A 72,089-nucleotide genomic window follows, 5' to 3' on the forward strand; every position below is an offset into this window, starting at 1 on the left:
TAGGTCTGTTTCTATTTTATTGGATCTGTACTAGTTTAGGATCTGAGACAGTTATAAATATAAGGTCAAAGGAAAAACCAGGTAGGTTCTACTTATGTTCGATCAGAACTAAAATACTCAATTGTGATAAACAGTTTACTAAACTGCTCCTAACTTGAACATTAAAGTGTCTTTTGCAGTTACTTTCCCTCCTCGAACGGAGCACGTGATCCAGACATTCAGAAGCAAGAAAAACACGTTAGAAAAGATAAGTTTCTCCCTATTACAAATTCCTAAAACAATTACTATTACTTAATTATATTAATATCAACTTAAAATATATTTTCACTAATATAAAATTTATTTTGTGGAACTACTGTTAAATAAAAGGTATTTTTTAAACTTATATAATCAAATAAATAAAATTAATTCTATTTTTTTTATATTTAACTCTCGTGTATATGAATTTTTTATATATATTTAAGTTAGAGAGTGTATCTTTTGTTAGGTGAGATTTGACATCTTTTTTTATATATAAGAATAAATTTGGATAAGTCTGAAGAAGCTTCCAACATTAACTAATTAGGTCGATCCCATCAATTTACGGAACATCAGATCAGACGTGACAGAAAATGAAAGATATTTTTTAGTGGGGTTGTTAATCAAAGTTGGCATAATAATATAAGGAAAAAACTCTTTTCACAACCTTCATTCTTAGTTATATTCATTCAACTTTAAATAATAATAAAATATTAAATTTATTTATTTAATTAAAATATAAACAAAAATTTGATCAAATTAGTTCTAGAATAACAATAAAAGTTTGTGCTACTTTATAAATTTACATGAATTAATGTTCTTTCAACAAAATGGTATTGTCACAAAAATTCACAAAAGTGAACCAAATTTTTCACTTTGATCAAACTCCTTGAGTCAAATTTGTTATAAGCATGATTTGAAAATAGTAAAACATGAAAGTCACTTTGTTTGGTTCTCAACCCATCAAATTAACTAGAGTTTAGATACCAACCTTTGCTTTGGTCATTATAACAAGAAGTTATATAGTAATTTTAGTTTTCTCACTTTTTTTATTACTTTACAATTTTTTTTTCCAAATTCTAGAATGTGCTCTTTGGTTTCATTCTAAATTTCATGTGTCTTTCTTCTTTAACTTTGGTTTATATGAATTCTAAACTTAACACGCTTATATTTATTCTTTATTTTAAATTAATTTAAATAAAAATAAATCTATATAAAATTGTAGACTGAGATTGGAAGAATTTTTTTTTCAAATTTAAATAAAAATTATTGAAATATACATTTCCAAATAAATATTTTTATTCTTCCGATTCTAAATTCTGTTCTCCGTTTGTCCCATTTTCCATTACATACTGATTCTTTGATCTGATTATAACGTGTCAGGAACTGACTTCTCCAAATAGCACTTCTGGACAGCTTTTTTCTTATCCAAATTTAGCCCAAGATATCCAAATTTGTACTACTCTGTATAATTTTTTTCCCCAGGGCAAGCATTGTCTTTTTTATTTCCTCAGTGTCATATTGTTAATAGGACTAGACATAATTAATAAATTATGGATTATTTATATTATATTATATTAAAAAATTAAACTATTTTTACTAAAAATTCAGTTATACCATTTTCTAATTTAGTTAAAAAAAATTTATATTTGCAATTCAGTTACCTACTTGAAGTGTCTTTTAATTTTGTTAATGTCTTATCTATCTCAATTTATCTTTCAATCACCAACGTCACACAAGAAAACAGTTTCCATAGAAGGTTTTGTCAATGTCAAAGATCCAAGAAGTGAGGTAATTTCTTTATCTACCCTCTTTTAAATTGGGTTTTCATTTTTAATCTTTACAATTTATTTTCGCTTTCTTTTTTTTTCTTTCATTTTCTCAATTTGTATCCTTTTACTAGTTGATTTTAATGTTTCTATCCAGTTATAATTTAGTTGTTTTATTGTCTTTTTAATTTTTGTGTTGCACTTTACTATTAAAATACATTATTTAATTGTTTTTTATTTATTATTTCAGTATTTAATAGTTTACTCAGTTAATTTATTCAATTTTGGATTGTTATTTTATAATTGATTTTATCTGATTGAATGAATTCAACTTGTGAACTTTGCATGATTTGGTTATGTTTTAGAATTCAAGGACCATAAACATGATGTCTTCTTAAACAGAGTTGAAGTTGAATCCAAGGATCTCATGTTTCCAATTCTTTATTTTCTCTTTGTTGTTATGATTTTGATCTTTAGAGTTTTCCTTCACTGCATGCTATAAATCATCTTCTAATTGGTAGATATTTTTTGATATGCATTAGTTTAATTTCATTGATTGAAGCTTACGATAATGAATATTATTTCTGCATATAAATTATATTCTTGCATTCACTTTACTTAAGCATAAATTAGATATGTTGGCAGCTTTGCATCTATATTTTAGGTTTAGTTTCTGTTTTTGCATATTATGGTTCAAATTTAGAATCTTATCATAATCAGGGATTTTTTGTTTTCTTAATCTTTGTGTTGATTAGTTGTTGTCAGAACCATTAAAAATCCACTCAGGATTCGTTTTAGTGGAGTTCACGTGTCAAGAGGGGTGACTCGACACTCAGATGGTGGAAGGCAGGTGTTAGTAGCTGAGCGAACGTTCGTTTTGACGTTGGAAGAAAAACTCTAAGTTTTCAAACTTCACGCCACTCTCTGCATGCAACCTTCTTCCCCAGAATTCTGAAATCTCCTCCTTCTCTCTAAATCTCCTTCATCTTCTCTCTAAGAAATCCTCACCGTTTCTTACTCCGATCATCACTCAGGCACCATTTCCACTCTCCCGGTGTCAAGAGCTTTTGATTGAACCGATCGGTTTGTGAAGCTGAGCTGGTAAGTTCTTCTCTTCACTCAGCCGTGCGGTTTTCTGGACATGCAAACCAAGTTCTGGTTTCATGTGTTGTTTACTTTCTAAAATTTTTAGTTCTGATAGTGTTTTGATTTTACTTGGTTTAGTTTTGGAGAATTGTTGAGCGTTGAGGGTAAAAGGACTTGTAGTGGTGTGAACTGTATTCTGCCTCTGTGAACGTTCGGTCACGCTTAGAGGTAAGGGAAGCTTATATAATTTGATTTGTATGTTTGTTTGGATTGTATGTACGTTCATTGAATTGATTGGATTAATATGAAATATGATTGTTGTTATGTTTTGATTGTATGAAGTATGAAAATTTACTATGATATGAATGTATGAAATTATGAAGATAAATGTTGAGAAATGTGTTGAGATAAACAATTCTAAGTATGAAATTCCCTATGATAATGTATGTTCGTTATTGAATGGTCTTTGACCGTTCGTTTTTTCTCGGGGACTCGTTTAGAACTGGATTCGTCCAAAACTCAATGGTGTTCACTCTTTACCGTGCTCGGTCTTTGATTGGCATTCGGTTTTCTTGATGTTAAACTCAAATAATCTAAGTAATTATAAGCGTTCGATTTCTTCATATAATTCTTTTAAGTACTATTAATTGAATGTCTTGTAGTGTCTGTCTCCATTGGTTTCAGCCTAGCGTCTTAGTACTCGGTCTAGGCTTTAAGGTGTTCAGTCTAAACGCTCATGGGTCAATTCATCAAATTGACTCATGTTGTAAATAACGTTCGATCCTTTTAATCTTGAGAATTATTATTGAACTCGGTCTCTTCTCAATCCCCATGGTAATTCTCTATCGGTTTTGATCTGTTATGGAACTGGAAACCTCTCGGTCTCAGTCCAAGTGTTCGGTCTCATTAAGGGTTGAAGTTTTACGTTCGGTATTTGGTATCCTAAGGGATCTTCGTTAAAAATTGAAGTTTGAAAATAAAAGATGATGGAATATGATGTAGATTAAACGAGTATGATTATGAACGAGTATTCCGGGGAGGAATATCTCATGAATGGATATTGGAATTTGGTAAAGTATGAATGTGGGCATGCTAAGCTGGCGGTTCATCCTGATGTTCCGTGATTACTCGTCCTCAAGTAGAGGAGGGTAAGTCATGTGTGGGAACGGCAGGAGGTCCTAGTCCTTATGGTTAATTTGGACAGATAGGACTAACCTCGGGTGGCAGCTGTTGAGGGTATCCCAGTTACTACATCACCCGGGTGCACGAACGTCGTAGCTACACAGAATTGATACAGTCTGGACAATCAGTCTAGTATTAGGCTTTGCATGAATGAGTTAATGAATTATCTTGTGTGGTTGAATTGTGTGAAATATATGTTGATACATGAATTAAATTACATAAGCTTACCCTATGTCTTTCTGTCTTGTCTGTTTTGTACGTTCGATTGTCTTTCTGTTGCAATGATCATCCATGTGGATGTGAGCAGAAGGAGACGAGCTGCTGGAAGAAGCGTTGGAAGAAGAAAACTTAGTCGAGGTAGAAGTTAAGACCGAACAGTAGAACCGTTTGGTTAGTATTATAGTTTGATAGTAAGGTGATTGTTCGATCACCTTTTCCCTTTTCTTTTGCAGGACCGTTTGGTATAATTCTTTTGTAAACCGTTCGGTCAGAATTGCACCCTTGTGCAGCTTTAAATTTCTTGTCTTTCTTTGTAAGGCCGTTCGGCCATAAGCGTACTTCTCTTTTAATGTAAGACTGATCTGTAATATTATTCAATGTGATTATTCTATCATATAGTTTTAGACTGTTTTTTTGGGATGTTACAGTTGTTCTTAGGTTCAATTCATATTGCCTTAATTATGTTTGCATTATTAGCATATTAGTTGTTTCGAAGTAGTTACATAATGAAGGGTAAAGGGTTGTTTCAAAGTGGTTGCCATTGGAGGGTGTCATGGTGGTGTTGAACGTCAAGGCAATACAAGTTGAAGTACTAGAAAAATATGGGTTGGGTGTTGAAGTGTTGTATTGTGGATTTTAGTTAAAGGGTTAAGTTTAAAAAATTAGGCATTGGTGTACTTCAAAGCGATGCTCCTAGGTACACCGCTTTTTCTCTACTCAAATTAACTTTATGAGAAACTTATCTTATTCAAAAAATGAAGTCATTTATAGGTAGATTCTTACCCTACATCTTTTCCTTATTATATCGGTGCTTGTGTATGTGTAATTATTTGAATAAATAATTTTGTCCTAAAATGAATTTACAATCTCTTTATCTGTGTGCATGTTGATTCAACCAACTAAATATATGTATATCTATAAGTACGTGATTTTGCTTGGTGATACACAATTTTTGAACCATGAAGAGATACCTCTTGTTCCTGAAGTTTCCCCACGTTGGACTAGAAATCAAAGTTCTCGATAATGATAGTTATAACACCTTATTTTAGGATGTCATGTGTAATTAATTAAGTTAAGAAAAAACGACTTCTGATACCATTATAAAATAGTGAAATATTAAAAATTTTATTTCATTATTGTGAAAATAATTAAAATCATGTGCAAAAACAATTAATTCAATTACAACCTATGAGGTTAAAAAAAAATCTAAACATAAACTCTATTACTTTCTCAAAAACATTTTTGAAAATTCCTATACTATTTTCCCACACGTATCCTCGCTTTGCACAACACCAGCATGATTTGTAACATCAAATGCTCCCGTATAAAAACGATCATCGCAAGTAGAAACCACAACCACAAAATACAAGGGTGAGCTAATAGAAAATAATACAAGATAATACACAATAACCATATCCATCCACCTTATTCAGATATTCATCCCTAATCCATAAAGTCAACCACATTTCCATCACACAAAAATACATTACCACAGACACCTGTGGTCTGTCCCCCCTATCCTAACACACCACTTATTCATCAAAATCGATCAGTTCTAGTCATACGGCACTCAAACTCATCTTTTTCCTGCATTGTACGACTGAAGAGAACATTTTTCTCGAATCGCACGGTTGAAAAAGACGTAATTGGATTTATTAGGTATGAGGAGACAATCCCACAAGAACTTGTTTTATCCTCACACCCATACAACCAACGACAAGTAATATATTCATGTTCAAACATGACAACAACCAACCACAAAACTCGACAACAAACAACATGTCCAACAACATCTTTAAGTCAATAATCATCCCAAATAGTTTAACTAAACACACATAGCTCGACAATCATAACAAACAACAATTTAACTCAATTCATCATGTACACATACAAACAACAAAGCAAGAAAAAGAAAACAAAAATCAAGAATGTAAGCTCCCCTTAATTAGGTTTTTCGCTGAGATTTTTTCCTACAATAAATAATGCCCTTCCTCAACACCCCTAAACTCTCACAGACCTTGACTCGATCAAACTCTTACTCTCACCCTCAAAGTTTCTATCTCTTTTTTCCTAATGGCCAAATTTCTATTTTAATACAAATAAGAGGTGTCTAATATAGGAATAACTATGTATGAAATTATTTTTTGTGTGTGTGTTGAATATAAATATAGGATACTCTACTTATAATAAAAAAAATATGAGCTAAGCTCAAAATACTAATAAAGAGTAATAACGAATTAACTAAAAATAAAAGATAACGATAAGATAAATATAAAATATCTATATAATATATCTAATAATAATTTTCACCCTACCTTGTTTGTTTAGAAAACTTTTTGAAATAAAATAAACCCTTGAAATAACAACTATTTTATCTTTTACTTAAAATAGTTAATCACATTCATATAATTTTTCACCGAAAACAATTTTCATCCCTAAAAATATATTTACAAAAATAAAGATATATTCTTCTTATATTTTCCTATGATAAGACCTAAGAGAGTTAAACAAACATAACAACACATTCATACTTTAAATATATATTATGTACATAATAAGAATAAAACACATGACCACCAATCCATATTAAGGAGTTCTAACTAATTATATTACCCTTTATTTTTATAATAATTATCTTTTTTATTTTAAATAATAATTCTCATGACTATTACATTTTTTAAATATATTTTATTATTTTAAATCAGAGTTCTCGATAGTGATATTGACCATAAAAATTATTTTATTAAGTGAAATATTAAGCTATCGACTTTTTTTTATCTTCAAATATAATCTTGTAGTTCATTAATGATAAGGAATATAACTAAATATTGGGAATTGAATTTGGTTGTCATGATAGGAAAGTAAAATGAAAATGTGTGATGTAATATTATCATAATCATTAATGCAACAAGAGTCACATAGGATTATACCCAGCTATGGGTTTCTTGACTGTTTGTTATATTAAGTCATTGACAAAAAAGAGAGTTGATAATTGGAATGTATATATCATGCATAAAAAATTATTTACATTCAAGCATATAACGACTTAGCTTAATATACTTAAAGACTATGTAAAGTTAAAAATGAAATATGGTAAATTAAGCCATCACCATGCATTCTATAATTGATATTAGATAAACGTGTCACATAGAGATCAAATTTGACAAGACAATTAAGTCTATTTCCTTTACAACACTTCCTTAAAATCCAATTAAATCTATCTTCTTTACAACAATTAATATCAGTTTTTATTAGTTTTTAAGTGAATTTTCATTTCATCTTTTAAATAAAGTTGATCTTCAAATTCAAATTCATAAACACATTTATTTACTCCAACTTTATTTATTTATTGATATATTTTTCATTTTATTATTAATATATACATATACAACTACTAATCAAAATAATTACATAATCAAATAAAAATTAAATAAACGTCTTCACATTTAAATAATTAAATACAAAAACACTGAATCCTTAACAATATTTCTTCACATTTTATATATTTAAATACAATAAACATAATTAAACTTATTTCAAATATCTTATTTACAAAAAATAAGACTAATTATATTACCATTTTACAACACCTTCATGAACCTCACAATTTATCTTAATCTTAAATTATTACCGACCCCATATCAAAATATTTTGTAAATTACACTACTTAATTATTTTTGGATAAATTAATATTACTAAAAAATATATTTCTCAAATAACTTAAAAGTCAATTTCCTTAAATCATCATACTCTTTATTATTATTTTATAATGAAGGGAAAACACATTTTACTTTTTGTTTTAAAGGTAACATTTTCCCAATCACATGCATAAAGACATATTTTTATTCCCTCTCAGAACATAAACGTATGAACACGGCGATTCAATATGAATGACACTGACACGAAAGTTTGAGTTAATACAGTTTTTTAAGAAGTTAATTTAAAAAACTAAAAAAACAAATACGAAAACAAATTTCTAAGGAAAACTCAAATCATGCATTTTTCATGAAATGATTTCGTGTTGGTTAGCATTTTCCTAACATATGTAGGAAACACAGATATATATACATTAATATAATAAGAGAAAACAGCGTGTGTGAATTAAAATGTATAAGATTTTATTAGAAATTCAATTTCTGTCTTGTATTTATTTCTGTAGTTTGATCTCTTTATTTAAAATGTAGTTATCTTTTCTTTCTTTTAGAAAATTTACAATTTTAGTTAATTTTCAATTTAACCTAAGATATAAAAATGGTTATAATTCATAAACCAATTCTTTTTTTCTTGTAGATTGAGTTAAAAAAAAAATCAAAATTTTTAATATAGATCAAATTCAACTTGACTTACTTAACCTCTAGGTTAAATGAATAAGAGTTGGATTCGACCTAGGATAATCCATAATTCTGCCAACTTTTTATTATTTTTTCATAACTTTTTTATTATAAATAGTTATTACTTTTAATAATGTATCTCTAGTTGATATAAGACTTTCAACGTATTTTTTTGTGTCGAGGTATATATATATATTGTCTGAAAGTGGCTCGATAACCTTTTATACTAATAAATAAATTTTTAAGATAAATTAACTCATAAAATCAGATTGTAAAATGAGATTTACATTTATTTATATAATCTAAATTAATACTATCTCTAATATTATAATATATGTATAAAATAAATTAGAAGACAAAAAATATTTTTAAGTGAGTTAATCACCTAATCAACTAACTAGTAGTGAATCGAATTATCTTACAAAATTTTTAATTCATCCAAAAGTGAACTAGATTAAACTAAACTTATTTTTGGTTGAGTTCTTGATGAACTAACCTGTGTGAGGTGAGTTATTACACTTTAATATTTCTAAATTTAATGCATATTTTATTTTGATTAAATTTAACTCAAATTATAAAATTCATGATTGTAAAAAGTAATTTAATTAATTAAAATATAAAAGTAATTATAAAAATAAAAAAAAATTGATGAAAGGTATATATATTTAAAAAAAATACTAAGTATGTTTATTTTAAAATGAAAAATCAAACTTATATTTTATACGAAATAAAAGAACTGGAGTTGTATTACTAATAGAAATTAATTATTTATCCATTACATTATCATTCATTACAAGCTACTGCACATTATAAATTTATCCATTTTTACAATAATTATTTTAATAGAAATGAAATCATAAACAATATATTTTTATTAATTAACCATAAACTTAAAAAAGATAAGTAATTATGTTGCTTGAATTGTAGTTGGCATCTTCTCTCTAGCGCCTTGGAGTAACAGAAATGCCTAAGCTCAAATACAATCGCTTTCTCAGTTTCTTTTACAAATACATGTATAAATAATTATGAAACAGTCACAAACTAAGGCCACCCTTACAACAAAAGAAACCCATCTTTCATTCCAATAAATCATTAAATCTCTATAGGAATCCAGAGTTTTCCCATGATTCCTTCTTCTGCTCTCCACCTACAGATGCAGGTTCGTGTCTCATGTTTTCTTAGGTTGTTTTGTTCATTGATCAATATTATATATCTATATCTATATATATATAAATATAACATAAATAGATAGATAGATAATGAGCAATCATGATTTAAACTTTGTTTCATGCATTTTTGAACTTAAAATTCAGCCTTTTGTTTATTACCATGATGTTTCTGTTGTCCTATATTTTTGTGTTTCTGTTCTTTGTATGTATCAACAAAACATAAAAGTAAAATAAAAGTTGAATGTTTGATCCGGATGTTTTGTCCATTTTTTTGGTTTATATCATCGTTTCTTTCTCAGCGTTTTTGGGATGCAGATTCATTGTTCTTTTCAAAAACCTTTTGAAACCTCAGGAATCAAATTTCTTTGGCACGCCATTAGCTGAACTGGTCTTTGATTTTTCCCCGACGATTTGTTCTAGGTCATTATTTTTCTGTCTATTTCGTTACAATACAATCACTATTTCCATTTGGACTGTTTCTCTTACACATTTTTTTAAATACCTCATTGACAAGAACTAGTACAACAGTGTTTTGGTTTTCTGTAGTTGTTTATTCCTTTGCCACTTTTCGATATCTTTTATCCTCCAGATTTGTCTCTTCTGTTAGGAAACGCATGCGGACAACGAATCACAACACATGCCTACACATGTTTGAAAATTTTGGCAATTTAAAATGCCTTATTTATTCTTTATTTATTGGGGCTTAATATGTTTTATTTTGGAAACTACAATTCCTTTTTTTATGAAAACAATGAATGTCAATATTCATTTATTGAATTGAATACATGATTTTGATTTAGCAGACACAGTTCAAAGGCAGAGTGTGTGGAGAAGATATATTAAGAGATACCAATATGGTTATATCAGTGGCTTCTTCTAGGTGGTGAATTTCATGGAATGAGAGAATTGAATAAGAGCACATGATAAGTCTCAATGATGGGGTCCTTTCACGTGGAGAAGAAATGGCAATTTCCTCTCATTATGATCTCATTTGTGTTCATATTCTTTCTAGCCACTTGCTTCAACATGGGGCTTGTATCTACAATTCACAGCTTCAATTCAATATTATTCTTTCTCCCATCTCGCCTAGCCATAAACCAATCTGCTCCAGTTTTTGTGGAGACAAAGATTTCTTCTACAGCTCCAGCTCCTACTGTGCTTGCAATTCCTCGCTTTGCTTATTTGATTTCTGGCTCAAAAACTGACTTGGAGAAGCTTTGGAGAACTCTTCTTGCCCTTTACCATCCCCTGAACCATTATATTGTTCATTTGGACCTTGAGTCACCACTAGAGGTGAGGTTGGAGCTTGCTTCTAGAATTGAGAAACAGCCTATTTTCTCTGAGGTTGGGAATGTTTTCATGATTCAGAAAGCTAATATGGTCACTTACAGAGGACCAACCATGATTTCTCACACTCTTCATGCTTGTGCCATTCTGCTCAAGAGAACCAAAGACTGGGATTGGTTTATTAACCTTAGTGCTTCAGATTACCCTCTTGTGACTCAGGATGGTAAGTATCTTATCTATATAATTGTTTCAATTTGCTGTTCTCCTCATGTTGAAAATGTACCTACATATCAACTGTCTAAAAGTGAATAGTTTCATGAGTTTTGTTATGCTTCAAAGTTTTAGGATGTTAAGATAATGATACTAATATAAGTTTTATGATTAAGAATGTTATGTTTGATTTTATGATTAAGATGTTGTTCGTATTTGAATTTTGTCTTACACTTTAGCTGTATATATTGTGTCCCAGATGAAAATTTCATAAGTTTTTCTCTACATAACACCACTCTTTAAAGAAATTCTTTTTCAACAAAAGGCCAACGGTTCTGATTCACACTATATGTGGTTGCAAATGCTTTTTCTCGTGATTCTTAGATACTTGGACTTACTTGGGTCTTATTTCTTTTTCAGATCTTCTATATACTTTTTCTGGTGTAGACAGAAGCCTTAACTTCATTGAGCACACAAGTCATTTGGGATGGAAGCAGTGGGTTTCTTCTTTTCTCCTATCCATCTCATAATCAAAACTGAAATGTAGTTATGCACATAATGATGAATTGAACTATTCCCTTCACATGCAATGCACTAAATGAATTGACCCAAACTGTGCAGGGAAAAACGAGCAATGCCTTTAATTATCGATCCAGGTCTTTACAGGAGAAACAAGTCTGATGTTTTTTGGGTTGGTCCTAAGAGAACTTTGCCAACAGCATTTAAATTATTTACTGGTTAGTTTGTCCCTTTTGGTTTTAATTTATTCATCCTTAATAAGTTATTACTTGGTCACTATTCATCCTTAATAAGTTATGTTTATCTGGATTATTGTTTAAAATTTTGCTGTTTAGTCTGACTAGTTACTGAAATTGCAAGCTTTGGACAAGCCTTCTAGGTCAGTCATGACCGAGTAGCTTTCATGTTTTTGAGGGTGAATATACTGTAACAATAGGATTATGTTTTTTCATTCTTAGTTACATCGAAAATTCTAGTTTTTCATGCGTAAAATTTGATGTCATATAGCCATTTCTAATAAGACTTATGACATGTTTGATTTCCATTTTCAAAATCTGTTTTAATTTTCAAGTGAAAAGGTTGGTCAGATAACTGGTGGAGATTAGTGAAAGGCACAGAACAAAGTGTGAAATTGAGAGAGGTTTAACAAAATGTACACAGATGATGTGAAAACATCTCCTAATTATTAATTTTCGATTTTGACTTTTTATTAATAAATTCATATAAGGTATTATCATGAACTTTTACATCTCGACTATGTCGACAATGAAAAATTCACAAATTATCTGATGTCACACAGATCATATCATAAAAAGGAAAAGAAACATGATACAAAATCCCAGGGACTACACCAAACTCACATAAACAGAACACAAGAAAACTCTTACTAAACAAAATGAAAAAATGGGAAGCTGAAACCTATTATGGTACGAGAATTTAATTGCTGAGAAGCATTTGAAAACCATAAAGTTAGAAGAGAATCAAACATGCCCTTTTCTTTCAATTGACTTCTTTTTCTTATGTTAAATAATGGTCGGTATCAACATTGCAGGTTCAGCATGGATGGTTTTATCACGCTCCTTTGTAGAATATGTTGTGTGGGGTTGGGATAATCTTCCAAGGACCCTTCTTATGTACTACACTAATTTCGTCTCCTCCCCTGAAGGCTACTTTCAGACTGTGGTGTGCAATGAGCCAGAACTAGCCAAAACTGTTGTGAACAGTGACTTGCATTATATTTCATGGGACAATCCCCCCAAACAGCACCCTCATGTCCTTACAATCAATGACACAAACAAGATGATTGCAAGCAAAGCTGCCTTTGCAAGGAAATTCAAGCACAATGATCCAGTCTTGGATGAGATTGATAAAAAATTACTAAATAGGGAAAAGGAACTATTCACCCCAGGTGGTTGGTGTTCTGGCAATCCGACATGTTCAAAGGTTGGCAACATTTACAAGATTACACCTGGTCCTGGATCTCTAAGGCTTCGGTTCCTTGTAACAAGGCTAACTTGGATGGCTAAATTTGGTCAGAAACAGTGTAAATAGAGATGTTATGGGAATTTTTATTGTTAAAGATTTAGAGGAGTGAAACAAATTAAGGTCACTTTAATGGCCAGATATTTCACTCCAACATTCAGTCCATACTCTTCATTTGCAGGGTACAACAGTCATAGATATGAACATAGTCAAAGTTTACACCTGACACCATATTCAGTATCAAAGGTGGAAAGAGAGTCATAGTGTTGATTGAGATTTTTCGCAATTAGTTAAACAATATGTCATTAATTTCAAATTCTAGTAGTTCAAAGATAATTTTGGTAATTAGTTCAAAATATACAAGTAGTTTCAAATACAATAAAAATTTTAAAATCTTCAACCACATTTAAAAAACTGCAAACCACTGTAAACCAAGGTAATTTTATTTAACTGGCAATAGGTTACAATTGTCAATTAAAAATGTATACACTTTTTTAATTGAACACTGTAATAATGATATCAAGTTTATTACTTGTATAACAATATTCATTCAAACAGCATAATTTAAAATATGACATCATATTACATTGTGAGACAAAGATAAACTATTGCTAATCAGGCAGATTTAAGCAAAACATGTTTTCCAGCATGATATTTTTACTCAAATTTAATATTTTAGGATAAATATTTTAATGATAAATATCCACAACATAATTTTTTAATATGAATAGTATGAAAAAGTAATATAAGAAGTTATAAAGAGAATAAAAAGTTGTAGAAAAATGAAAGAATTATAAATATGCATAAAGAGTCAAATAAATAAGAGAAGAAGAAAGAGTAATGGATAGAATAAAGATAAGAGTTAGAAGTGAAGAGGATTATATTCTTTTTTAGAGTGATACAATTGTAGGTGCATACAAGGTTTTCAAGGTATTTAAGCCAGTTATGACTTTAAAATTTGTTTTATTTAAAGAAAAAAAAATCACATGAAGTGTCAGACTATTTCATTTGTTGAGGTACCCACATTGTTAATTATTTAGTGGTATGAGGATAATACACGTTTCACCTTCAAATAACTTCTAGTCTCGTAAGTACTTTGCATGTTAAAACAATGAATTTTAAGTTTAATTCAACCCCACAAAACCAGTACTTTGCATGTTAAAACAATGAATTTTAAGTTTAACTCAATCCCACAAAGTTGGTTTGTAAAATAAGGTTTGCATCCACTTATATACTCTAAATTGACCTTATCTCTAATTGATGTGAGATTTCTAACACACCTCTGTTACATACGGATGTTATATACAGATTTTATATACGAATTTTTATCTATTGATTTTTTGTATGTGAAATCCTAGTTTGAAAGATGAGGCTTGCACTCACTTATATATTATAAATTGGCCTTATCTCTAGTCGATGTGGAACTTCCAACACACCCCCCTCATGCCGAGTTATATACATGTCTGATAGTGGCCCAATAGCGGGTGGAACAATACGCCCAACAAATCTCGTTGGGATAGGCTCTAACCTGGCTCTGATACTATGTTAAGAAGTGGACTTTAAGCCTAAATCAACCCCACAAAATCAACTTGTAAGGTAAGGTTTGCACCCACTTATATACTCTAAATTGGACTTATCTCTAGTCGATGTGAGACTTCCAACACCCCCCCCCCCCCCCACGCCGAGGTATATACACCTCGAGCATGAGACTAGACAATAATGGGTGGTCAGATAACGTCCCGATAACGGGTGAAACAATATGCTAAACAAACAATAAATCTTGTTATGATAGACTCTAACCATTGCTCTAATACCATGTTAAGAAGTCAACTTTAAGCCTACCTCAACCCCAAAAATCGGCTTGTGAGATGAAGTTTGCACTCACTTATATATTATAAATTGACCTTATCTCTAGTCGATGTGAGACTTCCAACAAACATAACTTCTTATCGTCCTCTAATAAATCACCGACTAGAGAGTTTTCCGGCCTCCTTTAGCCCCCTTCCTAGTTGGGTATAATTTTCCTTGGGTTTCTACATTCCATCAACGCTTCCTTTTCACCACACCGAATCACATGTGACCTTCATTCTGCTACATCCATTATAACGATCATAATAGCCAATTGTGAGTCATCAAGTGGTATTCAGAGCTCAGGTTTATATCACGCTTCCTGATATAAGTTTTTTTTTCTTCAATTTCCACATTGTTCTATGTTTTTCCTTAATTTTCTTGTTTGTTTGATGTTAAATCTGATGTGTCTATTTAAAAAAAATACAAAGGTTCAAATTATTTGTTCGACCTTGAATCTCTGTGTTTGTGTTAGGAATCCTTATTGTCTCAGTGTTCGAGTCTGCTTGAGTCTGTTTGCGTTTTTGTTCATTTTATTTCATGATTTCTTTACTTCAAGTATTTTAAATATTGAAATCTTGTTCATGTTATATTAGTCATGTGATTTTCTTATACTTTCAATAATCTTCAAAGTTTACTATTAAAATAAGTTTCTAATTGATTTAAGAGTCATGTCTCCATTGTCCTAATTCTGCACATTAAGTGAGCTATGAAATTCCTTTAAATGAACTCGGTGGTAATTTTTCAAGTACAAGATTGATATATACCGAGTACACCGAATTGGTTTAAGCTTTGAGTGTCAAATTTTGTGTTGTTCATGCGTGATATTAAATCATTATCAAGTTTTGAATAATATCTTCTTGGCAATGCAGAATAACCTTTGGGAGGTGTACCATAACTAATGGTCTTAGGAGGTGGAGGCTTCCAAGAAACTCCAATCCCGAACTTTTGAACTTTTGAAATTAAAAGATGTTTAGACATCTATCTCACCATGGAAGGAGTGACTTTGAGGAATCTATTACCTTAAAAGTCAAGGGGAATTCAAAGTGGGGAGTCAACCTATGATCAATAGGGTTTAAGAATAAGGCAATATTATAAAAAATCTTCTGCATCTAGAAGACAAAGAAAGGAACATACCCCTAGGGAAATAAAAGTCAACTTGCCTTATGTCCATGGCAAAGATACCGTTGAGGCATATTTGGACTAGGAGATGAAGGTGGAGCAAATCTTTGCGTGCCACCAAGTCAGTAAAGAGAGAAAGATGCCTTTAGCAACCCTTAGCTTTTAAGGGTATGTTATGTACTAGTAGACCTCTTTAGTTCAAGAGAGGCGTCGTCACAATGATCCATCCATTAAATATTGGAATGATCTCAAGTATGTCCTTAGGAGGAGGCACATTCCCTCCTACTACAACAGAGAACTCATGGATAAACTCTAGAGAGTTCAGTAGAGGTCTATGATTGTAGAAGAATATAGATAAAAAAATTGAGTTATATATGATGACGGCAGACATTGTTGCAAATGAAGATATTACATTGGCTAGATTCTTGAGCAATTTAAACCTTGATATCAGGGATATAGTTGAGCTTCTACCTTATAGAAATTTAAACGATTTAGTTCAAATGTGTATAGAGGTAAAACAACAAAACTTGAGAAAATCTTCTTCAAAGAAAGATCAAGCTCACTCTAGTTCCTATGGCAAGAAAGTTTTTAAAAAGGAAGAATTGTCAATATAAACAAGGAAAGTGAAAAGGGTAAGGGAAAGTCTTCCACACACATGCGCACTAGTGACATCAAGTGCTTTAAGTGTCTACGAAGAGGACACATAGCTACTCAATGCCTCACCAAAAAGACTATCATCTTAAGGGACAATGATCTCTATAGTAGTGAGAAATAGTTAATGGCTAGTAAGAGTGAGAGTGAAAAGCCTCAAGAGTCTAATGGAGAAGATGCATTCCCTTGTGAAGGAAAGCTTCTTATGGTTAGAAGGCTTCTTAGTAATCAACCTAGTGTTTCACACATTTCACAAATAGAGAACATCTTCCAACCAAGATATCAAATTTTAAACAACACACGTTCTCCCATTGTGGATAATGGGTCCTATTGCAAATGTTGCAACAATAGTGTTAATAGGGGGAGCTTTAACCTCCTTATAAATCTTGGTTTTTGATAATCAACAAAAGAATGGTTTTATGGTTTCTTGCAGAATAAATGGCATAACAATTGTTTTATCTTTATTTTGTTTGTGCTTGATATATGAATTTATTATTGTTAAATGAACCTTGCTTAAAACATATTGATAAACAAGGTATATAATCTATTAGATTTAATCAGATCACTTAGTTAGATAAACATGGGCAAATATATTGTTCTATAGTAATCGATTATACAATGTATATAACCGATTAAAGCAGAAAGCAAGCCACGACAAGTTTCATAAGTGAGATGATCTGTTTAAAATGAAAGTTGGATTGAAAATTTTCTTAAATACATGAATAATCGATTATAGAAAGCAAGCCACAACATTTTTATTTTATCCGGGTCTTACACGTGAAGTTAAAGAAGCCAAGTTTACTCTCAACATCTTAATCAGCATCACTTATCTTTGTTAATTTATCAAACTTATTTCCAAACTGTTAAACTTTTATCATTGTTTTATCACAAATTTGAATAGATCATAGATTATTTTTTTATCAAACCAAATCCTTGTGGATACACTTTGTTATTCTATAATCGAACCAGTGCACTTGTTGAAAAATTTAGATCCTTTAAGGCAAGGTCAACAATTCACACTCTCTAGAATGGATATTAAATCTAAGTTCTTCCTTGCTATCATCAAATTACTTCACACACTCATATGAATGATTTACAATATAGATTTCACTAACTTGGTGATTTGAATAATTTTTTTTTTGCTCTAAGGCGTCTAGAACTTTCTAACTTGCATGTTGATGATGTCTCTTAAGACTTGTCTATTTATTAAAGTTTCTTCCTTTTTTTATAAGTTTTTCTTGCAGGGTGATTATTTTATCTAAAAGGACCAATGAAGGATGTGTGCTTCTAAAGTCATTATGTGTTAAATCTTTTTAAAGAGAATTAAGACTTTCTTTTTATATCCGTTGGTTTCACTAGTACAAAAACAACATACAACATCGAATATTTTTGGCCTTTCATGTCGAATTCGAGAACGACATCATATCGGGACGTTAAATTGAGGTCGAATTTAAAAAATTTGACGTTAATTTAACGTCGAATTTTGTCAATATACGACGTTAATTTAAGGTCGAATTTTGTCAATATACGACGTTAATCATTTCTTTTTATTTTTTTTAATTAATTGTAATCCTTTTTTACAACTCTACGAGACTTGAAAAATAGAACTATGAACGGTAATATAGGATCAACAACAAATAACAATAACAAACAATAATAACAAACAACAAACAAGTTCAATCAAAAAACAACAACAAACAAGTTCAACCAAACAACAACAACAAACAAGTTCAACAAAAAAAACAACAAACAAGTTCAACAAATAAGTTCTTTAAAACGAGAACTAACCTTCAAAAGGTGGGTTCATCGGAAAAAAGTGTTGCCACTAGTGAGAGAGAAAGCAGAATACGGCTATGAAGGACAAGAACACGAAAATAATCGGTAAAAACAAACGAAAAGCATACCTAAAGTAGTTAATTAACATGCATTTGTATCAAATGAAAGAAAGATTACATGTGATGGTCGTCAAACTTTGTTCGAGAAAAGTTTGAGCAGAGAAGATGGTCTCGCGCGCTAAGATAAAGTGAATGAATTTTCAATCTCTCACTCAAATTTTTATTCAATTCACTAACCTTTTGACCTCTAACGGTGAGACATTCGACGTTTTATATCCTTTTACGTCGAATTATAATTCTAAACGACATTTAATAATTGCATTTATTTACAAAATTGCCACCGGTCATTTTTAACGTTGGCTATTGAGTGGTTAGTCGTTGAACGTGTGACGTTATACGTTGTTTTTGCACTAGTGTTTATTAAACTTGGAGTTGACCTGAACATCATTAATTTTTATCTACAAATGGATTTATGTTAATAAAAATACAAAAAGGAAAAAAATCAGCTTTCCCTTATTATTTGTACTTTATATTTGTATTAATATCTTTAAGAAATAGTTGTTATAAGATAATGAAAAGAACATAAATATCTTACAAATTGTATCTTATCCATTTACTGGGCTTAAAATGACCATTGAACGTGATATATCTTATATGTTTGAATTTTAATCTAGGTAGAGATATTATAAAGCATCTTCTTCTTATATCTTAAAATTCTTCTTATATGATGCAAAGTTCTTCAAACAAGAGAAATTATAGGCATCTTCTCTTGGTCTCCTATTTGTTTCTTTATCTTGTTTTTCTCCTCACTTCTTTTACATTGTAAGGCTTTGTGATTATATTTATCATAGTGCATCAAATATCAATTAATGATGTAATAATGAATATAAACTATTTACTTCAATAATTGTATTATTTATAAGGTAATTCTAGTGTTTATGGGTCCTCACCTATATGGGCCGAGGTGAGCCCAATGACCCATTTACCTCATGAGTTAGTTGTTTGATCTAGATTCTACTAAGTTACAAAGTAGTACGTCATTAACTTTAGTAGTCCAAAAGGTAGTCAGACGGGCTGACTTATGACCTGGTAGTGGTGGTTATACAAGTTGGCTTGTGGTCGAGTAGAAGTAGTAAGACAGGTCGACTTGTGGTCAGGTATAAGCAATCAAATGGCTTATGGATGGGTAGTTCACCATTACATCGGGTAGACGACACATAGTTCTAATAGGCAACACATAGTCCTAGTAGATAACACATAGCTCTTGTTAGGTGGCACGTAGTCTTGGTAAACAACACATAGCTCTCGTTAGACAGTAAGTAGTCATGGTAAATAGTACATAGCTCTCAGTAGGTGGCATGTAGTTTTTATAAATGACACCTAACTTTTGGTAGATGATACCTAGCTCTCGATAAGTAGCACATAATTCTAGGTAGAGACGACACCTAGAATGTGTTTTGCACTAAGTTGTACTTAAACGAGATCAATGTTGATAAGAACAAAGTGTGATCAACCATACACAATTAAATATATGTTAATATATAACAAATTAAAAGACAAATTCTATTATTTCTAAGATTATCCTTCACAAGATAATTTGTCATGTGATAACATTGACCACAAGAAAAGATACTTTAATTTATTTGCAATAGATATTTACATTTTTCTTATCATATGTCTTTTTCTTTCAATGAATTAACATTTAATAATATATTCTCTCTTTGTTATTTTTAACAATTTAATTGATAAACCAAGAAGCCCAATTCATGAAATTGTGAAAATACCGCAAGTAAATATTTTAAACATTGAATATGCATCCTTACGGTAATAAAATATAGTATAGCACAACAGAAAAGACAACCTAATTTATATTTCCACTTTTCGTTTGTTCCATATAGAATAATACACTTGAAGAGATCATTCCCACTTATTTTCTCTCTCAAATCACTCTGATCTAGAGAAAAATAAATTTTATAACTAAATCATGAAATTCGTATAGACTTCTGTGTAGCCTATATTCCCAACACAAAGCTCAGTTGCTAGAACAGTTATCTGTCAGCTCATGTACAAATATTTGTATAATTATTTCCAACAAACACCACTTAAACCATCTGCAGAATTTTGACATTCCCTGTGGAGTTTGCAGCAATTAAGGTTGTCGACTGACCACGCCAACAAACAGAAGTGATGAACTTAGAAGGATCATTCGCTTCATCCAGAGGCAATGGGTCACTACTATAAAATTTGAAGGACAATGCTGGCATGGGGAAAGCCTTGTGATATATGAACACCTAATTAACATAGAGTAAAACCATTAATACAAAATTCTAGAAAAATGCGTAAGTATAAAATACCACAATATCATCATAATTATTCATAGACCTTATTAGTGAAATTACTTGAATAAATTTTCATTTCTCATAATAATTCCTATATTTTAACATCTTGATTTATAATATAATCTAATAGAAATGTATGCCAAAGCAATGTTCTAACGACAACTTTGGAAAAATACAATGAAAGGAACTCATTAAATGACAAATTATAAACCAAGCTAAGGGACAAATGAAATGCCTCGTTTGTCTCCGAACCAGTAGCAATGTAACCGTCTGATACAGACAACCCCACGAAGTTCTGCAATAAAAGGAAGATAAATAGTAGTTATAATTGAGATTTAACTCATAAAATGACGATTTAATATAGTATTTTCAATTCAGATATCCCATATGATCATGATATAGTAAAATCATTAGGATCATTCAACAAAATCATAAAATAATGTCAATCGTCGTCTTTTCTAATTTGTTGGTTGTACCACCTGTTTTTGGATGATGAATTAAGTTAAAATAAAACTTAAATCTACTTAATCTAATTAAAGGGTAATACAATTAAAAATTCATCCTCTTAGGTATATTTTAACCTGCAACACCACCTAATTAAAAATTAATATGATTAAAGTTCACTTTTGGATTTACAAAAGGAAAATCTACGAAGAAAATTGATTATTTGACACACCTAAATTTTTTACATTCATTTAATATTATCTTTTGTGACTTTTTACTTTTTACTTTCCTATTTTTTGAAAGAATACAAAAATTTATACTTTTTTGACCATTTTATCATTTTATTATGTGTTAAATGCATGAAAAAATATGTCATGGTACCATTACTTTTTTATAAATCATAATGTTAATTGTTCTTCCAGATACCATTTTTCAAAAATTGCAGGGCTTAACAAATAGTTGGTGATCTTAAATTGAGATATTAACAATGTTGTTATGATAGGTCTGTTTTTTTGTTGAGAAAGTTTATTATAAAGAAATTACATAGGTATGACGTGAGTAACATCATTTTTAATTCAAAACTTAAATATATTAGATTTATGAATCTTTTATATAGTATTTAATTTTATTATTTTTTATTCAAGACTTAGTCTCACGTTTTAATTATTTTCATGCATAATATTCATTCCTATGGCAATACTATTCTTTAAAATATTTTTCCTTATATCCTTCACTTTCTAGAGAAGAGACAAATAACTGTTGTGAACAACGTACCTTAATATTCTTGTGACCAGTAAATGATTGAACTGGTGAATCTACAACCCGAGAAGCACAATTGGACAAATCCCAAAGCTTCAAAGTGTTATCTGTGGATGCAGAGACTAAGCTCACGGAGTCTACAAACTTAATGTAGCTCACTGTCCTATTATGTCCAACTAATGTACAAAGAGGCTCTTTCATGTTGCGAAGATCATAGTAATATATCTGATGATCTGCTGAACCAAATGCAAGGCAATGCGCAAAATCAAGGGGAAACTGAACACAACACACATTTGCCTTTGTTTTTATGGTACCAACACTAACTCCCTACAGTAACAATACAAATGAGGAGAGCACTCATCATACATATATAGTAAAACACTATTAAGAAAAAGCTCTGAACGTCTACCTAACAAGCAGAGATGATATCGGAGAAAGAATTTCAGTATTAGGCAATTGAAGATAGTTAAAAGAATAAGAAAGAATCACAATGTTAAAATATCAAGGCAAAAGAGAATAGTATATGACGTGATTTCTTTGTTTAAAAAAGTTTGTTTGCATTTTGCTACCCTCGTTTCTTAAAAGTATAAAATATGTTTACATTAGATTGTAAGATATATGCAAAGGGATGAATTATGAGAGATTTTCTATTTATTTATAGTGAGTGATTGCTTATAAATCCTAACAAGGTGAAAAATAATCTAAAGACTAATAAAAACATAATAAAATATACTAACATCCCCTCAAATTGATGTTGGTAAGTCAACCAACAATAATTTGCCAACAAGAAACTAATGACGTTGTCGAGACAACGCTTTGGTAAATATATCAGCAGCCTAAAGATCACTGGAGATGTAAGGTAGAGAAATGACAATGTTGATCAAGGCTTCACGAATTACTTCAATATGCTTGGTATGTTCATGAAACACTGGATTTGTAGCAATATGAATAATACTCGTATTATCGACCTGAATATGTGTATATGTAGGTTGAGAAAACCTAAGCTGCTCCAAAAGACCACATAACCACACAACTTCAACATTAGCAAATGACACTGAATGATATTCAACTCGGTAGAAGATTTAGAAACATGATATTGCTTCTTACATTTCCATGAAATTACGGCACCACCAAGAAACATACACCAGCTTGTAGTACCGACAAGTGTTTGGACAATTTGCCCAATCAGCATCACTATATGTCACAAGCAGTAAAGATGAGTCTTTGAGAAAGAATAACCCACATGTAGGTGATCCTTTAAGGTATCGAATAATGCGACGAACATCAACAAAATGCATATGACAAAGAGCAGACATAAACTGACTGACCTGGTGAATAGCATACGAAATGTCAGGCTAGTAGTGGTTAGGTAGATATAACTTCTTACCAAACGTCGATAGAGAGTGGGATCCGGCAAAATATCTCCTTCATCTTTCCAATACTTGACATTGACCTCCATAGGAGTATCAACCAACGTAATTCCATCTAAACCCACCAATTGAATCAAATCTTGAATGTACTTTTGTTGGTTTAAAATCATTTCATTAGATCGATACAAAAAAAATAAGTGAGTTGTCTAAGATCTTTCATGCAAAGTATTGCATGTGGCTCAATGTGCAACTTCTTAATTATGTCATGATCAGTTCCCATAATGATGAGATCATCCACATAAACCAAAAAGATAACTATAGTGGGAGACTTGAGAAAGAAGAGAGAATAGTCATATTAACTCTACGTGAAGGATAATTGAAGTTGAGTAAACTTCTCAACCAAGCCCGAGGAGCATGTTTAAGCCTATACAAGGAACGTCGTAGTTTACAAACATCAGTAAAAGAAGAAATAAGCATACTAGAGGGAAGTTTCATGTAGATTTCTTCTTTGAGATCACCTTGAAGATAAACATTCTTCACATCCATTTGATGAAATGGCCAAGATTGAGAAGCAACAAGAGCAAGGATTCTCCGAATTGTAGTCATCTTGGCAACAAGAGCAAATGTCTTCTCATAATTAATCCCATATTGTTGTCTATTACCAAGAGTTACTAACAGAGCTTTATAGCATTCTAAAGAGCCATCAAATCAAAGCTTAACAGAGAAAACCCGTTTACTTCTAATAGGTTTGACCATGGGAGGACAAGACATAATGTCCCATGTGTGATTTTCTAAAAGTGTCAGGAGTTCTTCTTGCATTTCCTTTTTCCAACATTCATGTTTTATAGCCTAGGAATAACTAGAAGGAACGAAAATAGAAGACAAGGTAGTTGATAAAGAAACATGTGTAAAAAAATCATACCAATAAGGGGGTTTTGATGATCAAGTGGATTGACAAAGAGTGGAATAAACAAAACATGATCTAGTGCAGAAGGTGGGTCAGGATCAAGGGTTGGACCACAATCATGAAGGGTATTAGGACGATGAGGACAATGTCTTTCATACACGAAACCAGGCTTGAATCGTTCCATAGTTTGTGAAGATTCTAAAAAATGTGGCATAAGAGATAAAGATGAAGATGATTTTCAAACAAAACCACATTCTTGAAAAGTTTAATGTGACGGAGTTAAGGATCATAACAAACATAACCCTTTTGATTAAGAGTATAGCCAAGAAAAGTACATTTAACATATTCATGAGCAAGAAGATGCACAAAATAAACACAAGCAAATGTATTGTATTTACATCCTCTTTGTGAGAGTAATAGTCTGAACGACTTGTAAGAAATCATTGATTGCAATTCTGAAGAGAATCAGAATACTCAAGGGAAATCTAAGCGCAGTAGTCTAGTATCAGGAGTGGTGCAAATACTCATACTAGAAGTGGTGATAATACTCAGTTGTAAATTTGTGAAGATTATAGTGAAACCCTCTGCGGAGGAAACTGGATGTAGCTCACTAGGAGTGAACCAGTATAAAAATACTTGTGCAATTATCTCTTCTTTCTTCTAAACGATCCTCTTATAAAAACTTGCGACTTTGTTTTATTTTCAAATACAAGAATCTTCCAACCTAAACGATTACTTTTCATAAAGAAAGTTTTTACAAAACGCTGCAGTATACATTCTGAATAGCACGATAAATACAATTATCATTTACCAATAAATATCAAGTCGATCGTCTAAGGATTTAAAAGAAAAACCTTAAAGCTCGATAACATGCTATATCAGAAGGGTTGCAAAAAGTTTTCCATTAACACTATTCAACACCACCCCACCTTCTAGTGTTTTTCAAGTACTTCATAAGGCTCAACCAAGCTAAGAATTCATGTCATGATTTGGGCATCTTTGGTTTCCCATTTTGCCAAATCCGTTGCACCGATAGGTGTTGGAACTTGGCTATCAATATGACCCTATAATTCTTTTTCTTTGACGAAGAGATTAAATTGAAATTCCCAAGCAACATAATTTTTTCCATTAAAATGAACAAGATAGGATTCAGATTTATCATAGGAAAGAAGAAAGAAAAACCATGTGCTGCCACGTTGAAGCATGACCTGTCGAGTAGGATCTCGGCCTGTTGAGTAGGATCTCGGCCTGCTGGATAGGATCTCAACTTGTCGGATAGGATCTCGACCTATTGGGTAGGATCTCGGCTTGTCGGGTAGGACAGAGGTCTACCGCGTATGAGCTTGGTCTACCGAGGAGGAGCTCAGTTTTCCTTAAATAAGTTGGCTAACTAGGTAGCAACACCAACCTCATGAACCTATGTGTGTTGTGTATGGAGAGGGAGGATGGGTTCCAAAAATTGCATTTGTGGCACAACGAACTCACAAAAATTTTTGGATCAAGACAAAAAGAAGATAATGGCAGAAGATCCTAATTATCCACAAGAGGTGTTTACTCCAACCCCAAGATACCCACAAGAAACAACATTAGAACCTAAGAAAAGACCACAGTTCAGAGTCCAAGCTTTGATACCATGTCAAAATATCAAGGCGAGAAAGAGCATAGTATATGACATGATTTCTTTACTTAGAAAAACTTGCTTGTATTCTACAACCCTCTTTTCCTAGACAACATAGAGTATTTTTACATTAATACGGAAGATTGCAAGAGATATACAATAAAGAGAGAGATTATAGGATATTTTCTATTTACAGAAAGTAATTATTTATAAATCCTAACAACAATCTATTAAAAGTAAAATATAATTTAATAAAGACTAATAGAGACATAAAATACATTAACATCACATAGGCTTATTAATGAATTTTAATCTTCCTCCACAAAATAATTCACTAAACACAAATTACAACTTAGCAATTTCTGTATTAGTAAACTCTCACTCATACAAATTAAATATTAGCCTTTTAGTGAAGCTATATGGTCTTACTTATAGAGTAAATATTATTATAAATGACACATGAAACATGCTTGTGGCCTGAAGAAGAAGACAAGTGACCAATGTTTCTTATTATAAAACAAATTGTCACTAGATGATTTCATCATATGATCTAATGGTTCTATAGACACTAAGAGACTAGAAGGTCTATTGAGAACATCTTCTATATATTAATTCTAGACAATCTATTACTGGTAAGACAGTCTAGAAATCTTTGATAAAATTTTATTGAATCATTCTTCAGAAGAACATTAAAAAAAAAAATGCTGACCTGATTGATAGTCCACAGCTTAACAGAACCGTCATCACTTGCGCTTGCTAGTAATGTGGGGTCTGCTGAAGAGAAATCAATAGACCATGCCCTTTGATTGTGCTCCCTCATCTCAGACTGCACTTGACTTGTTGTCACATCCCATAGCTGAAACAACTAAGTTGACAATAAATTCTACGGAAATCATAGACAAACAATGTTTGACAATAAATTATCATATAATCCAAGACCACCACATTATAGTATCCAAACTAGCCTCTTAACAATTAATGAAGTTGTATCTGTTGGGTTGACGAAGATATTACATCTGAAAAGTTCCACATCACCTAAGATAAAGAATGGAGTAGATGATACTAGTTATATAATAGAATTATACTTGGATTTAAACCATTCCAAAAGTATAATGTATCATGAGAAAAATGATGAAAGGACTATGATAACCACTTTTTTTAACTTTTTGACTATAGATTGTGTCACTATTTTATTAGTTCGTATATTTGAAATGGATTAATCATGAACTACCACATAAGCGTGGTAAAAAAGTTGTTAAAAAAATATTTTTCTTGATGAAAAATATTTACACCATGTAATAGTTTTTTGGACCATGATATGTTAATAACTTTTTTTATCAATTTTTTGTCAATAAATTATGTATCACTGTTTTATCGGTTCGTATATTTGAAACAGACCAATCACAAGCTACCACGGTTGTAAAAAAGTTGTTAAAAAAACAATTTTCCTAGTTTTTTTTATGTTCAACCTACCTGTACAACACCTTCAAAGTTACTTGAAGCAATTTGACTTTTGACGTAAGTATTCCAGCAAGTACTACTCAATGTTGATCGGCTAACCATCTCCACCACTGGGTATTGGATATCAAGATCCTCATTTATGGTTGAATCATATTCAAACACTTTAATCTTCTTATTCACTCCTGCAGTGGCAAAAAACTCTGCATCGCGATCAAAACTGACTGAGCATACAAGGTTGGAAGAGTGCAAAAGATCCCCTTGTTTCAGGTCAGCCTTAACCTTTAACCTACTGAAAGATAGGTACTTTTGCAAACCCTCAAGGAAAGGATTTGCCCAAGGAATTTTTCCTTCCCTGAATTCTTCTTTTGATGCTACTTTTCTGACACAACTCCTTTCAGCGACAACAAATGACCCTCTTCCATTAGCAGATACAGGTGTATGTTCAACCACATGTACTTTCCCTGAGGAATACGATGGTTTTGATCTTGTCAAAAAGTATGCAGACTCTAGTTTCTTGAAGTTCTTCAAAAACTGTGGACTCTTGGAAAGTGTACTTTCCTCATTTTTCTGATAATCATATTCTGCAGTGTCATCAACACCCATGTCAGTTCTGACTCGTTTTCTGGTTCTTGGACTGGTAGAATTCTCATCATTATCAAGAACTACAGTGGATGGGAACCTTGATGTTGAACAATCATCATTCGCTAATGCAGTGCCAGATATCTCCATAAATTCAGTTTTCTGCTTGGTCACTTCTGCAATGTCTGAACACAGAAATGAAATAGAATGTTGCAACTTCTCAGCAGCTTCCACTTTTTTCTGCTGAATCAACAGAAGAAATTCTAGCAGCAACTCCTGGTTATATATCCTTTCTCTGAGTTGTACTGTTGCTTCACACTGTTCTACATCATGTCTTGGTTCGTTGAGAAATTCACTCTGCAACAAATCCCTGTAACAAATAATGTTAATTTAGAATCAATCGCAAAAGTTTACACCAAAATTATAAGACTTTGGATTTTCAAAGGATGAAAATTGTCATCTGATTTGGATTATTTGTACAGTGTACTTCAGACAACACAATCCATGTGTCTATGTGGAGTGTGATTTTCACTATCTTTGATGGTAAAGAGAAATAGAGTATATTAAAATGAAATAAAAAAAATTGGGTCACATAAATGAAAATAAAATAGAAGTTAAAATGTTTTTTATTGAAAAAAAAATAAATGTGAAATGATCCAAAATAGGTGTGTAATAGTATACGAATTCCGTTATTTTTCAAATTACTTTTATCTTTTTCTCTCAACTAATAGGTTCAACTTAATATCATCTTCTCTCGTGAATGGATAAAGAGGATCTACTTCAATACGGGTATTAGTTATAATATAGAATTTTTTTTTTCAATTTTAATTCCAACCTAAATGAACTAATTGATTAGTTTCTTTACCAGTTGAATTTAACTTACAGCAAGTAAGAAGAAATTTAGGTGAAAGATTATAAGGTTTCATCATTTTTTGTTTAGGGTAAGGATTAATCCATGTTTACAAGTAAATTTACACTACAAGAATTTTCATAATTATTGATAGAAATATTATATGTTGATAAAATTAAATTTAACAACAAATTTTATCGGTAAATTATAAAATTTGAATTACTAACAGAACTATTTGTTAGTAAGATTCATTAGTTAATTAAAATTTATATTATAAATAGATATTTTCACTTATTATGTATCCATCGATAAATTTTATAGATATATTTCGTTGATAATATATGAATAAGTTTCATCACTAAAGTAGCACTACATTTCTCGCTTTAGTCTTGATAAATTCATGTAAAATTCATAGATTAATTATTAGTAATTGTATGTCTTAAGTTTCATCAGAAAAATCTATTGGTAATTTATATTTCTTATCACCAGGAAAATCTATTGGTAATTTATATTTCTTATCACTGATGACTTTTTCATCCGTAAATCTGTCATTAAAAAGAGGTACATTTTCTAGTTTTGGCTTAAGAGCACTAGTCATAATTTTTGTGCCAATTAAGTGGTTAAGCCAAAATGTAACTTTTTAAAATTCTTCTTGGGTTTTGATGGTGCAAATGGAATTGTTTGTTGTTTGAGTCTAGTATTCATATCAAAGCTTTGAACTAAGTCTTTTGTTCATTGAAAATTTTCTGAGTTTTATTTTTTCTTATTTATGTTGAAAAGGAAGTTATAATTCTCTTCTTCATATTTGAAGGAGATTCTTCTACCTCAACAAGTTTTAGTTGTTGAATTCTTAGACATCTCACTTGTTTCATATGGAATTCGAGAATGCAAAATTAATGACTATGTGTAGCATCATGCGATGAAGATTTCTTTAAACATATGATTATAAGAGTCAAGAAATAAAAATACAAAATTAAAAAAAAATACATAAGATTAAATGGATATCAAATTAGCTTTCATTCATCTCAAGTGTGATATGTAAATCAAAAGTAAAAAAAAATATGATTCAAAATTTATTTTGAGGTTTAAATTCACTTTTATGTTTTTTGTGTAAAAACCTAGATGATCTAATATAACACCGTCTAAACATGTTGAAGACCCTAACAAGTTGTGTTTTGATGATGATAATAAATACAGCTACGCATTGAACATATTAATTAAATACAAGTTTAATTGTATACCTTACATATAATTAATAATAATGAATATAACATTGTCTAACAAGTATAAGAAGTCAATAAAGGAAACCACTTAAAATCACTATTAATTCTATCAAAAAACGGTATCTCACAAATAAATACATCACACGTTTTTTCTATAAGATTCTCATGTACCCAAACCAATGTTTAATTCACTATTATATTGTAAATATATCATAATATGAAAGAAAAAATTATTTTAACTAATTTTACAAAGACATAATTGAAATATTTCTTAATATACAACATATAATTATTCCATCCCACATATGTGAAGGAAATATATTTTGTATATATAATTAGGATCTGAAGATTCATATATAACGTCATATTTTAAAGTGCATATAATAAAAGATATAGGATGGTGAACTATGAATATACAAATTCGAAAAACTTGTAATCCTTCCCTTTTTCAAGTTAGAATGTCAAGTTTTATTATTTATTCTCTTTGTGGGGTTATTGTTGTAGGTTATTCACTTTATTTATGTTTTTATTAAAAAGTGATAGTTAAGTACTTGTGTGGCTTTGTATAATCATTATTTAATTCATTTGATTAAAATGGAATCATTTAAAAGTGTCTTAAAGGAGACTTAAACATAATATAGATTTGGTGTGAATGATTGAAAATAGTTAAATATAATTCCACTTGTTAAGATAAACTAGTATAAAGTGTTTACTTATTAGTGAGTGAAGCTCAAAATCTATTAAACCTCTTTTTCTAAAGTCAACCTTTTACTTCATTCAACTTAGTTCCACTCATTTTAAGTTGTTTCAATGATTGTTTTTCTTTCTTGTGTTGTCTTACAAGGATATGGTGGTAGTTCTAGATTCATTATTTACTTAGTTTTTAAAATATTTTTCTCCTTATTAAATTCTTAGTTATATAATTTCATTTACTCTATCTTGTTCAGTTCAATTTTTGCTTTGTTCTTTTATTATCTACAGAATTCATAAATATTTTGTTTGATAGTTTCCTTGTTCGTTGAAATTCCTTATAATTCCTTGTGTTAGGAAGAAATTCCTTTTTCACTTGAAGTCTAATGTGCAGAATTGAGTTTTAAGAGTTCATCATTAATTATAAAAGTATAAGGGAAATTTGAGCATCTGACCTTATTCACCTCCAAAAGTTGAGAGTAATTAAATGAGGGAAAAACTTTAACTGTTCTAAAACTATTTTTTGTATTGGTGTTTTTGTTATTAGCTAAATTTTGTAGATATGTCATTTCTCCAAACAAGGTTTCTATGATGATGGAGTTAGGTTAAACTACAATAGAAAAATAAATAAGAGATGGCCTAAATGATGAACATGATGGATATAAAGTGATGCGTACATGGATATAATGATTTTTATTAGCTTTAAATAAATATAAATGTTTGTTTGTAGAATAAAAAATAATTTGTTTGTGATTTTTACATTATAATTTACTTTGATTGTATTTTCCTTCATTTAAAATAGGTACAAAATAATAAATTTTGTATTTAAGTCTATTAAACCTAATAAGATGAGGTATAAAACACCACTAGTGATAGATAAATTATCCAATTTTGAAATCCAATTCATAATAATCTAAATCTATATAATGTAAGTTTATTTAAATGGATTTAATCCAAATTTAAATCTAAATTTTTGGATTTTAAATCTAATAAATTTAAAACTCAAATCTCATTCCATTTTTGGATTTTACGTCTAAGGTTCTAACTAAGGATTAGACATAGTCATTCCTAACTCGAGGGTTGGTCTAAGTCATCATCGATTAAGGTTTGAGCTGAGTATTTCCTAAACGAGAGTAGTGTGGAGTCGTCCATGAACGAGGGTCAGTCCAATTCGACCATGACAAATTGGTGAAAATTCAACCAAGACGTCCTTGCTCGAGAGTTAGCCCGAATCGTCTCTTGTTGAAGGTTGACCCAAACCGAAATTCATCACAGGTAGTCCTCGATTGAAATTTGGTCGAGTCGGCCTTGCCAAAAATTTTGTCGAGTCTGCCCAAGTCAGAAATTGGAATGAGTTGACTCCAAAGGAATTCGGCTAAGTCAAACAATGGTTGAAATTTGGCTGAGTCTAATAACCAAAATTTGGTTAAGTTAGTCCTACCAAAAATTCGGTCAAGACGGCATTGACAAAATTTTAGTTGAGATTGCTCAATCGGAAATTCTGCCAAGTTAGCTCCAAACGAATTTGGTTGAGTTGCCACTAGCTGAAATTCAGTTGAGTCTGCACTGGTTGAAATTTGACTAAGTCACTCCTAGTGAAAATTCGACCAAGTCAATCTTGATTGATTGAAAAATTTACTGAGTCAACCTTAACTAAAATTCAACCAATTTAACACTTGTTGAAATTCAACTGAGTCAACATTGCCAAAAAAACCAATTGAGTCTACCTCAACCAAAATTTGGCCTAATCGACCCTAGATGAATGTCCAAAATCGATCTTCGACTAAATCAATACTAATTGAAATTCGACCAAATCAATACCAACTAAAATTCAATTAAGTCACTTCTAACCAAAATTCGATTAATTCTAAACTTTGCAAAATTCAATGAGTTGGCATACGTAGAAATTCGGCAACGTCGAAACTAAACGAAAGTTGGATATTCAAAATTTCAATCCGTGATTACCCTTAGCTACGAAAGTTTAAAGCAATTTTTTCTTGTTTTTCAAGATCACTCAATTTCACTTTTAGTGCTTTTAATTCATTTCCTTATGCACAGTACATCACCATTTTTCCATCATATGACATAAATGGGCTTCTAAAGTATTATTATGTAGCTTTGTCTATTAAAACTTTTCATAAGTGTTTGGTATTTTATTCGTATATTCCATTTGAATGTATCTTCGAAAAGTTTGTTATATTGTTTTAGACCAGTTGAGTGTTTTAGTGAACTCGCTCACTTTATGAAATTTTTTTAGTGAAAAACATAAAAACTTTTGAGTAAAAACATGTAGGAGTGATGAAGAATTTAAACTTATATTTATATATATTTTTCTTTTGTTGTTTTCTCAATTTTGTATAAGATGTTTTCAAGTTACTCATGAGCCCCAAGAAGGTCAAGATGAACTTACAATTGAAAGACCTTCAATTTGATCTTGAAAGATACTTGAAAATAAATCAATAACCCCAAATGAAAGATATAAATAAATATGAATAAATAAATTATTAGAAAGAAAAGAAGAAAACTTCACCAAAAAAATAAAAGAATAAGAAAATATTTAAAAACTGTCTTATTATGAACATACCTGAGATTATGAAAATTATGGATAACATAAATATAAAGAGATATCATATCAAGCTCAAAAGTTAAAACTAAAGGATTATGACAAAAGATAGAAAGGTAACGTGATATTTTGGATTGAGTAAAACACATACCAACCCTTTATTTATATAAGGGTTAAATAACTTTAATTAGTGTGTAAAGACATAGACGAAAGACAAAAGCAAGAGAATTTTCATATGTAATCGCTTTTACAAGTTTGACTTAACACTTATACATTCTAAAATATTCTAATACACCACCTTAAGCCAAACTAGATTATTAGAACAACACCAATAAGTTTCCTGAGACTCTTAAATCTTTTGAACTTAAGAGCCTTAGTTAGAATATTAGCTAATTGTATCTCTGATCTGTAATGGCATAACTCTAGCTTTTCATTTTTCACTTGATCACGGATATAATGAAATTTTGTTTCAATATGTTTACTTCTTCCATGAGAGGGAGGGTGTTTAACTAGATCTATTGTAGATTGTTATCAATACAAAGTTGTATCTTCTCTACCAATTCTATCTTCAACCCCTCCATCACAGACTTTAGCCATATAGTTTGACATGTTGCCTCACATGCTGCTATGTACTCTACTTCACAAGAGCTTAAAGCTACAAACATGTTCCTTGGTTGAACTCCATGATATTGTTGAGTTTCCAAGAAAGAACAAATAACCTTTTGTGCTTTTCCTATCACACTTATCCCTACACCAATCTGCATTAGAATAGGCTTTAATTCTCATTTCCACACCTTTTCTTCTTCGTGGAAAAAGAATATCATAGTTGATGTGCTTTGTATGTACCTTAGAATGTGTTTTACAGCATTCAGGTGTGATGTTCTTGGATTCTGCATGTATCTACTCAGAAGACCAACACTGTAACTAACATCTCGCCTTGTGTTACACAAGTATCTTAGGCTGCCTACCATGCTTTGATAGAAAGTAGCATCTACAACCTCCTCTTCTGGATTAGTTTCAAGTCTCAAGCCCACTTATGCAGGTGTATTTGCAGCACTACACTTATGCTTTTCAGCCTTCTTTAGCATCTCTTTAGAATAGCGTGACTGATGCATCACTATCCCTTTCTCAATTTCAACAAACTTTATGCCAAGAAGTTTAGTTTGCCTAAATCACTCATTTCAAACTCACTCAACATGTGCCTTTTGAAATTCTCAATCAGCACTTCATTGCTTTCAGTAACCAGCATATCATCCACATATAGACACACTATTAGTCTTTCAATTTTTCCTTCTCTTTGATTGTTCTGCACATATACACCGTGTTCTAAAACACACCTCTCAAAACGAATGTTGCCCATGAATTCATCAATCCTCTAATTCCAGGCTCTAGGGGCCTGTCTTAGCCCATACATGGCTTTCTTCAACATGTATACCATTCCCTATTGCACCTCTACATTGAACCCAGGGGGTTGCACTACATAGACCTCTTCTTCTAGCCATCCATTTAGAAAATTACCTTCACATCCAATTGATGTAATGACCAACCAAGCTGATTTGTTGAGGCCACTACAAGTCTTACCGTTTCCATCCTAGCCACAGGTGCATACACCTCACCATAGTCTATTCCAGCCTTTTGTAGAAATCCCTTTGCAACTAGTCTGGCCTTATATCTAACAACCTCTTCTTGTGGATTTACTTTAGTTTTGTAAATCCACTTCAGATCTATTGGCCTTTTATCTGCAGAAAGCTTAGTCAGTTCCTAAGTTTGATTTTTCTCAATAGAATCTATCTCCTCTTGCATTGTTTTCAGCCACCCATCATTTGAAGCAGCTTGCTCAAAAGTAACAGGTTCAGCTTCAACTATAAGTGCATCATGGACAAGATTACCTTTTGAAGTTACTATAGCCTCATAGAACAAATCATAGTCCTTCAAATGTGATGGTAGTTGTGATGTTCCAAAGGATCTTCTCAAGTTTCCTCCTTGATCAGTAGACTTTTCTTCAACTGGATCAGATTTATCTCTCAAAATCTCGTCCTCCAACTAAAGAGTTACATTTTTCCTCTGCATAAACTTCCAATCCCAAACTCTGTCTTCATCAATTATCACATCTCTACTTATAGTTGTTTGTCTAGTTTCTTGATTGTACAACTTATACCCACAAATTGCATGATAACCAATTAGAATTCGTGGCACTCCCTTATCATTCAGTTTTCTTCTCAACTCATCTGGCACGTGTTTGAAGCAAACCGAGCCAAAAGTTCTCAAATGCTCTACATTTGGCTTGATGATACTCTAAGCTTCCTCTAGAGTAATATTCTTCAAACTTTTAGTAGGTTTTCTATTCAGAATGTAGGTTGCAGTCAACAATGCCTCTCCTATAAGAACCGAGGCAACACCTTGCTTTTTAGCATGCACCTTACCATATTCATGTGGTTTTTTCTCTTTGCAGTGCCATTATGCTTTGTGTGTAGGGAGGAGTCAACTCATGAATTATTCCTTCATCATCATAATAAGTGTAAAAATCTATTGAGGTGTACTCTCCACCTCCATCTATTCTTAAGACTTTTAATTTCCTATCACTTTGTCTTTCAACCATGTTTTTAAACTTTTTAAACACGTCCAAAACTTTACTCTTCCTTTTAAGTATATATCACCATGTTTTTCTAGTCCAGTCATCAATGAATAGCACAAAGTATCTGCTACCTCTTAGAGTTTCAGTTTGTATGGGTCCACATACATCTGAATACACAATCTCCAATTTTCCTAATGTTTTCTAAGGCACAAAACTTTGGAACTGACCTTTGGTTTGTTTACCTTGGACACACTCATGACACACTGATTCAAGAATATTAACCAAAGGTAAACCACTTACCATATAATGTTGACTTAGTTTACACAAGTCTCTGAAGTTTAGGTGTCCAAAACGTAAATGCCAAAGTCATTCCATTGCTTTTCCTGTTGTAGTAAAATATTGATGCTTCACAGCCTTCATTATCACACGGAAAGTTCTGTTTCGAGACAAACTTGCTTTAATGACCAATCTTTTGCTTTGGTAAAAAATGCTAAGATTCTTATTCTCCATCTCATTACAAAACCCTTAGGAAAAGTTGATCCAGACTTAGTAAATTTGTCTTGAGTCCTGGAACAAATAAGACTTCATCTATCGCAACTTTTCTCCTATTTTCATCTCGAAGTACGACTCTGCCAGACTCATCTACAGTCAAGCTTCTATCATCTACGAACTTGATTTTTCCATTTAGGACTTCATTCATCCTTACAAACCATTCTCTTCTTCCATTCATATGCGTCGAACACCCTGAATCAAGGTACCATGACACCTCTTCTAGCTTATCTTCATTTGTTCTTGCCATCAACATCACTGCCACTAAATTAGATGTGTTGTCTTGTGCTAGATTAGCTTGATTCTTGGGTTTATTCTTTGCACCTTCACCCTTCCAACAGTCTTTGGCAAAATGCCCAAGTTTTTGACAATTAAAACATCTAACCTTCTTTTTGTTAAAATTCCAGCTCTTTTCTTGATCACCATTCTGATATGACTTGTGACTCTTTCGGTTTTCAGAGTCATTGAAGTCTTTGTCTTGCTTTTCTTGAACCTTATGCTTTTTTTTTTCAAATCTTTTAGACCCTTTTCCATTTCCATGAAATTAGGATCCAACTTGCAATACTTGATCTTGGTACTGTCTTTGCTCATTCAATCTGTGTTCATGAGCCTTCAGTGAATGTTGTAGTTCTTCCACCTCTATAGTCTCTAAGTCATGCCTTTCTTCAATGGCAACCGCAATATGATCGAACCTTGGTGGTAGAGTCCTCATGATCTAGTCAACAACATATTGATCCATGATAGTATCTCTGCATGCACACATTGCACTCACATGTTCCTGCACCTTGTCAAAATAATTCATCAAGGTATCATTATCTTCCATAGCCAGACATTCAAACTGCTTCCTCAATGTTTGCATCTTCACCTTCTTGGTTTTGTCACCATCTCCATATGTTTTCAGCAAAATTTCTTATATCTCCTTTGTTGTTTTTGCCTTTAATATTCTAAGAAACACTTTTGGTTCAACACATTGATAGAGAAGAAACTAAGCCTTACTATCAAGCTTTTATTGAATCTTGAAGTTTTTCTTTTCTTCATCAGTGACTTTGGAACTTAATTCAGGCAATCCTTCGAATACAACATCTTGGAAGCTGAAAATGGCATTCATCTTGATATGCCATTCATCAAAACACTTCCCGTCAAAGACTGGAAAAGAACCTTGCATCATCCCTCCTAGACCAGCCATAATTTCACCGTAACCTTCTTCTTGCACTCCTTGATGACCCAAAATACCTCCCTTCTTGATGACCACAAGATGCTCTCTTTGAAGAATTCTCACACCACTCTAGATACACTCTTGAAATCAAAGAATAAACTAGAGAACTAGTTTGTCTCACTCCTCACACTCATAGGTTTCGGAACTAGCTCTTGATACCATAAAAGATTCTGACAGAAGATAGAAAGGTAACGTGCATGTATTTTTTATATTGAGTAAAACACATACCAATCCTTTATTTATATAAGCGTTAGATAGCTTTAATCAGTGTGCAAAGACAGAAATCAGATACCGAAAGACAAAAGCAAGACAATTATCATATAACAACTTACAAGTTTGGCTTAACACTTATAATTCTAAAATATTCTAATAAAAACTACATAATATCATGAATAAAATGTAAAATAAATAAATAAAAACAAAAAAAAAAACCACGAAAAAGGCTTGAAGTTAGGATAAATGTTTTGTAATTTTTGGGTTTGGAACTTGCCATTTTTTTTTCTAAATTTTTGTATTAGGTCTTTATTTGTTTTTTATAATTCTTGTAATTAGAAATTCTTAAAAAATTAATTTTTAAGAGGTTTATTGGATTAGTCTTATTAGTGATTAGACCCTTAAGTACAAAGTCCATAATATATAACTTTTTGTAGACTCTTGAAGTCATAAATGCTAATTTAAGAATTTTGAATCATTTTCTTGAATCAGATTTTTCTCTAAGTTCTTAACTAAATTTTTTTCCAAGTTCTTAACTAGAATTATATATTTAAATTTCCTATACAAAGTGGCAAATATTTCCCGTCTCATTAATTTATATTAATCATAGAGTCAATTAAAGTAGATTGGAGATTCATTATGTCCCCTTTCTCACTTTTGTGTTTTCTAGATCCTTGGATAGAAATTGTAAAAACCAATCTTGCATGAGATTAGTAAGTCACCATTGTTTCTATTACATACTCCTGGTCATGGACATAATTATCATCAATGTCCTAATAAAAAAGTAATACGTGAATAAAAACATGAAGAATTATAATGAACTTAAAGAAAAATTGGAGAAAGAACACAAAAGCAAAAATAAAGAGAAACTAGAAGAAGACAAGGATTTGGGTAAAGAAGATAAAAGAAGAGGAATTACATTTAAAATCATCATCTAGTAAAATTGTTGAAAAAAAGTCTTTAAAGGGAATATTTACTTTATGCATTTGTATTGCTATGGTGTAACAATTGTATTTTATATATTTCACATAGGATACAAAAAAAACACAACTCTTTTTAAAAAGTTGTACTATCAATATTGCTTTTCACTAATGTCAGAAAGTTTTGATATCGTGTGACTTTTAGTACCTGGTAAGGCTATAATTGATATTGAAAGTGACTTTCAACTATACCACTATACACTATTAAATATCAATTCTAGAATTGATGTTGAAAAGTTTATATAGCAAATGTTCAACAGGTTTTCTGTAGTAGTTATTTGATATGAATCATAAAAACTATATATAGAGAAATTAACGAGGATGTCACCAAAAGGATGTAAGTGGGATGACTAAAATGAAGAAAGACAAGTGTAATATAATTATAAGGCTATGTTGTTGTTGTATATCAGTTTCAATTATGCAAAACCAGATTCTTTGGATCAACTTTGTTTTCAACTCATCTCTTTATTTCTTTATCCTCTAATGAAAACTCAAATATAAATTTAAGTCTTACGTTAAATAAAGACCACAAAGTTAAATACTTTATGAAATAAGATTTATTCATTTATTATTCTAAAGTTTTGATCAGAAATGATGTTAATTTTTTATATATAAGTTGTAATCAGGTTTTTCTGGTGTTTTATCTCATTCGGTGAATCTCTCTCGAAAGATTCAATACATGGTTGAAGTTCTTTTATCTTGTTTTATCTTGCATGAAGCAAACCTCTTGCCAAGTTTAGGGGGCAAATATCCAGATCCCAAACCTTAAACTAGACCTAATTGCAGTCTTAGCCAAACATGAGAGATCAACTTAAGGATCTTAATTTATTCAAAATATGAAGGGACTTAGCAGAAGCACAACCTTATAATCAAAATTGAAGGAAATGGATAACAGAAATGGAAAAGAAACAGTACATAGAAGTGGCAAGTGATTGGAACATGTGCAAACAATTAACTTGGATATTTTTTAATATGTAAAAGGAAAGTGATGAAGAGAATTTACCCTATTGTTGGACGATGACTGGGTTCAGGATGTAGTAACCATAAGCAAAATGAAGCTTCTTTAGGCCACTTTAGAAGTAACTGTGGAGGAAGAACTCTATTTCTAAGGCTGGACATGGTTCTGCTCTTTTCTTCTGTTCTGCTGAGTGGATAAAATAGCTGCTCAGAAGTAAGACACTCAAGTTAGAATAAATTGAAACGGAAGATCTGCAAATAGGATCTTTGAAAACTTTATCTTACTTCCGTATTGAAATAACAAGAAAAATCAGATAAAATACACCGAATTAAAGTCTAGAACTCAAAAAAGATTGGTCATATTTCTGTTGTGAACCTCAAAAAGTAGAACTCCTAGCTGGAAAATGTCTGAAGCACAGGACCTTACAGCACCAGCAACCTCTTCAGGACTAGTATACCAACTCAACTCCATCACCAGTTCTTGTTTTATTGCATACAATTGTCTCTTTCCTGCAACTTCCTCATCCTTTCCTGCTATGTCTTCCATTAATGATGTAGGTGGCACAAACACCACACTTGACAAAGAAGCTATTGAAGTCTTGGCAGGCACAAAATCATCACTTCCCAAACATCTCTGCTGATGCATATCACAGGTAGGTGTGAGTGTTGGCGTTTTAATCTCAGAATCTTCTTCTGGAGTATCTAAGTCAGCATCTGAACAAGTTGCTGGATCCATAGAAGAGGCATGACTGAAAGATGACATGACAAAGCAAGAGGGCCTCACATTATGAACAGCGTTTCCTTGAGAATGAGCCACATGAACAATTTCTACTATTTGCCTAAATATGTTGAAGCATTCACAGAAATTCACTGATCGTTGAGGATTATCTAACCATTGCCTCAAACTCGTATCACCCATTCTATAGCACAAACAAAAGAGTCATCAATACACCCGAAATCTTTATGCTGATCTCTTTCAGCAAACACAACCTTGTCTATTAGGTGTTTGAAGTTAATCCTGTGATAATGCCTCACCAGAGAAGGGGGTTTTTCAGGAGAATAAGGGTCACTAAAACAAGTTAAGGCCCTTGACCTGAAAACCTTATACCCAGAAGAATCCTTCATTTTTATTCATTATTAATGAAGAGTTGCATGAAGGCAAAGGAACAGGTCCAAGGTGTACACTGTAGTTTGCCCAAGATGTTTCTCACACTTGCACCAACTTCACCATCAGATCATGACATAAATGCATTCCAGTGGTTCCAAGAGTGCCACATAGACACTCTGGAATATAGGCCAATTTCAAGGTTAATTGCTCAGCCTGATGCCACACCATGCATTGACAATTTCCTGCACAGTTACGAGCGTTAATTCACGAACTTCATCAGCATGCAATTCATCCTGATTAATAAAAAGCAATTCAACAGAAGTCAAAAAGAAACCATTTTATACACAAGAAAGAACATTCGAGAATATTACAAAACTCAACAAAAAAACATACATTTTTTCTTGAAAATTCTGTCGGATTTCTCAATTATAAGCATCACAATTTTCTCATTGGTTCCAAATGTCCAGCAGATTGTAGGGCTCTAAAATCACATAGACGGAGAGAGTGTATGGACAGCATATTCTGTTTCTAATAGACCAAACCCAGATAAATCTTTCTACTAGACCAACACACTTTCAAAGGATTGTTTATATAAAATGAAAAGAAAACTAGAAGAAACAACACCTACCAATGTGGGAATAAATGAATAAATAAAATTCAAATTCTATCTTATCTCACTGCCTGGGACGAGTCATATTATTTCTATTTTAGTGTTACGCACATTTCCATTAAATACTCAATCTGATTATGTATTAAAAAATAATTTCGTAAATAGAGTAAATATTTCAATTTTAAGTTTAATAAAAAAATTATAATTTAAATAAAAAAAATTAATCTCGTTAGTATGTAATTAATATAAAAGATAAAAAACTTGTTTACCCTTTATCTTTTAATTAGTAAATATAAAGATGAAAAATTAATACATATAGCCACTTATCTCAATGATTCATAAAATTTAAACAAAATTAAATATGTTGTATTATTATTGTAATTTATTTCTTATTGTAACAAAAATTAAATATATCGACCAATTATTTATCCTTTGAAATATTAAGAAACAGTAGCTTTAAAAATTAACATGTTTAAATAATTTAATTTTAACTACATTTTATCACATTAATTATTTCATTTAGTTATATCAAGTTTTACTATGAATTTCAATTTTAAAATAGGCACGATGGTCTTCAAGGAAAAAGTCGTGATTTTATAAAATAATGCAATTTCAAGAGTACAATTGCGTTAAAATTTACTTTTTCAAAATATTCTATTATTAATAAACGGTGATTTTATCGAATGAAGAGGATCGTACATAGTTACGGAACGATTCAAAAGAAAACGGAGAGCAAAATTTCTTTTTAACAATTTTATTTTACAATAACCTACGTGGTAGTGGTAATAGTTTATGATTGGTCTATTTTAAATATATAAACTAATAAAATAATGACACATAATTTGTTATTAAAAAGTTGTTAAAAAAATTATTAAAATATCATTATCTTGAAAAAATAGAAAAAAAAAAGAAAAAAAGAAAAGAAGTTTTTACTTTTGTAACCTAAGTTCAAAGTTGGTCTTCAGTCAATTAGTTATTAATTTTCTTTGCTAAGCATCACGAGCATGCGTTCTTCAGGCTATTGGTCACCTTTTCTTTCAACGACGTGGCATTACTATAGCCTCTCCTCTCACCAATGTTCAACAATAAAAAATTAACAAAAAATTAAATATTAGTAAATTAATGCACATATTAATTGATTTAATAACCCAAAAAAATTGCTTTATTCGAAGGTGTACCGGTGGAGAATATTTTATTTTATTAAGATCTCGTGGTATGTGACCAAATACAATGCTAGGCAGGGTGATCGAATTTGGAAAAAATCATAGACTTGCGGGACCATCAAGAATGACAAAAATAGTAAAGAAACTTTTTTTCGATTAATATAATCACCACTTGACATTTACATAGGGATAAAATGATTATAAAAAAATAAAGTTTTATATTTATGAAAAAAAAAATACTGAATGATAGTATCAAAAAAGAATAAAAAGATTTTGTGTATCATCAAAATACTATCATCTTAATATAAATAACAACTAAGGTTCAATACGGTGTTTAGATAATTATTGAGTAATTACATATTTAGATAGTTATTCGATGAAGTTAGGTTACTGAAATTTTATTTTAAAACACTTAATGCTTTCACATCATTAATGTTGAGATTAGAAATATTTTAAATATCTATTTTTTTTTTTTGTTTTTATTTTAAATGTCTTTTAAAAGTAAAATAAAATAAAAGTTTCAGATTTCAAAATTTATAAATATAGTAATTAATCGTATAGATATTATCTCAACTGATCCAACTCTCTTTTTCAAATATTTGTTATTAGTTAAATTAATTAAAACATAGAAACTTTAATGTCTCTCATTCTTTGTTGAATGAATTTATCTCTCGTTTTAGTGAATTTGTATATATTTAAACAAAAAATAGTGTTTGGAAAATTTAAGAAAGTATTGATCAGTAACATTTTTTTCATATTTGAAAACAACGTCATAAACTTGTACGGAGATTCTTTGTATGTGACTACGTGCAATTACCTTGAGCAATGGTCTGGGCTTCACAGCATCTTATGTCATTAAACAACAGATCTTTCTTCTTAGCCAATTTTAAGAACCGATTTACTTTGAAATTCTACATTACTTGTGTACAATCTTCTTACAAAAGTTTCTAAGAAAAAAGTAATTAGATTATAAATTAAAAGTTCGAATTTATTTAAAAAAAGTTCTAGGAAAACAATATCCAGTTTATAAATTAAAAGTAGCTATATAACTTCAATCTTTTTAACGTATCAGATAATAAAGTAACATAATCTACTTTGAAATTAGTTATTTTTACCAGAGAAAAATTTGTGAATATTTTGTCTGCACTCAGGAATATTTTAAAATCAGTCGTTTCAAGGTTCGTTGAATCATTTTTCAAAGGCTTTTTCTTTATTAATGTATTTTTTTCCAATTGTTCTCTAAGAAGTGACAGTAGAGGAGGATGCACTCAAAGAATTTAAGGTGATTCTATCTTTGGCAATGCTCTCAGTATCAATTGAGTATAAATTGCCCTAATTTGTCTTTTTTGCGTATTTTCGCAAAAAACAAACTAAGAAGTGAGAGAGAAAAGGTTCTCTTACCACCTAAGGTAAAAGGAATCATGAGATTCTTCTTTCTTCCCTCTTCTTGCTTATTCATCTCTCCTTTTACTTATTCTCTTCAAGTTTTACCCATCGATTTTCTCCTTATATATGAATGGTTCTCCTATTTCCATTTTGTCCCCTCTTTTTACCCTTTCTTACCATATATTTTGTAAGAAATGTTATGCCTTGTTTCTCAACAACAAGAGGGGTGAATTGATTTTAAATAAAAATGCTTTCTTTTTTATCTTTTTGGAAATCTTTAGGATGATCTTTAACACATAACACAATAATGAAAATAATGCAGTAAAGGAGTTTAAAGGATAGAAAACAAACACACCTTTTTATACTAGTTCCACCTCAATGCCCACGTCTAGTTCCAATCAACCTTAAATTGAAAGACCTTCCACTATAAAGATTTGAGTTTTTACAACAAGGCTTTACATAGAACAACTCTCAAATGTAATCTCATCCCTAACTCACCAATCTAATATAGGAAAACACTTCCTGTAGAAAGAACAATCATCTTCTCTACAGTACCCATTTAAGACCCTTCTCAAAGTCACAAGAACAACAAGTTCTTCTTCTTGGCAACACGCACAGGGAAACCACAATCTCTTGATTGCAAACAAAGTTTTGATTAGGAAAGAAAACACCTTAATCTGCAGTAATTGATCAGCTAATAAACGTCCAAATCTATCCTTCAAGAATCCTTCAAAATCTGCAAATCTTTTGTATCTTGGTTCTTGGAGCAACCAGCGCACCTACAATTCTTTTCTTGACTCACTGATATTAGATTTAAAAGTTCAAATGATCAAAAGTTGTTAATGCAGAGTGCAACGCGTCATTATATAGATTTTCTTATGTCTAACGTTTTTTAATCGATTACGAAAATAATGTAATCGGTTATACTTTTAACAGAGTTATACCAGAATTACATTAAAACATATTTAATTGATTAAGCAATTAATGTAATCAATTGCACATATGTAAGTCAGATTATTTGAAAATATGATCATTGTGACAGGTAGAACATCTCTTGAAAACAGTTTTCAAAGTATACCAGACTTAACCGATTAAGTAAACAATGTAATCGGTTAAGTATTATACTTAAACAATTTTGAAAACTTTTTCTTCTCAAAACACATCACAACACATATCAAACAGGTGTTAGCAAAGGCACACGTTTTAATCGATTATACATATAATGTAATCGGTTAAAACTTGTAGTTTGCCACAACTTAAGCATTAGTTATCTGATGAACTTAATTGATTACATAACCACTGTAATTGATTAGTTCATGCAGATCTATTTTGTGCAAGTGATTTTAACATATGAAAACATGAGTATGCATACAACAGATGTAAACACATGTATGACCATAGAAAGTATGCAACCCAGACAGTTCAAGCAATATATATCTTGAACATAAAGAAACATTTATGTTGTTATCATGGAAACATATATGTGTTGTCATCATCAAAAACCAAACACAAGGGATTTGGTTTAGAATTCACATTGCTCTCCCTATCAACATATTTCAAGAATAACGAGAGATTTGTGAGTATAATATTATTTAATGTGAAATACTTTATGAGAATTGTTGAAAGTTACATTTACCTTGAATTTGAAACATAAGTCCTAATGTGATGAAGTTTTAATTATAGTTCGTATTGTATAAGTTGTAGAAAAAAGAAATTGTAAATTAATAATTATAGAAAATATTTCACTTAAAGAGGTCTTGGTATCTAATAGTTCGTATTTTATAAGTAGTGCTAGAGATTATGTCATTGAATTGGACAAATTCGTCATTTATCATATAATGATTGGCCTATTGTTGAACTTGTCACATATAATCTCTATCCATTTCATCCGCTCCAATAGGAGCTTAATCGAGAATGTGTTAAAGATTGTAGCGTTGAAGGAGAAGAAAGTCAAGAGTTGAAGACGCCTTCTCCTAGAACTGAATGTCCTGAAGCGTTTGACATCTCTGATGATGGACTTATTATAAAAGAGCTTCAAATACATGCAAAACCATCTAAGAAGTGCTCTTATAGCCCCAAAGAAGTAACTATTATTGCGCCCTACCTAAGAAGAAAAGGATAATCATCAGACTCTTTTCTTAGACAGCATTTGAAGGGATTCCACTAAGTATCCTTGTAATAGCGTTTGCTACTCAAGATGAACAACATCAGAAAACCCCTATGCAATAATCTCCTTGTGCATCTACTCATCCCAACAAAACACAAACTTCCTTTCAACACTCACCCAAACAAATAACACCTGACCAAACCTCTCCTAAAACAAAAACACCCAAGCCTCATACACAACTTCCCTTCCATCTTCTAACCTTTCCTGATCATTCAGACTACCTAACACAGCCATACCGATACACTCACCAAAACATACTGCACTTTCCACCCATTCAACGCTTCTTTAAGAAATGCACTACACCCTTCACCTTATACACTAGCAACCACATTCACAGAGCCTCCAAAGCCTATAGAGAACTGTTTGTAGGTGTCATCATCCCCTACCTAAACCCACATGGACTCGAAAACACTACCCCAACCTCTCACTCATGTCATCCTACAAACTACCCTTAGGAACTACCATTATCACTTGCCTACTTACCAAGCCCAAAACCACAAACTTGAACTTGCCATCTCATTTTCACCGCCGACACACGATGAAAAGGATGATGAAGAGCTATAGATTGTTCTCAAGCGCTCTTTAGAAAGACAACAAAGGTTCGTCATCTGTTGGACTTTATGTGGAAGGAGAAGTCAAATCCGGTGGTCCTCAATCCAAGGTGTCTCTGTTAAGACAAAATCGTCTATAAGAATAAAATGTCTAAACACTTTCATATATTTTGAAGTTTAACAAAACAACATTAGGAAAGTTTAAATGATTAAATGTCTAAACACTTTCATATGTTTTGAAGTTTATCACTAGAATATCATAATAGCTAAAACATAGGTGATAAGTTAATTACTCTAAAAACCTAGTAACTTAGGAAAGTCTTAGTAAAACACTTAGGCTTAAATTGGATGCAACACTAAATGATTCCCAAAGTTAAAGCGTCAATGAGAGTCATGCTAAATGCAGAAGTTATACTGTACCAAACTGTAACCAATCAAACTCTCAAATTGATAAGAATGTAAAAGTGTCGAGACAATGGTTTTAGTAAGAACTTTAAAATTCTCAATTAATATCCCAAAAACTTGTAGAAAACAAACTCACTAAACGCTCTGGATGAAGGAAGCAAAATCTTAAAAGCGTTTACAATAGACTAGACGATACCATGAGCTAAACTATTCACTTCGTCTAACGATGAACTCTTCAATCAATGCTTGGTGTCTTATTGAAAAGCTTAAATGATAAAATGTTGTCGAACGATAGAAAACATGAAAAGCACCTTGTTGTTCTCAACAAGCATTAAATGTCATTAAATGTTCAACGTTCAAAAACAACAAAAGTGATAAGAGAAAAGACATATATGTTGCATGTATATCTATTATACTTTATGCAGATAACCTACTACACATATCCACCTGCTCCATTCGAGATATATCAAAAGTGAACGTTAGAGACAAAGAAGACATTCACGAAATGTTCTCTCCAACAAAAGTCGTGCGAGAAAAATAGTACAACCTACTTCTATCAAAGTATTGGAAAAACAAGTTTGCTCTGACAAATTGACTTTAACAAACGACTGCTTCACATGACAATATTAAGAAGACACAAGAATAAAGGCAAAAATAAATAAGTACGGGTCCTATTTGAGATTCTGACCCAAAGATAGGACCTACCGAATCATTAAACCAAAAATCTAACTTACAAGAAACATACAAATATCAAAGAAAAATACAAGAAACAACATGCGAAGTACAATAAGGAAACTAAAAATCACGTATTGAATAATATATGACGACACTGGAATGTCTATCAAAACTAAAAAACTAACCTTGGTAGAAGGGAGTCGTTGGCAATAATCTTGAGTGCAGAACTTCCCGACGATGTTGTTTGTTGTGGTGGACTACCAATGGAGGACGAAAACATAAAATGAATCCATAAATAAAAACAAAATTGTAACTTTCACTTATGAAAACATATATATTTATGGTAAATAACACAAAAATAATCTTTGTTCTTTCTTGCACTTATGAACAAACCAATTGGTTCACTTAGGGGTGATATAGTTTCAACTCACATAAGGATGTCAATACTAAATGAAAAATTGATATAAATCGGTCAAAACTAACAAAATATCCCAACAAAGGCAAGAAAACACTTTCACAAGAGGTAGATGGCAAAAAACTAACCTTTCTTCTTCCTCGTATTCGTCTTTGAAAACCCAACTTCAAGCATAAATGAAAGCACAAAGAAACTGTGTGCGTGGGTTATGTTCTTACAAATTTTTATAGGACATATGACGTCGAAAAGAGAGTAATTCCAACATCTTATAGGTAATTGACGTCAGAATCTAGAGCTTTCAACGTCTTATGGTAGTAAAGTTTTGGAGTTGTCCGCCAACTGTTTTAATGAATTCAAAAAATTCAAAGGACCTATAACGTCTAAAAAGTGAAACTCCAATGTTAATTGACGTCGGAATTTCCCTTTTCAAACGTCTAATTGCTTCCTAGATAACCCAAAGGTCATGTTTGTGTAGGTTGACATGATTCATGCAACCCTATAAGGTCTAAAATGTGAAATTCCAATGTTAAATGACATTGAAATTCTCCTTTTAATATGTCTAATTGCTTCCTGGACAACCCATAGGTCATTTCTGTTTAGATTGACATGATTCATGCAACCATATAATGTCTAAAAGGTGAAATTCTAACGTTAATTAATGTCAAAATTCTCCTTTTCAAGCATTTGCTTCCTGGATAGCCCAAAGGTAATTTTTGTGCAGGTTGACATGATTCATGCAACAATATAACGTCCAAAAAGTGAAATTTCAATGTTAATTAACGTTGAAATTCCCTTTTTTAGACGTCAATTAGGCATATGATGTAAGAATGTGAAAATTTTTTATGTCTAAATAGGATAATTATTTACAGCAATGTCATCGATTATTTTTAATGTTGGCTTTTTTTCAATGTTGACCTTGAACGCTAGATGTAGAAGGCTTATTTCGCATTAATGAATACTCTTCATTTAAAAAAATATTATGAGAAACTAATAAAATGTGAACTTAGAGACATGACACCATGAAGTATATATGAATTAGTGAGATAGGATTTGTTTAATGTAGAAGCATAAGGAAATAGAACATATAATGTTTAAAGTAAATAAGAATTTATTATGTTTAAAAGTATGATAAGAAAGAAATGTTCCTTAATTTCTCAACTTCTTTGACAAGGGAACAAATTCTTAGTTTCTCAACTTTTTTGATATGTGAATAAATTCTAAAAGAGATGAGATATATGAAGAAGGAAGAGAAAAATTTTAAGAAAGAAAAAGATTAGAAGGTGATGAGTTCATATTTATGCCCACACATATGTTTTAAAATTCAAATTTTTGATGAGATTCTTGTGCTTAAATGATTGATTTAAAATAAGATTTGTGATGATTGACTTTATCGGATTTGGGAATTAAAGAGGCTTAAATGTGATTTTAGTTGCATAAATTATTTTGGATAGTCTAATATTTGTTGATGCAGCTGGAATTAAAGTTTGAATTGCAATTTTGAATAAAATAAAAAGGGTTGAAATGTAATTTTGGGCAAATTTATTTTAAAAGATAATTTGGAGAAAATATATCTTAAGACATTTTATTTGATATTGTTAAATAATTACCTTATTTAACTATATCAATAAAAATCAAAAGATAATATTTGCCAAATCTTTTTGAATCTAGAAAAGATATTATCAAATATTTTCAAAAATTGATTAAATATGTTGAATATTTGAAAGATATTAGATATAAGATAAAAGATCTTATCAATAGAAGATTCAGAGTTCAAGCTCAATCAAGCTTATATAAAGAGACTCAGGGGAGGCACAACTCATTCATTCTCAGACTCCTCCACTTAGAAGCATTCATCCACCACTCCTCTCATTTTATTTCATCATGTATTCAACTCCATTCATGGAGGGCTAAGCTCCTAGGGCCATTCCACTGTAATTTTATTATGAATTTTGAGGTTAAATTGAATTAATGCAATTGTTTCTTTTGATTATCGATTTGAGTTATTCTTCTTCTATGTCTTTCATCTGTCAAACATATTAAAAGTAATGATTTTTGCATCATAAGGTGTTTGAATCTACATGCATATTAATCATATGAGTTCAAGGGTTTCTAGGTTTGATTGAGAATCTACTTTGATTAAATTTAGGAACTTTCATATGATTAAACGGGTTTTTGCTATCAATTGAGAATGTACTTTGATTGGTGGTAATAATTTCAACTATAATTAATTAAGAATTTACTTTGATTAATTAGCTTTTAATTTGGTTAGGAGATTTAAGAATATACATGATTAAACACAATATAATTTGATTGAGAATGTACTTTGGTTGAATTCATTGTGAATAATCTAGAAAGGTCTTGCATTTGATTGAGAATCTACTTTGGTTAATTACATGATCGTTGATAACGGTTGAAAATACCGTTATCTGTGATGTAATTTTGACACTAAATGCACCCTTTTCTGTTAAGTTGTGTGAATAAGAGAGTTGAGGTTGAATTTGATGGTTTTATGACTAATTTCCCTTGTTTTGGAAGGGAATGAGATAATATGGAAAGCAGAGATGAAGTGCCAAGGAGATGGAGCTCAAAAAGGCCTGGAAAAGCACCAAAAGGGAGAAATGCTGGAAGCTTGGGTGCCCTTTTTGGAGGCTTAAGCGTAGAAGAGTGTCGCTCACCGCCCGGGCGCCCCTTTTGGGGCGCTTGAGCACTAGAAACACGAAGCTTGGGCGCCCCTTTTTTAGGCTTAAGCGCTAGGAACTACCGTTCACCGTCTGGGCGCCCTAAGTGGGGCGCTTGAGCGTCAGCAACATGGACCGGACTTCGTTTATGTTCTGTTTTCGCTCTATTTAAAGGACTCAAACATCCTAGGTTTTGTATCTTTGGCTTGAGGAGCGCAACATCACACTCTTTCACCCTCTGGAGGCGGATTTGGATACGGGAGATTTCATCTTCTACTTTTAGGGTTTTTCTATCTCATTCTTCTCCATTGTTCATCTAGTTTCACCATGTCTATGGTGAATTAAACTCTATTTGTTGTTGGGGGATGATGTAACCTTGTGAACTCTCATGTATTTGAATTGATTCTTAATAACATATGCTTTTTCATTAATTGTTAGAGTAATTCATTTGTGATTATTGCAGGCTTTGTTTAACCCATCCATAGCGTGGTGTATGAATTGCATGAGTGTCGGGAGGTTCCTTACAATTCAGGTTCTTGTTGAATTACTCCAAAGAGTAATATTTCTCAAGGATGAGGGTATGAGTCTTGGTCGTCTTAAAGCTCTTGATCTTCACATTTAATTACTAGGAATGCTAGGAATTGCATGAACTAGTGATTAAGGACAGGCTTATTTCGCCGAGGGATCGGGTTTAAGTGATTTAGTGAGTGACGTTAACATTAATGCATAAAGAAGAATTCTTACATACTTGAGAGCGAACTTGGTGAAATCTAACCCCAACAACATACTCATCTCATATTAAAAACAACATACGTTCATCACTGTGTTATTCTGATATTGATCAAACTGCATTCATATTTAATTTTCTGTCTTTGGATCTGAAACCAATGATCTCGTTTTCTTTAAGTCTTAATTAATCGAGTTATCACACGAGTGTCTAGTGCCGAGAGTCCTTTGGGATACGATACTTGGTCTTACCATTTTATATTACTTGTGCGGTTCGGTACACTTGCCGATTCATCAACAATCGCCCTCAAATTAATTAAGAATGTACTTTAATTAATTTGAAACTTGAACAATAATCAATTGAGCAATGATATGTGGATAACCGATGATGAATCTATCTTGGGAAAGCAGTGAAACTAGCCTATTTCATCATAATTGTTTCTAAGTTTCCTCTTTGTTCTTCAAACATTCTTCAAACATTAATTCTATTAGCATAGTTTCTCACTTTTATTCTTGAGCATTGCATAACATTCATAAGATTCATAAAAGCAATTCCGTATTCGTTGAGAAACGACTCATGCTGAAGTTATTTGGAAAATAGTATTAATTTGATAGTTTCAACGACAACGTATGAGAAGGAAAGACAAAGAGACTGGATGAAGAAAAATGGAAACATCACAATTACTTAAAATCTTAAACAAAGTATTTTCTTAAATATAGAAAAAGTACTTAAAAATAATGAGAAAGAGACTGAATGAACATCACAATTACTTAAGATCTTAAACGGAAAATTTAAAACTATTTATTTAATATGTAAAAATTAAGTATGACATTAATTTAATATTTAAACAATAAAATTTTAAATCCTAAACTTTAATCTTAAAATAATAAACTTAACTAAACCAGAGTTTACTAAATACAGCTATCATATTAAGTGAAAAAAAAAGTAAAATCTTGAATGCTTAAAAACCTTAAACAACTTTTTTCTTAAAGTTTCTTATATAATGGAACACAAATGTAATATTTGCAGTTTTTTTCGCATGACGTCAGCATTTTGTTGATTTATATCATCTTATGTTGTCCCACCAAGTGGAGGCACAATAATATGCAAATATCTTTGAATCTTCAATTACCCATCACAATTTTTCCTCCGATAAATTGTATTAAACGTTTCACATAATTTATATGGTTTACATATGGCCAATGAAGAACACTACTCATCTTGAACATTTGAATTTATGAGAATTAAATATGGAAAAGGAAAACACATCGAAGACTAACCAATAAAAGAGTGAAACGACAGCAACTCCAATCAAAAGTCAGAACTTTTGGATGCACACATGTTTAGGTAGTTCTACCAACCGACCCAATGCACTTTGTGTAGTTTGAAATGAGAGGTTTAGGATAAACAAATCAATAAATTGATGTTGGAATACGTAGGTACATTATATCTACGTGGTCAAAAAGATTCATAAAATTATTTATGCTTTATTACTCTCTCTTTTTTTATTAATGTAATATCTACTATAAATCTAAATAATTTATATTAGAACTAAATTCATGTGTATATATATTCTATTTAAAAGAATATCAGTTTAACTTTTTATGAATCAAAATTCAAATAATTGAAATGAAATTCAAATTCACATATTCTAGAAAAAGACATTTTAAATATTTATAAATTAATTTGGTATTGATTTTATAACCGTATGTTTTAAAAAGGTAAATGTTAACTCAAAATAATTTGAAATTATAGACAATAAATATGTTTAACAAACACCAAACTTTATTTAATGTGACAATAGATGAAATGATATAATGAAAAAAAAAGAGATGATATTTTTTAAGAATCCAATAAATTTCTTAACAGTGGTATAATTGAAATAAAATATTAACACTTTCTTATTTAAGTATAAAATTTATAAATAAAAAGAAAATCACTATCCAAACTTTAAGAAAAGTCATCATCTGTAAAATCATATTATTTTTATTCTCTTTATCTTACGAGGAAATATAGTGGAGAATAGAGTAACCATACTTAATCAAATTTTCTTTTAGAGTAGGTTTTCCTTTATTCTATTATCTTGCGTTGGTTTTGAGAGTTAGATATTTTTAACATATTCTTCCTAAGACAAAGATGAATATTTGTCAATCCAAGATTATAAGGATATGTTTAGCTAATTGATTAGAGTATGGTGTACATGTTTATCTTTTTTTGTGAAAACAATGAAATTATGAGCTTAAGCTTAAGCAAATAAGTTTTAACAGGTAAGATAAAATAATTACTAAAAGATTATAGATATTACCGATAATTGTAATTTGTAAAAAACAACATAAATATATCATGCAAACGTTTTTTTTTTCTGACGAAATTTTGATGGACAAAAATTTGTTGCTAATAATGCAATTGGTAATATATCAACAAAATGTGAAATTTGTCGGTAATTATCGATAGACATATATATCACTAAATTCATAGATAATTGTGGACGCATATATTCGTCGATAAATTCACAAATCATTACCAACAAATATATATCTCTAGGTAAATGTGATGCATGTTTTTAGTATAGTGAACTATGTTTTTCTACACTCAAATAGAAATGACAATGTTCATCCCAAAACTAATATGCCAATATCTAGTAAATTTGATGGTACTTTAGTATAGATGGTCTAGATGTAAAGGTTATGTGGTCACAATATTTAATTTTATGGAGGAATTGTGTATTCTTTGAATATAAATGTTTCAATATGAAAATCGTTAAACTTATAGTTTTGGAAGATGCAAAGATATAAATGTTGATAGTTTGCACCTTAATTATGATTTTGATATTTTAAAAGTCATGAGAAGTATTGAGTTTTGATGTAAATTGTTTCAGGTTTAAATATTTATGAAAGTGTTCATCATATTGGTTGTTTGACTTTGATCTTTATTAGATTTAAGTTTTAAAAGTGTTAGAGATATTTTTGATTTATGAGTTAAATAAGTGTGCAAGTTATATTTAAGTAAATTAAAATCATGTTCATCCTTTAAGTTATATTAAAAGTGCAAATTATTAAATTGATTTTCCTTAAGCGATAAATTTTCACTTGAGAAAAGAATAATAGTTAATCTCAACTCTATTTTTGCAAAATTTGTCTATCTATTAGTCTTATTTTTGCTAAAATGAAGAATGTTTTACTTAAAACAAATAGTATTACAACTTTTTGAGACTCGACGAACCCTTTTAGATAAAATGCTTTGATGATAACAAAACATCATATACTTGATAAAATCTATTATTGCAATTGATCATTATTATGTTTAGTCTAACATTTTTTTATACAAGTTGAAACATATTGGCACTCATTGAAGGTAAAATGAATTCACTAGACAACATAGTACTAGAAGCTATAATTTAGCTTATAAGAATGGTACATTCATTAGACACTACATTCATCAAACGCGTTCAAGTGTCTTGATCATATTATGGATAAGTTATTTTTATCTTATTATTGTTCTTTTAATATTAACATAGTTTTAATATTATTTGAAAATAATATTAAATTATTTGAAATGGTTAATCTAACTTTTGATAGTCAAAATATTTATTTCCAGTCACACTACTTAAGATTTTCTTTTGATAAATATATTCTAAAGAAAAAATTACTTTTAAATCAAATAGAAAAATTTATAAGCATACATAAAATATTTTATGTAACAATTAAATTGATCTTGATTGATAATAGCACTTATTATAAGAATAATGAGCTTTTTCTAAATATGTTTCACAAGTTTCCTTTTGCAAAACATTTGAGTGTTGGAGAGAAGAAAAAAACCAAAGGATTCAAAATCAAGCCCTCTTTGATTCAAGAAAAGAAAGAAAAGAATTGGAAGTATCAACAAAAGCAATTCAGGGACTTGTAGAATTAAATAAAGAATTTATCAAGTCATTCCTTATAAAGAACAATCATGAAGATGTTGATCAAGTTAAGCAAATTCAAAATCCTTAACGAGTATCATTTCAACAAATATAAAAAGATGACAAGCTAATTGTGAAAAGAAAGAGATGTGTTATTGTTGATAGGGAGCTTTAACCTCTTTATATCTTTGTTTTTTATGATGAACAATAAAATGGTTTAATGGTTCTTGTACAATAAATGGCATAACAAATGTTTTATCTTGATCATGTTTGTGCTAGATATGTGAATCCATTATTGTTGAATGAATTATGCTTAAAACAAATTGATAATCTCATTTCTGGTATAAATAATTGATTAAACCAGGTATATAATATGTTAGATTTAACCAGATCACTCAGATAACTTAGAATGCTAACATGGGCAAACTATTTTGTTATAATCGATTATAAACATTACATAACCGATTAAAACAAAAAGAAACTACAATCTGTTATATAAGTGACATATTTTGTTAAGGATGTTAAATGGATAGAAAATATGGTTAAGTGTTGGAATAATTTATTACATAAGTTTATTAATAGATTAAAATAGAAAATATAATCTAATACATTACATAAATAGCCTAATCTATTTAGACTGTTAAATGAAACAGTAATAGGCTTAAGTGTTTAGATAATCGATTACACACATATGATAATATGTTAAAACATAAACAAAAGCATAATAGATTACATAAATATCTTAATCGATTATACTGCGACATAATTTGAAAATCCTATATATATGTGACTTGAAACTTGTTTCAATAACGTCATAATTTTCAAATACTAACATTCTCATTGAGCTTTGATTACAGGTGGTCTCAAGAAACGTTTTTGGAGGATCTACACTTTATTGGTTGATTACATGAAGATTCATTCAAGACTTTGTGCAAAAGTTGTTCTGATTCAATCTACACTTAAGGAGTGTGTGTTAAAGACCAGGTTCTTCATAAATAATCTGTGTATTGTGTACCTGTGCGGGTTTGCTAAGGGTTAAAGGATGTGATTTCTCTTGGTTGCCGTAACAGATTAAGGTTGTTCATCTCTTGGGTTGCTATATTGATTTTGAGTGGTGAAAGAGTTGCATTGAGAGGGGTGTCTTTGTATTCTTGTATACTCAATGAATTATAGTGGATACCCATCAACTAAGGTTGTTGAAGGAGGACTGGATATAGGCTTGTGATAGCCGAACCAATATAGATTGTTTGTGTTGATCTTTCTCTACTCTTTCTCTACTTGTTGATTCATTACTATTTGTTTATTGATTTTAAGAAAGCCAAGAACTCATAAAGATTTTGAAAAGATCACTAAAATGGGTTAATCCAAATCACCCCTCCCTCCTCTTGGCTTGAGATATAAGGCCTTCCATTTCTTACAATTGGCACCAAAGTTGGAAATTTGAAAGTTATTCAAATTTTAATCGATTGTGTTCACAACTTAATCAATTAAATTGATCCTGATGGCCACTATATCCCAAACTATGTGTAAAGGTGTAATTGATGATGAAAACTATAGCTTCTTGAATTCAATAGGTAAAGGTATATAAGATGTTGTGACCAACAGTTCTCATGAACCAACCAAGACAAGAATTGATAAGATCAAAGTCAAAGATTTCTCTAGATCAAGAAGGTTAAATAAAAAATAAGAGAAAGGATTGTTGATAGGGGGAGAACATGTGATAGCTGAACCCAATCCCTGTTATGTTGGTTTTTTATGATGACAACACATAGATAATACAACACATGAATGTTGTCAAGTCACAACAGAAAGGAGTTTTCGTGTGTTATATCAATGCATATGCTGGTTTGAAATTGCATAAAATGTGTGATAAATGCATATGTTGAACATACTAATGTGACTGCATACTATCATGTTTATGATGTGATTATATTTGTGTATGCACAATGAATGATTTTGTGTTATGAATACCACATGTACAAAAAGCATATCTGAATGACAAAATCGATTACAGTGTTGTAGTAATCAACTAAGGTCATCAGACAACTTATGGTTTTGAACTGTGACAAAACATTTCTTAAGATTTTTCCTTTTTAGAGCAATAACATTTAGCATGTTATGTTTTCTTTAGTGTTTTAAGCTTTGGTCTTTTAGAGTTTTTTTGTCAACGACATTGTCTTGATATTGTTTCATTTTCGTGAGAGTTAAACTAAATACCTCTTGGGTATAGTAAGCTTTACACATTTAGCTTCAACTCTCTTAGACGTTTTTGACTTAACAGTCGTTTAGCATAGTGTCCGGTTGTCTTGACTTAGTTGTTTTTCGTTTCCTAAATTCCTAAGTGTTTTCCTAAGGTTTTTCTATGTTGGGGATCTTGAACTTAAGTCTTATGTTTCTTCCTATGGTATTTTCAATTTATTATTTCGTTTAATGTTATTTGGTTAAACTTTAAAACATGAGAGTGTTTAGACACAAAGACGATTTTTTCTTAACAATCTCCTTTTTTTTATGTTTAACAAATATACATCTAAACAATATATAATATTTCTTAGTTTAGCGCATAGTCTTAAGTTTTATGTGTTTGTGGTTCTTTGTGTGTTTTACATCTTTTATTATTTTTATCTTTTGCATGCGGATCAATGGACATAGTTGAAATATACAGAATAATAAGATAAAGCGTGATAGAAAGATGAACTAAGGCATTGATCAATAGAAGGATAAACAACAAATTTTATACTTAAACACAAACATATTACATGAATGTAAATATGGACTCCTAAGATGAACTTCAAAGAATCTAGAGACTCCCCCTGATTCTATGTAATCCTATTCTATCCTAACTTCTAGTGTACTCCCCTTGAGTACATGCTCCTAGATACTAATACGTTTACTCTCTTTCTCTATTCTCCCTCTTATTTGATAAACATTAAAAGGGAATGAGAGAAAGGACATCATAGCCTGACAGGAAATGGTGATGATGAAAGTGAAGGAGGAGGAGGGAGTTGAATGGTGTTATGAAGGGAAAACAAAAAGGGTAGAAAGGGGGTTTAGATGTTCAAAGAAGGGTTAAGGGTAAAGAGGAAGGGTGAAAGGGGTGAAGAAAGAAGGCGAAGGAGACAAATGAAGGTTTTGGGTAAGGCGGGGTCAAGTTATGAAGGGTGTAGATTAAGTGAAAGAACTACGTGCATAAGGTAGGTAAGTGCTGAATACAAGAAAGGATTTTGGATTATCATGTTCATCTTGTTTCGGTGATCAAATGAGATGACAGTGACGATTTGGAGGTTTGGAAGAAGGCTTCATTGGTTTGAAATATTGAGAGCTTGGGAGAATAGATATTTGAGAGAACATGATGGCGAGAGAGAGAGAGAGAGAGAGAGAGAGAGAGAGAGAGAGAGAGAGAGAGAGAGAGAGAGAGAGAGAGAGAGAGAGAGAGAGAGAGAGAGAGAGAGAGAGAGAGAGAGAGAGAGAGAGAGAGAATTAGGGTTTTGAGAGAATATGTTGAGAATGTGAGGAGTGGAGTTGAGTTAAATAGAGTGAAAAGTAAGTCATGGGAGATTGATCAATCTCGTTCATTTAATGCAGTTAGCACGAAGGGATTTGGAAAAGATATTTTGCATCTCTTGAATACCGAGAATATTTGGAAAGGAGTATAGTTAGCAACGAATAAGAATGAGAAGATAGTTTTAAAAAATATGTATTCAGTAAAGATTATATACAACTTTTAATATGAAGATAGTTTGAAGTAAAAATATGATTGCAACAGATTCAAGTGTATGAGTGTAGGCTTTGATGGTAGAATGTTTAAGTCAAGGATTATTTTAATAAAGTTTGAGCATGATAGTATGCCTTGGGTTACAAATGGTTGTATGAAATATTGTTTGAATGATTAATGTAAGCACGATCCATTTGTAATTAGGTGCTAAACTTGTACATGATGTCAAGTCAATGAACTGTTATGAATTATAGGTGGTTGTTAAGTAGGCAAGTTTATGGTTTGAGGATCTATATGTAAATTGTTCTAGAATTGATTTAGTTTTATGGTGAATCTTTGTAGCTTATTGTTTGCATGATGAGAATATACATAGACTTTTTCTTGTTATTTATAGTTGTGAATAGATTGTGGTTTTGTTTTTTATGATGTAAAATAATTTAAGTAGTTTGTTGTGATGTTCCTTTTATTTGTTCGGAAATTATTGTTGTTATTGTATTATGAAAATTTTGTGCTTAAAAGTTTATGTAATTTTGGGGTAGTTTATGAAATTTAGCAATATTTATGCTTTTAGATGACTGCATATTTTGGGGACGAAAATTCTTTTGAGGAGGGGTGAATGTAAGATCCGGAAAAATAAGGGTCTTCAAAATAAAGTAGTTTTGAGACTTTGAGTTTTTGTTTGGAAATTAATGTTCTTGAGTGTATATTTGTGTTACAACATAATTGTTATGTTATTTATTTTATTTTATTTACATTTATGCCTAAAGGAAAAATAGGTTTTTATCTTTATTTAATTGGTGTTGAAATTAAATAAGGGGGTTGTAGAAAGTACAAGAGTTTGAATTAAAATAAAAAGGATAGAAAACATGAGATAGAAGGGAATTAAGGTTTTTGGTAGAGTTGGTTTTAAAAATATATATTATAATAAAAAGATAAAATATTAAAGATATAGTGGAGTTGATTATAAATATTACGATATAGAGAAAGGGCGGATGGTGTTTAGAAACCCTAAAAACTCAAAATCAAGGATAAAAGCATAGAAAATAAACGTTTGGAAGAAAAAAGAAAGAATAACTAAAAACCCTTAGTGCAAAGGAAGATTGGTGGTGTTTTGGAAGTATAGATAAAACCTTAGGATTGGTCAAGGCATGGGGAAACTTACATTTGTTTGTTCATTATTGTATGTTATATGTGTTATTGGTTATTTTGATTAATAATCCTTGTTTCATATATGTTCTTATGATTATGGTTGTATGTTGTTGTTGTTGGGCAAATATTTGTGTATGCATGGGCATAGGGTTTATGTAATATTTGTGTTGGGTTTTCCCTATGAATGATTATGTATGTTTTGTTGGGTTATTCCAAGAAAAGGTTTGATGTTAAGGGAAAACAAAGGTATGATACTTGGGGGTTTCCATTCAAATATATGTTGTAAGGGTTTCGTTATTGCGCTCTCTTCCTACGTAGAGCATAAGCCAAATAATGTGGACCATTATGTCTCACATTGTTTTAGTGGAGATGGGTTAGATTAGTAGGGCATATTAGATTCATTTTAAGAGAGGGAAAAGCCAAGTGAAAGAGAAAGGAAGACAAGAAGTCATTCTCGCACAACATAAAACCTGCATTGGTGTTTTCATCATTGTGAAGTCGTTCACCGTTGGATCGGGCTGAGTTTTAGACAGTGGGTTCAAGACATATGGTTCTTCATTCTGACCATTTGGATCGTCAAGGGAATGTCTAGTTTGGGATAAAAATATAAAGGAAGAGAAGAAGTCATTCCCACATAACATAAAACTTGCACTAGTGTTTTCGTTGTTGTGAAATCGTTTCCCGTTCGATCGGGCTGAGTTTTAGATATTCGGTTCCTAACATATGGTTCTTCATTTTGACTGTTCAGATGGTTAAGTAGATGTCTAGTTTGGGAGAAAAGCTAAAGGAAGAGTCGAAGTCATTCCCGCATAACATAAAATCTGCACTGGTGTTTTCGTTGTTGTAAAATCGTTCACCGTTGGATCGGGCTGATTTTTGGACAGTGGGTTCTAGAAGTATGATTCTTCATTCTGACCCTTTGGATCGTCAATTAGTGGTCTAGTTTGGGAGAGAAAACCTCACATCAACAACTCTATTTTGGAGAACTTTCATCTTCTTGGTTCTCATTTGTAAGCATTATGTTTAGTTAGTTTGACTGATTGAAAATCCTAATTGATGTTTTTATTGGAGACTCTTTTGTACCCTATTATTGGGGGTATGACATGTCAATGATTGGATCTGGATGATTCAAGTGATGTATTATATGTGTTTGAGTATGTTTACATGGGTATGTGATACTCAAATGCATGCATGATGTGTTAACTATGTTTCCACGTGATCTAGGATTGATGTATATATGTTTGAATGGTTGAATCTTGTCTAGGATGATTTTTTATTTGGCAATAATTGATTATCATTAGTTATAATCGATTATCTACGTGTTGGTTTTGAGTGTGATTTCGAGAATAATCAATTATCTGGGATGATAATCGATTATCTGGAATGATAATCGATTATCTTCCTGCGTGATAATCAATTATCACAATGCATTTTAGTGAAAAATGGTGAATTTGATGAAGAATGGACATGAACCAAGCTTGAGGAGCTATGGAACGTGATGATAATAAGAAATTGAAGTTAATGGTTATGTTTAAGGTCAGTTTGACTTGTGTTGAGAGTGGAGCATGAGTGAGTGTTGGGATGTACTTAAGTATGTGATTGATGATCATGAGAGTGGAGGATAAGTCTACTTATTGTACCTCATAAATCTTGGTTCTATTTGCGGATATGTGCTTCGTTTTGCCTTGTGTGCATTGGGAAGATAGTCTATAGGGAAGACTACAAATGTCCTATTGGGGAGGCTACATATGGGTTGTAGGAGCGGCTATAGTCGGTAAGGTAAGGTACATGAGTGAGACTAACTATTTCCATTATGATATTATGGTACAATGATGCTCATGGTGTTGTTCATGATTAGGATAGTCATGATGGTAGTGTATCTATGATGATGATCATGGTACTTGAGATGCTCTAGGTTATGTTATGTTGATAGTAGTGTTAATAGGGTTAAATATGTTTTTAGTCCCTTAACTATCACGCGATTTTGGGTTTAGTCCCTATTCGAAAGTTTTGTTCATTTTAGTCCTCGTAGTTTTGAAACTGTTATAAATAGTCCCTAATTTTGGATGGCGTTAACTTTTGTTTGACGTGGCTAACGACGAGCCCACGTCTGATGCCAGGTTCCTTTTTACTGGTTTTTTTCATTTTAGAAATCATATTCAATACGTTGTTGTCTTCAAGGAGTAAACTGGAATCAGACGCACTGTTCCACCCACAAAGTCAAAGCCAAAACAACACACAAAGACACACAACATCTTCGTCAACTACCGTTTAAGCCTTGTCTGAAAAGAACAACGTTGTCTTTCTCAGACCATGCCAAGAAAACCACTATCGTAATTTCCTACAAAATTTGAACCCTTCTTTTTTTGGTTGACAAACCGAACCTATCTATCTATCTACCTGTCTTTAACCCTTTCCTTTACTCTTTCCCTGTCTGGCTGCAAAGCAAAGTAAATCCAAAATAAAAATACGAAAAATAAATAAAATGAATGGACTAGAATCTGCATGATCAATCTGTGAAACTTAGGAAAGTCCTTGTCATGCAGGCTGCATCGAAACTCCTACGGGATTGAAAAATAAGAAAAGCATTAGAAAAAAAGAGCACACAAGAAAATCTTAGCAAATTCACTCCTTCTTTCTTTTCCTCTCTAACTCATACGCAGGTTTCTTGCATTTTTTATTTCTCCATCCTCATTGCATCTTCTTATTTCTTAACCCTTTCAACATTCAAAACCCCACCCAAAACATCAACTTATTCATACTCTTTCTTTCTTCTTTCTTGCTCTGTTTCTTTTCTTCGAAATTTATTCTCTGCCCATCCCCATATCTGAAACTTTCGCAAGTTCTTATATTTCGCCTCAAACATTTTCTAGGTTCTTAAAATTGCCATCAGTTTATTAAAGACAACAACGTATTGAATCCCTCGAGTGTGTTTCGTAAACAATGGTTCGAATACAATGGTTGAAGTAAACCTACTTTTCCCCAATTGAAAAAAGTAAGTTATGAACCCTAATTGCTAATCTGATTTCATAAACCTCACATGTCAATGACTTAATCTCATGAATATAAAGAAAATAAAATGTGGCAGAGAATAAACTCATACCTGGCCTCAGACATGGACTGGCCGTTAACCACGTCAAACAAAAGTTAATGCCATCCAAAATTAAGGACTATTTATAACAGTTTCAAAACTACGAGGACTAAAATGAACAAAACTTTCGAGTAGGGACTAAACCCAAAATCGCGTGATAGTTAAGGGACTAAAAACATATTTAACTCGTGTTAATATAATGGTTATAGTAAATAGTTAGCATGAATGCTAAAGAGTGGATAGACCAATGGTCTATGTATGAGATGTTAGTGATGGCATCAAGGGTAAGAGATCAATGATCGATAATCGAAGTTCAAGGATCGAGGATCGAGTATTTCAGTATGATTGAATTGTTTGTGTCAGAGGATTAGGAATCCTATTGTTATTACTACTATGTATGAGGTGTTTGATTATGATTGATATAATCAAAATGTATGTATCTTATTATGTGTTTGATTATGGTTGATATAATCAGTATGTATGTATCTTGTTGTTATGATTGTTTTATCAGTATCTTACCTCATACATGTTTATGTTTATGTTTGTGAATGAAATTATTAGCGATGATCGTATAATGTGTTATACGTGAGTAGATGATATTGCATATGTTCTAGAGGCATGTATACTCAAAATAAAATGAAGAAAAACCTTGAGATTTAATTAAAACTATTTTTTTTTACAAAGACAATATAATTGAAGTGCATAAAGAAAATAATGAATTTAAAAAACCAAAAAGAAAACACTTATCAAACAAAAGTGTTTAAAGAAAATGAAAACAAAAAAAATGACCAAAATACAAATAAAAAGTATTGGTGTTACCATATAAAAATGTTTTAAGAATTTTTACACACAAATATATATATATATATATATATATATATATATATATATATATATATATATATATTATATAGATGGAAGTTTATTATTAAATTCACTTTATCCTTTCAATAATTATTTAGTAATCGTAAATAAATAATATTTTTTTCATCTAATTTTTACTTATTTTTAAGTTTAAATAATCATTCAAAAAATTATTTTTCAATTTTACCTCTTTAGTAATTACTATTTTAAATTCAAATAATTATTCATGATAAAAAAAATAAGAAAATATAAAATTATTTATTTTAGTTTTATTTACAAAAAAATATTTATAATATGTTTATATTTTTTGAATTATTATATATATTTTATAATTTAATAAAAAAAATTTCACAAAAGAAAAGGTAGATATAGGGAGAAGAAATAAAAAGGCCTATTTGTGACGTATTATTTTCTTAATAAATTACCAAAAAGAGTAATGACACTTCTTTGGGTGTTGCTCCCTACACCATCACCTCTTGCTCCCTCCACCTTTCCTTTACTGTTTTGCTCTTCAGTAAAATTTTATATTTAGGATTAATATTTTTGAATTTTTACCCACTCCCAACCCATTCCACTAATGACCTATTGTTAATCCCCTACATGAATTCACGAGCAATAAGTTTTTCTTAACGTTGGACTTCTTCCTCTCTTTGTTTTGCTGTGAGAATGCGGTGTAGTTTCATTCGGTGGTATACTTAGTGAGAGGATGCAAAGGTTGATGATGGTGGAAAGAATTGATCAAGCGATATCAGTCTTAGTGGTGTGCTGGTGCGTCTAGTGGTGCTTCCTCCAGGTGCGTAATTAATCCTAGAATAAACCCTAAAATAAAAATGTAAACTATAAACGAAGATGAGCATCCTTCAGCGGATGTCAACATCCGTTTAAAGTTTACATTTTTATTTTAGGTTTTGTTTTATTAGTTTATTCTTTTATATTAATTTTGGAGATATTTTAATAATTTAATTTAAATGTTGTGATTTATTATTTTTGAATATATTTTTGATGTATATTAATAATGTATATTTATATTAGTTTATATTTATATTTTTGTATTTTTCTCATTATATATAATTAGTTTTTAAATTTAATGTTTTTGTAAAATATATATTTTTTATATATGATTTTTGTATTCTTTAATTGTTTAACAATTTTATAATTATATAAAAAATTACTTATTACTTTATTTATATGAAATATATAATTTAATTATATTAATATTTTTATATTTGTTTGATTAATTATTAATTATGTTAATAAGGTTCATTATAATTTTATAGGTGATTACTATTTAAAATGGATGAATATCTTCATATGGATTCTCAAATTGGTTGTAATTTGAAATCCAATTTCTCTTCATTAATTAGCGAAGTTGTAGAGGGAGATTTAACAAATAAATTTACCACAAATGAAATATTTCGTTCACGGGAACACTTAATTCAATGGGTAAGAGGGATGACTTATGATTTAGGATTTGTTGTGGTAATAGTAAGATCTGACATAGCTACTGGTGTACGGGGAAGAAAAACGTTCGTCATACTTGGATGTGAAAGAGGGGGGAAATATCGGAAATACAAAGCCGATACGGTGGCTAGTGTCTACGGCACTCGTAAATGTGAGTGTCCATTTAGATTAAAGGGTAAACCATGTTTAGATGGGGCCGAATGGGTGTTGAAGGTGATGTGTGGACATCACAACCATGAGTTGGCTGAAACTTTAGTTGGTCACCCTTATGCTGGCAGGTTAAATATGAGTGAGCAGTCATTACTGGTTGATATGACAAAGAGTAAAGTTACACCTGTAAATATTTTATTAACACTTAAACAAAATAATGATTGAAATGTTACAACGATTAAACAAATCTAAAACGCAAGGCAAGCGTATAAACAATCATTAAGAAGGGCCAGAACTGAACAACAATAGCTTATGATTTTGTTTGATCGGGATAAGTACATTCACTAGAGTAGGCGTGTTGATGATTCAGAGGTTGTTACGGACCTGTTTTGGACACATCGTGATGCGGTCAAATTGTTAAACTCCTTTAACGTTGTATTTTTGATGGATTCTACATATAAAACAAATAGATATAGACTTCTGTTGCTTGAAATTGTGGGTATGACGTCTACATGGTTAACCTTCTCAGCCTCATTTGCTTTCTTGTCTACTAAAAGGCAGAGTAATTTCACATGGCTTTGGAAAAGCTGAAAGGTTTATTTTTAACATCTGAGGGTGGTCCTAAAGTCATTGTCATTGACCGAGACTTGGCTTTGATGAATGTCATTGCAAATTTATTCCCTAAGTCATATAAGATGTTATGTCACTTCCACATCCTTAAAAATGTTAAAGCTAAATGCAAAATGTTAGTTCATTCTACTGAGGCTTGGGATGTGTTGATGGATGCAAGGGAAAATCTGATGGATTGTGCTTATGAAAGCTTGTTTGCTGAGTATGTGAATGGTCTTCAATACGCGAGCAATTCATGGTCTTTCTTCTTTGAATATGTGAATCAGACTTGGATTATTCTGTACAGTACATACTTTGTAAAGTTCTGGACGAACAGAGTAATGAATTTAGGGAACACAACCACAAATAGGTATGTTGTAATGTTATTTTATTTATTTGTTTTGTAGATAAATATTTATTTGCACTTGTTGATGGTTTTTTTTTTGTTTCAGGGCTAAATCTGCTCATTGGAGCCTGAAGAAAGTTCTGGGCAATAGTATGGGTGATTTGTGTTCTTGTTGGGATAATATTCATAACGTCGTTATCCTACAACACAACAAGATTAAAGCGTCATTTGAAAGTAGTTTGTTGCTCACGAGTGACCATTCTAGAGGCTACAGATATAGAAAACTTATTGGGCATGTCTCTCGATATGCATTGGATCTCATTGCTAAGGAATTGGAAATAATGTAGCAGATAGGATTGGACTCCTTAAAGTGTGGATGCGTATTGAGACGTACATTTGGTGTCCCCTGTGCATGTGAATTAGCACGGTATGATCCTAGGATGATCCTTGTGGGTGAATTTCATATCATGTGGTGAAGATTGCATTTCTCAAATGTTGAATTTAATGAAACCGAGCCCCAGTTATCCATTAAAGATGAGTTGAAACAAGTAGAAGAGCGATTCAGTGAGGTTGACATTGGCGGTAAAGTCACCATCAAACAGAAGTTACTTGACATTGTTTGTCCTACATTGACATCAATGGTCTCTCCATTACATAAAGTCAAGAGAAAGGGTGCACAAAAAAGTAAAGTTCAACGAAGAGAAAGGGCTACTACGCGGGATCCATCATATTTTGAGCATGTGGATGTCTTTCATTCAACCATAGAATCTTCATCTGTGAGAAGTAAATTACAATCAAAGCCAAAAGCAGTAAAGAAAAGGAGAGTGCCAATGATAGACCAGTTTCATTCTACTACTCAGCCCTTCATTGTGGACGTTGTTGATGTTGTGGCTGATGGTCACTATGGATATAGATGCATTGTTGCGTTGTTGGGACTCAGAGAAGATTCATGGCCCGTTATCAGGAATGAGTTGTACGAAGAACTTAGTGAATGGTGTGACGCAAGCCTAGTAGGAGGCTTTGATAGACTAGAAGAACTGAGGAACTCTTTGTTGGTGCAGTCACTGTCAGCGGTAAGTGTTTTCCGTTTTATGTATTTTATTTATTACATTTATTTTTTCTAACAACTTGTTTTATTCATAACAGGCTAACAGGAACAAGTGGATGACATTACCAGACATTGGTTATGCAATTGCTAACCGATATAACGTTATTTTAGTGTGTATGTCATACTCTCAAAATTATACTATTTTCCCACTACGTTCCACACCACCTTCTGATATAACTCAACATCGCTTAATTTGTATAGGACATGTTCATGGATGTCATTTTGTGCAGGTAAGTGTATTTTTTTATGATTTCATTTTAAAATTACTTATCACTCAATTAATTATTGTAATTTGTATAATGCAGGTTAAGCTACTAGAAGGTTATCCATTGCCCATGGTGAATATCATGTCCTCAACCCACTGTTATCCGGAGGCACGAGTATGATCATCTATTTATACTAGTAGGATGCAAGCATTTGCGCAGTTGATGGGCGTAACAACATCCTATGTTGACTTAGGTGATTCGTGATATTTATATTACGTATGAAGATGTAAACATACCCTATTATTTTTTGTTATTTAAGTACTTATTCTTAGTATTCGTGATATTTATAGTATTAGTATTTGTGATATTTATGTATTATTTATTTATGTATGAAGATATTTATATTATCAGTATTCGTGATATTTATATTAGTTGTTGTTAATTAAGTACTTATTTTTTTTCACTTAAACATATAAATATTTGATCATTTATATAACCAATATAAAAGAACATGTAACTCAAAATGAAAACATTAAAATTATAAGAAATTATAAATTTCTAATACAAATACAAAGGAAATATAAAGTCAAATAATACATAATGAGAAAAAGGAAATATAAAGTCATGTTATACATAATGAAAACATGAAATACAAAGTCCTATCAATTAGACGTCGACCGTCTACCACGCACATGCCTCTACCCTCTCCTAGTCGGGGAATATTCGTCGATCCCTTCATTAGCAATTGAAGCAGGTCCACTGACACCTGATGTGCAACAATACCCTCGGTCACATGATGACACGATATCAAGGACTGTAACATTCTCGCCATTCGCTAAATCTAGCATGCATTATAATTATATCAAACAATTAAATAAAAGAGGTGAAGAATATTTAATAATATAAGCAATGAAAAATAACATATCAGGGCGCCAGATGATGAAGGTGGAGACGGTCTACGATGGGGTCGCGCCTCCTGTGGAACATCGGGGTGTTGTCTAGACGCAAGTGCCAGTCGCGCGTCATCTGCAGCAACAATAATATAAGGATGTGAAACCCTCCTGAACCACTAATGTACCCATCGACACAGTGAGAAGGGGATGCTGCATGTTTGACATTACTCACAACGTGAGCTCTGAAGTGCAACCAAACATGATCAATGGCCACAATATCTGCATCTGGAACCGTAGTGGGTGATCGTGGAATGTCTTACTGAAACCCAAATTGCCTCAACACACGCTCAAGCAAATGACGGAAAAGGGTGTCACCAATCTGAATCCATCCAGAATACATACAGATGCTGAAGAATGACCGAATGCCCCGATGCCCCTCATACGGATGCCATACAACTCCACTGTATGTCAGTGCATCCAACTGTGACCGAATCTCCACGAGAGTGGAACTCTGCCTAGGGCTCTGCCACCTGAGTGCATATTTATGCCCACATTTATGCTTGAAAATTCAAATTTTTGATGAGATATTTGTGCTTAAATGGTTGATTTAAAGTGGATCTGTGACAATTGGAATTATTGGGTTTGGGAATTAAAGAGACGTAAAAAGTGAGTTTTAACGCATAAATTATTCTTGGATGTTCTAATGTTTAGTTGTGCAGCTGGAATTAAAGCTTTATTGGTCAAAATTGCAAATTAAGGCCCAAAATCAGATTTTATTTGATAAATAATGTACATATGGGCCAAACAGGCAGTCTTTACCCTTGCACCTCCTAAAATCCCTACATACACTCCTATTTCTGAAACAAGCCAACAACCAAGCCCATACACTAAGCCTTTTGTCCTGCAACCCCTAAGTTTCCTGTTCCTACACCTCCTAAGCCAAACTCCACCAGATTCTGCCACGTGTCCAAATCCTCTACACACAGATCTAACCATTAAGAAGCTGCCACGTCATTAATCCTCTGCACACCAAATAGACCAACCACATGCTGCAACATTATTCCCCTCTACCACATCATCATCTTCTCCTAGAAACCCTAATTCTCAAATCCAAACCCTAGGTCATGCACAGCCACCGTCGCACCGCCACCTTCTTCCACGATCAATCACCATCACCGTCGCGCACCACGCCGCTATCCTCCATGGCAGCCACCGCATGCTGCGCACCACCTTGTCGCGCCACCGTCCATCACACATGGCCACCATCATCTTCCTCGTCGAGCCGCCGCCGCAAGGACCGTCACCCAAACACAAAAGCGCGACCTCCATGGCCACCGCGATACCACCATCAACACGCTGTTGCAGAGCCTCGCTGGAAGTCCTCACCGCAACTCTCACCGACCACCATGAACGTCCAGAAACTCCTTGTGCTGCCAACTCCATGACGCCGTGAATCACCACCGTCAATTTTCACCTTCGCTACGTTGCGAGAGTCTTTGAGCGGCACCATCATCTCGCGAGTTCCATCTCCACAACACCACCACGGTTTCGCATCTCGACCACCATCGCACTTCCATCAAAAAGAGGCGATTTCAAACCTCCATCCACCATCATCGTAGCACCATGGGAACCTGCATCAAAGCCAAACCTGCATTCAGAAAACCTAGAGACAGAAGCATCATCACCACCGCGAAGGCCGTTGCGCGAGTTAATCTGTGCATCATCTCCCCTTTGCGGCGTGGAAGCAGGAACAATTTTCCCCCAATCTGCAGAACCCTAATTTTGGGTGGAAAGGGAGCGGACACGTGGAAGCACCTCATTGGCCGCGTCTCCCCCTCAGTCAAAGCTAGACAACAAGTTTGCTCTGGTCAAAGCTGGTCAAACAGGGGCCTTTGTGTAATTTTGGAGAATGTTGAAGGGGCTAAAGCGCATATAGTGGAAATTTTAGGACATTTGTGCAATTTTGGAAATTCAGAAAAGCTTAAAGATAAAATTCAGTTGTTTAATTAATTTAATTTAGGAATATCAACAGAAAATATCTTCCAAATAATGTTATAATTATCTAAATCTTTTAGTTATTTGGAAGATATAAGATAAAAGATTCTATCAACTGAATATTTAGAGTCCAAGCCCAATCAAGCCCTATGTAAAGAGACCCAGGGGAGGCAGAAAAGGGACTGAACTTCATTCATTCATTCACCACTTCTCTCTCTCTTATTTCATCTTGTATTCAACTTCATTCATGGAGAGCTAAGCATCTAAGGCTATTCTGCCGTAATTCCATTATGGATTCTGAGGTTAGATTGAGTTAATGCAATTGTTTATTTTGATTATTGATTTAAGTTGTTCTCTCTCTATGTCTTTCATCTCTCTATCAAATTAAAAGCAAAGATTTTTGCATCATAATGTGTTTGAATCTACATTATATGAGTTCTAGGGTTTCTAGGTTTAATTGAGTATATACTTTGATTTAACTTAGGAACTTTCATATGATTATATGGTTTTTACTATCAATTGAGAATGTACTTGGATTGGTAGTAATAATTTCAACTATAATCAATTGAGAATTTACTTTGATTGATTAGTTTTTAATTTGGTTAGGCGATTTAAGAATAGACATGATTAAACACAATAGGATTTGATTGAGAATGTACTTTGGTTGAATTCATTATGATAAATCTAGAAATGTTTTG

General features: G+C 31.6%; 2 protein-coding genes and 1 pseudogene across 3 annotated transcripts; 2 read left to right on the forward strand and 1 right to left on the reverse strand.

Annotated features, from left to right (window-relative positions):
- Nucleotides 1–9,537: 9,537 nt before the first annotated feature.
- Nucleotides 9,538–13,496, forward strand: LOC108339622 (beta-glucuronosyltransferase GlcAT14A). Of its 2 annotated transcripts, none has more exons than XM_017576783.2 (5): nucleotides 9,538–9,764; nucleotides 10,578–11,284; nucleotides 11,692–11,767; nucleotides 11,893–12,008; nucleotides 12,842–13,496. In XM_017576783.2, the coding sequence occupies exons 2-5, from the start codon at nucleotides 10,708–10,710 to the stop codon at nucleotides 13,339–13,341; spliced, it is 1,269 nt and encodes a 422-aa protein (XP_017432272.1). In that variant the 5' UTR covers nucleotides 9,538–9,764; nucleotides 10,578–10,707; the 3' UTR covers nucleotides 13,342–13,496. The 2 variants fall into 2 exon arrangements, with proteins under 2 accessions (XP_017432272.1, XP_017432273.1); XM_017576784.2 differs by having other exon boundaries at nucleotides 9,563–9,764; nucleotides 10,575–11,284.
- Nucleotides 13,497–20,518: 7,022 nt separating this feature from the next.
- Nucleotides 20,519–41,732, reverse strand: LOC108339028 (protein SPA1-RELATED 4-like; annotated as a pseudogene).
- A 24,343-nt stretch (nucleotides 41,733–66,075) lies between these two features.
- On the forward strand, nucleotides 66,076–68,683 carry LOC128196610 (uncharacterized). The gene is made up of 6 exons (XM_052878094.1): nucleotides 66,076–66,406; nucleotides 66,985–67,213; nucleotides 67,296–67,532; nucleotides 67,668–68,262; nucleotides 68,336–68,527; nucleotides 68,603–68,683. Exons 1-6 carry the CDS (start codon nucleotides 66,076–66,078, stop codon nucleotides 68,681–68,683), a joined length of 1,665 nt encoding a protein of 554 aa, XP_052734054.1.
- The last annotated feature ends 3,406 nt before the right edge of the window (nucleotides 68,684–72,089 follow it).

Source organism: Vigna angularis, chromosome 5, assembly GCF_016808095.1.
Source record: "Vigna angularis cultivar LongXiaoDou No.4 chromosome 5, ASM1680809v1, whole genome shotgun sequence".
NCBI classification, from domain to species: Eukaryota; Viridiplantae; Streptophyta; class Magnoliopsida; order Fabales; family Fabaceae; genus Vigna; species Vigna angularis.

What these genes read in the sequence shown, in the direction of transcription:
- LOC108339622 (XM_017576783.2), top strand. Translation starts at nt 10,708, where the DNA reads ATGATGGGGTCCTTTCACGTGGAGAAGAAATGGCAATTTCCTCTCATT. An exon ending in CCCTCTTGTGACTCAGGATG is followed by an intron (nt 11,285 to 11,691) that starts GTAAGTATCTTA and finishes TTTCTTTTTCAG; the next exon opens with ATCTTCTATATACTTTTTCT. An exon ending in AGTCATTTGGGATGGAAGCA is followed by an intron (nt 11,768 to 11,892) that starts GTGGGTTTCTTC and finishes CAAACTGTGCAG; the next exon opens with GGAAAAACGAGCAATGCCTT.
- LOC128196610 (XM_052878094.1), top strand. Translation starts at nt 66,076, where the DNA reads ATGACTTATGATTTAGGATTTGTTGTGGTAATAGTAAGATCTGACATA. An exon ending in ACTGGTTGATATGACAAAGA is followed by an intron (nt 66,407 to 66,984) that starts GTAAAGTTACAC and finishes GCAAAATGTTAG; the next exon opens with TTCATTCTACTGAGGCTTGG. An exon ending in GCTAAGGAATTGGAAATAAT is followed by an intron (nt 67,533 to 67,667) that starts GTAGCAGATAGG and finishes CATGTGGTGAAG; the next exon opens with ATTGCATTTCTCAAATGTTG.